Source organism: Pituophis catenifer, unplaced genomic scaffold (genome assembly GCF_029215685.1).
Source record: "Pituophis catenifer annectens isolate HBS135680 unplaced genomic scaffold, rPitCat1.0.hap2 SCAF_1, whole genome shotgun sequence".
Lineage (NCBI taxonomy): Eukaryota > Metazoa > Chordata > Lepidosauria > Squamata > Colubridae > Pituophis > Pituophis catenifer.
The window spans coordinates 235,459,271-235,531,359 of NW_027256881.1; the positions used below are offsets into that span (position 1 = coordinate 235,459,271).

Below are 72,089 nucleotides of genomic sequence, written 5' to 3' on the forward strand. Positions count from 1 at the left end.
CTAGTGTTGTCAGTGGTCTCCTATTCAAGGACTAATTGATCTGAGCCTGTTTAATTTTTTCAGTCTCAGCCCAGAGCAGCTAAATGCTTCTTTGATGCCTTGTGAGAAATGGAGAAAAGATGGGCTATTAATATAATGTGGCTCCAGATACAGATGCAGACATCAGAAGTTTCAAGAGCTTTTAAAATATAGTGATGAGATAGGCATTAGTAATTCTTTAGACAAATGCATGTATTTTGAGTTCACTCTCCTTATTTCCCTCCCCAGTTTTTTGGGGGAGATTCTATATGAATAAAATTGATATAGGGTATGTAAAAAAAAGTGATCTGAACAATTCATCTCCCCCCCCAGTTTCACAATCTACTGATAAGTACACATCATATAAGGATCACTGAGCAAGTAAGCCAGAATGCTTCAGAAGGATGTTGATAAAAATTCTCAGTCATCCAGGTAAAGTTGAATTTGACTTATTGGGCTTATTTTCTTGTTAGAGACATTTTACTGGTCATCCAAGTAGGTTCCTTAGTCAGAGCAAGTTAGTTAGGCAGAGTCATTGGAATGTACCAACTTCTCCAGCATCAACCTCAGGGATTTCCCCTCTGAAGAAAGAGTTGGTACATTCCAAAGGCTCTTGCTCTGACTGATGAAGCTGCTTGTATGAGCAGTGAAATGTCTCAAACCAATAAGAAAATAAGCTCAGTAGCCATGACTCAACCTTCAGACTTCAAAGAGATATGTATAGGGGCTGCTGTGATCTCTCTTTTATTACATAAGAGAATTGCCTGGATGTTAAAGTTTGGAAAAGAAAGCTGGTTCCTGGCTGGATAAGAGGAGACAAAGCAAAAATATGCAACTCTTACATAAATCTTTCATTGTTGCCAATATTGCTTGAGGAATCCCTCCTCTTGAGGAGACAAATTTAAAGTACTTCAGAGATCACATCCCAAAGGGCACAGAGATGATTGAAAAAGGGCCCCTCATGCAGTCAGTAGCATTTGCCTTTGAGGTCAAGGAAAAGGAGTCTGTTGCCATTGGCTGGGCAACTGCAGGTGTCTAGGGCTGCTCTGTTGCTTTCCAATGTCAGATGTCACCTGGTAAGTTCTGGAATAAAATTAAATTTAGCCCAATCTAACTTAAAGTTTGAAAATCAAGCAGGAGATCTGAAATGTGAAGAAAGCACGATTCAATTATTTGCAAGTTGGCATGCAGGGCAAATTTATTCTATTCAAGAACCAATGTAGTTTTTTTGAGGAAAAAGATTTGCACATAGGCAATAATGGGGAAGCTGGTCCTTTGAATTGAACCTTGCTTCAGTTTAAGAAACTGCTTCAAAGAGGTAATTTGATCAAAGCTTTGTCAAATTGAATTGCCCCTTAGAAGCCTTGCAGAGCAATGCTTAGGACCCTCTTGACAAATTGGAATCCATTCACTGTCTAATTCAACAGGCACCCTTCAGTCTGAGCCCTGTGAAAACCAGAAAGCTGTCCATATAGTTAAGTGTTTATTCTGAAAACTTGAGTAGGGGGCTTTCAACTTTGTTTCTCATTTTGTGGTAATTTGAAGACGGCTGCTACAGTTTGCAATCTGAGAGTGTTTTTATTTATCCATGTATACTGTGATCAACATATGGAAGGTACATGCGCTTGCAACAGAAAGAGACCTAGTAAAATAATTTGTGAAAAAAGTATGTCTTTGGAGGCCTTCTCATACCACCAAATTGTTAGTTTCATGGTGCAGAATAGAGGAATGATCATTAGTATCCTATGTTCATCAGTATTCTGTTAGTACTATGGACATAAGGGATTAAAGCTGGACAACCAAGGGAAAGGTCCTTTATGGATCATCTATGTTAATTACTTACAGTCTAATTCCTAGTAGTAACAGTAACAGTAACAGAGTTGGTAGTAGCTCTGGAAATTTATGCCCCTTTTGATAGATATAGATAATATAAATTTGTACCTGTTCATGTCTCTTTTACTTGCTTTTGCCGCTTATTATCCATTTTGCCAGTTAAATGTTTTTATTCTGCTGATGTTTCATAGCAAATATAAAGTTATATTTTTGTTAGCTGTACTGAGGGATTTGTGTGCTTGCTCTCATCTGGATGTAGAGATTGACTGTTAGTGTACCAGGTGCTAACTAAACTGGAAATTATTCACAATAATTTTCTAACTGCTCTAAGTTGGGAAATATGTTTAATACTTCAACTGTTCTCGCTGCCTGTGAAGTTCAAGTATTTCCAACCTTCATAGAAACATTGACTAATGTGAGACTACTTTTCCATAATGGCTGGTCCTGCTGGATCTTTCTTACACAGTCCATCATTCAATTAGCAATGGAGTTCTGTTTGACTGATGTCTCGACTTTATGGCTGATGAGAGATACATAGATATAGATAGACATATAGACAGACAGATAGATAGATGATAGATAGATAGATAGATAGATAGATAGATAGATAGATAGATAGATAGATCCAATAGGTTACAGAAAAATAACTGCAACTGGGATTGCAACATTATGAAGAATTTTACTTAAAATCTCTTTCCAAATACTTGGATGGATTTTAGTAAGTGATTGGTTTGGCAGTCACAAGCTGATTTTTTTTTAAAAAAAAACAATGTTGATAAACACTCCTTTATTGCTATTTTCTTTATTTCTCTTTTTCTCCCTCCATCTCCCCCCAGGAGTATCATTCACAGGTGAAAAAAGAAATCACTCTTTGAAGGACAAAATATGATGCAGAAACAAATCGTCATGTCCTTCAGCTGGTTTCTAGGTCAAATGTCTCTTCATATTGTATCAAATGTGATACTTTCCAGTTTGTAATCTGAAAGGAATGGAGAAAGGAAATTACACACTGGTGACCCAATTCATTCTTTTGGGATTCTCAGACCATCCAGAAGATCTACAAGCCATTCTCTTTCTGATGTTTCTTGTGATCTACATTACGACCGTGGTGGGAAATCTTGGGATCATCCTGTTAATCAAGTTTGAATCTCATCTCCATACCCCAATGTATTTCTTCCTCAGCCATTTATCCTTGATTGACATTTGTTACTCTTCATCTATAACACCCAAATTGTTGATGGGTACTGCCTCTGCAGTAAAAAGCATTTGTTTCTTTGCATGTGCAGTTCAGATGTACCTGTTCATCATGTTTGTTGTTGCTGAATCATTCCTCTTGGCTGCAATGGCATATGACCGCTATGTGGCCATTTGTAATCCTTTATTGTATAGTGTGATTATGTCCAGAAACGTTTGCATCTTTCTAGTGCTTAGTTGTTATCTGTGGGGCATTATTTGTGCTCTAGTTCATACGATCACTGCTTTTCGGCTACCATTCTGTGGAAATATCATTAACCACTTCTTTTGTGATGTTGTGCCAGTGTTAACTCTGTCTTGTTCAGACACCCAGCTCAATAAGATGCTGCTTTTCATTTTTGCCACCTTTGTGGAGAGTAGTACCATCATCATTATTCTCATGTCCTACATTTTAATTATCGTGTGTGTTTCAAAGATTCACTCCAGCAAGGGAAAATACAAGGCTTTCTCCACTTGTGCCTCTCACTTCACAGCAATCTCAGTCTTCCATGTGACAATTCTCCTAATATACTGCCAGCCTAATGCAATCCATGGAAGGGATTCAAACAGAATTACCTCTGTCTTCTACACGATGGTGATCCCCATGCTGAATCCTCTGATTTATAGTCTGAGGAACAAAGAAGTAAAAGGAGCTTTTCAAAGGCTGGTGAAGAGAAAAGTTTTTTCTCTATCAACCTGCTGAATAGATTTTCTTATGTACTGTCAGGCAACCAGGTGATATATAAAGACAGACCCTATCAACCAAGTGCTCATAAAAACCCGTCCTTTGCATTGACAGGATAAATGCATTTCTCAGAAGGAAACCTAAAGGAAGTTCCAGCATTCCTATATTTGTGGTTGTGTAGCTTTGTAATGTATTTCTTGAAGACTACTGGCAGAGAAAGTATTACTTATATACCAGAATAAAAATCAGGATGTTTTCTCTCATAATGGTCTCCTTTATTATAAAACTATGGCTTCATAAGGCTCATGTCCCTAAAAAGGCTTGCGATGGCACATGAGTTCTTCCTGAAAAGAAATCATTGATAAGGCAGGCAGGGGAAATGTTTCCTGCATACACTCTGACATCTATTTGTTAATAAGTATTGAAGAGCTCATTCTGAGTAACAATAGGAGGCAAATCAAACACCCTTCATAATAAGTGGGATTTGTCCTTGCTTATTCTGCCTCCTCCTCTTTTCTACCTCCACATGTCCCCTCCTTAATTCTAATCTGCAAACAGGATGGATTTGAATAGGAACCAATTTTAGCTGAGTGCCAAGGATCAGCATCTGCTTCTTACTTTCTTAGGGGCATCATCCCTAAGAAGATGTTCTACTGATATCTTGGAGCTGCAGAGGCCAGAAAAATGTCCTCTGTTTTAAAAAGCATTTGAACCCTTTTTTTTAAACTGGAGCAGAACAGGGCACTATTTTAACTGTTGAGGCAGCCTGGGGCCCTTACACAAAACTGTGCATGGATTTTGGCCAGTGTGTGCACCAACTCTTAGGAATCACTTTTCCTTCGTTTATGGTCATTTGAATTTGTTAAGGTTTGGAGTATGCTTAAAATGTTAAAATAACACATTCCTAAATTTGAGAAGCAGGGGGAGGCTGTGAAATGTACATTTCTGCAATATAGGCCAATCCAGTAATCTGATATATACATTCAATGTTATTATTATTCATATTTCTATGCCGCCCACTCTCCGAGGACTCTGGGTGGCTTACATCACAGACAGTATACTAAATAGCATATTGCCCCCAACAATCTGGGCCCTCATTTTACCCACCTCGGAAGGATGGAAGGCTGAGTCAACCTTGAGCCAGTGACATTTGATCCGCTGATCTGCTGAACTAGCAGTCAGCTGAAGTAGCTGCAGTACTGCACTCTAACCATTGCGCCACCTCGGCTCAATGTTCATGGCCAAAGGGGGTAGGGGAGGAAGCATGACAGAAAATAAGCATGTTTTTCAGCCATGAATGATTGTCCTCTTTTGGTTAACAGGGGTGACATGTAGTATTTAGATGCTACAGTATGCATAATCTGCAGACCTCCCTATAATCTGTACTGGTGAACCAAGCAACCTTTGGTTAACATTTTCAGAAGAACAAAAGGTGTTTTGAGATAATCTGAATGTGTTCCTGAAAAAGATTTTAAGGATAGATTAGTAACAGACAGCCATGGAAGAAGGTGAAGTCAAAATAATCATGATTTGGCCACAACCCTGAAATCAAAACTCTATCCCTTTTTAGATGCATTGCTTGCAGAGCTTTGAATGTGTGGTTGCAGCTGCCATCTTGAATTTTTTTTACATATGTCTCCCAAGTGATTACCCCTTATACTATAGTATTCATTGAGTCTAACAATTCTTTTTGAAAAAGTTTATAATGGTTCTTTTGATGTTATAATTATAATATTATATAGCGATATGGCAGCCTGATGTACTTACTCAGTATTATATTAATTGTAATAAGACTTTAATACTATAATTATACTTTCACACTACCAGAATAGATGGAAGATTTGGTGAAGATTTGAAGAGTGAAAACTTGAAAATCAATTAAACTTCTTTATTCTTCTGATTGCCAATGATGTAGGACAGTGATGGCTAACCTTTTTGCCATCGTGTGCCAGGAAGGGGGGGTGGGGGTGCCATGTGTGTGAGTGCCCACACCCATAATTCTATGCACCCCCCCACTCCCGACACACGATGGCCCAGTAGGCCTGTTTTTCTCTCTCACCTGGCTCCAGAGCTTCTCTATGATTCTGGGGAGGGTGAAAACGGCCTTCCACATCCCCCGGAGGCCCTCCAGAGGCCGGAAATGGCCCATTCCCAACTTGGGAAACGGGCCTTTCTAGCCTCCGGAGGGCCTCTGGGGGTGGGGTGGGCCCATTTTCGCCCTCCCCAGACTCATAGAGAGGCCCTGGAGCCAGGTGAGAAAGGAAAATGGGTCTTCCCCATCCCCCCAGGCCCTCTGGAGGCAGGAAACAGCCTGTTCTCCTACTTCTGGTGGGTCCAGAAGGCCCGAAAATTAGGTGGCTGGCGCGCTTGTGCTCTGGAGCTGAGCTCGCATGCCCACTGATATGGCTATGCATGCCACCTGTGGCACGCGCGCCATAGGTTCGCCATCACGGATGTAGGAGCTTTGTTCTCTTTGCATCTCATTGATTCAAGGGAGATTTTTCAGTCTGAGAATGACCAGGCTGCTTGTGTATATCTGATATTGCCGACTTTTAATAAATAAGGATTGAATATCAGGGAGTTTGACAAATTTTGGTTCAAAAGATTGATAATATTATCTTCTGCAAGATTAGATCATGGATTTTAATTACATGTCTTTGCTTTTAGTGATCAGCTGATTTGGGATGACAAGCTTCATGATAGATAGGATTTCTAAAGTTTTAGTATTCTCTTAACAATTCTCACATATTATTTTGTGTTTCTGAGACATGTGCATGCATGTAAAACCCTTTACTTTTATACATAGTTCTATCTTATTCCCCACTTTGATTATATTGTTAGGGGCCAGTTCCCTCAGATACAACATATCCAAATAATCAATTATTTTGTCCCTGATCTATTTTGGCAGAAGCATATTAAAAAAAATGAGCTCTCTGGCTTTAGATACATTAAAGCCACTTATTCTCTGCTGATTGTACAATGCTGATGAAATAAATAGTTTACTCAGATTAATAAATAAGTCTCTTGAAGAGTAGCTGAGCTAACAACACTCTTGGCAACCAATTTACAACCCAGAAATGCTGTTGTTGCATGCATTACCTCTGGATGTAAACAGTGGGGAGACTTGTGAACCACTTTTAATCACTAGTTGGGAATTGGGCATTATCCTGGGTATTAGATATCATTAGTATCCTGGGTATTAGTAGGGAGAGTTATGAACTACTTTTAATCCTCTTTTAAAAGTACATACTCAGTAAAGTTATAACCATGGAATAATAAAGGAAAAGTGTGTGTGTATGTGTGTGTGTGTGTGTGTGTGTGTGTGTGTGTGTGTTGTGTGTGTGTGTTGGATAATTTTGTAAAACAGTTCTAAATAGAGTCTTAAATGATCACTGAAAGGTACTCCATGTCCTGAACATGAAAACATACCATTCTCCTCTACTTATTATTTTTGTATTTTAATTACTGCTCAAGAGAATTAAAAAATACATTAAAAAAAAGCTCCTTCCATACTCCATGGCATTTAAAAGAAGTGTCAATGAACATTGATATTTCAGGTCTGGTCAAGTCTTGACTATGCCTTCTTTTGATCTGTGACTTTTTTTGATCTTTTGATCTGTGACTGACAAGTAATTTCTTATCTGATAATATTGAACTTCAAACTAGGGCATACAAAACTTTTGCCAGACCAATTCTTGAATACAGCTCATCTGTCTGGAACCCGCACTGCATATTGGCTTAGGCCCAGGATATTTGTCGGACCATCTGCAACCAGCAACGGCTCCCCATCGCCCAGTGCGTTCTCACAGGGAAAGCCTACTGAGGGTGCGGTCGGCTAGACAGTGTCGACTGGTGACCCCTAGAGACAGAGCTCTCTCTGTAGGTGCTCCCACCCTCTGGAACCAACTTCCTCTGGGGCTCCGGTTGGCCCCTGATCTCCGCACCTTCCGCCGCAATTTAAATACATGGTTGTTCAATCTGGACTGGGGGGGTTAACATGTATTTTAACACATTTTTGTTGGATATTTTATTGTTGTGAGCCGCCGTGAGTCCTATGGAGATAGGGCAGTATATAAATAAAATAAATAAATAAATAAAATAAATATTGGACATTAATACAACCAAACGATTCCAGAGGTATTTTACAAGAAGAGTCCTCCACTCCTCTGCTCGCAACAAAATACCTTATGCTTAAAAATTTTAGGCTTAGACAATTTAGAACTTCGCCGTCTTCGGTCTGACCTAAGCATAGTATAAAATCATCTGCACACACCCCCCCCATTTTTGCCCTAGCAGGTCTCAGGGAAGCCTCCTGGGAGCAAAAATGGACTCTCCCCACCCAACCCTGTTTTTGGCCTAGCAGGCTTCAGGGAAGCCTCCTGGTAGCAAAAACGGATCCTTCCACTCACCCCCATTTTTGGCCTATCAAGCCTGAGGGAAGCCTCCTGGAAGCAAAAATGGACCCCCACCACCACCCATTTTGGCCTAGCAGGCCTCAAGGAAGCCTCCTGGGAACAAAAATGGACTTCCCCCAATAGGTAGTAAAAAATGCTTTAAAAAATAATAATAATAAAAAGTTCTGAGGATCGCATGCCACAGCTGATTGTCACACCTAATTGTCGGAACCTTTTAAAAAACTTTTTAAAGCATTTTTTTTACTACCTATTGCCTGAATGGGTAGTAAAAAAAATGCTTTAAAAAAGTAAAAGAAAAGGTCAGACGATCAGCTCTGCCGTGCCATCATTAGAACTTTTTTTTCTTTTTAAAGCATTTTTACTGCCAATTCGGTGAACCAATCACATTTGTTTCTACCGGTTCAGACAAACCGGCCTGAACCAGTAGCATTTCACCCCTAAGTAAATCCCACAATAATGAATTCATCCACCGCGGTACAGTTGCTGCCATCAATATAGTGTGAGCTCAGTATTCTGAGTTTTAAGAAGAAATTAGAGTAATTGGGTGCCTTTTTTAGGACAAAGAGATTTAAATTGTAAATGTTATTGCATACTGGATTGACAAATGCATGATTAAACATAACACACTAAAAGATATCATTAACGTGATTTTATATGTGTGTGTGTGTGTGTGTTTATAGTATTTATATATGTGTATAAATATAACTATTGGAAAACATACCTACTACTTCTGCCTCCTATTTTCCCCACCAGAACAACCCTGTGAAATGTGTTGGGCTGAGAGAGGTCACTCAGCTGGCTTTTATGATGAAGGGAGTCTACAACTCATAATCTCCTGGTTTCCATATCCCCTGAATCAAAGTGGCTTATTAAAAAATGCTATAGTTATTTTAAAATCCTCCCCACTAGTGTTTGTGGTTGCCCCAACCAATAAAATGAAATAGAATGAAAATATGCTGTGATATGTTTCAGGGAACAGCATCTGGTTGACCATATGTGAGCACCAGAGCTAAACAGATCTGGTTAGTATTTGGATAGACTATTATGTGGCATACTATAACTTTAGGTCAGACTGGGAAGCATTCTGGAAGATGGCCATCGCAGAACGAGAAAACCAAATGGATGTGACATACAATTACTTCGGTTCAGTCAATAGACAGATTATTTCACATTTCTTTCTATTCCTTGCAGAGAATTTCATTACTGGGTCAATCAGAAGTAAGAAATAATGAAATGGAAGTGCTCCCAGCTGTTTCTGGTGTCATTGTTTTATTTCTGACTCTTAAGACTAAAGAAATTATCATCATCTTTTTAAAAGGACAATCCATATAAAAATATGTAATTTGAAACATTTGTAACACATTTTTTTTAAAACAAATCCTTATAAATATATGTTTTGACTTGTTTTTTGCCTTTATTAGTCAATGAACTAAATAGGAAAGATAAATTACTTCCTCTTTCAGACTGAGATTATCCCACAGTATAAGTATGTTATGTGAAGAATGATCAAATTGATATTTTCATCTCAACCTTTTCAAAACAGACAGCCTTTAATAGTAGAATAGAGTAGAACTTTGACTATAAAATTGTTTTTCATATTATTAGGGGAATGACCGTTAATGTTTAACTGTTTTCTGACTTTTCTAGTCTTCCTTCCTTCCTTCCTTCCTTCCTTCCTTCCTTCCTTCCTTCCTTCCTTCCTTCCTTCCTTCCTTCCTTTCCTATCACAAATCAACAAAAATAAGAAACAAATGAAGTCCAAGGGTACAAATATTGTAGAAGGTTTGTCAGATGATCCAGGTCTAGAGTCACAGTCATGGGGTTTCAAATGAGAACTTGAGGCACATGCAGTCTGGATAAATGAACAGTTGTTGTCAACACTTGCTTTCACACAGGCATCAGAAAGCTATAAAATCTTTCTAATTGGTAATCCTTAGCTATCTAGAGCTTGCATTAGAATTTTATATTTGTTTCTCTAAATAAATTTCACTGAAATTGTTTATGTACATATGTAGGATTATAGTATCATTAATACTGCTGCCAACAAAGAAAACGTGAAAAAATGTGTTTTGTCTTTGGCTCTGTAACTCCCAAACAGGGAAATGGGTGCTTCCTTTCAGAAACAAGGCATTCCTTCCAGAAGGAAGGAATGATGAAATATGGAGGACTGAGCAGTCATTTTGATTACGTTACAACAGAAACTTGGAGAGATGGAGCAACTTTCCCTATGAAGCCAATGCAATCTACAAACATGAAAAGGATAATCAATCTGTTAGGGTTATTGGAATGGGGATTTCATGAAGGGAATTTGTTCTGCTCAGTGACATGACAAAGAACATCCATTGCATGCATAAAAGAAACTCAGCACAAAAATTATGGAAGGATAAGTAAAAAATAACTCTAAAGCAATTGTAGATTCCACAAAGGGTTTTTGTAAGTGTGACATAATGCATTCATGGCAAATGAGTAGCATAAATATGTTCTCCTAAATTTTGTGTCAAGTCACCTGGAGGTGATTATTCTTTGAAATGTTTTTTTCATGGCATTTCTAACTTCTTTATTCCTGAAACTATATATGATGGGGTTCAGCATAGGAATGATCACAACATAAAAGACCGATACAATCTTGTCGTGCTCCAAGGAATAGCTGGAGCTGGGGCGCAGGTACATGAAAAGAAGAGTCCCATAGAAAGTGCAGACCACAATCAGGTGAGAAGAGCAGGTAGAGAATGCTTTGTAAATACTTTCAAGTGAACGCATTTGGAGGACTGTGACAATGATACAGCAATAGGAGATTACCACTAGGGATGTAGTTGCAACCTCATTAAATCCTACAAAAGCAAAGAGTAGAATCTGAACGAGTTGTATGTCAGAACAATAAAGATGAGTCAGAGGAGGTCCATCACAGAAGAAATGGTTGATGATGTTGGAATGACAGCAGGTTAATCTTAAACGAAATCCCACTTGTACGGATGAATTCAGAAGTCCAGCTATATAGCAGGACATCACTAATGGAATGCAGACAGTTTTGGACATGGTGGTGGTATATTTCAGTGGGTTGCAGATGGCCACGTATCAGTCATATGCCATCACAGCCACAAGGTAGCATTCAGTAGTTGCAAAACAGCAATAAAAGTATTGCTGTAAGAAACATCCAGTATATGAGATGACTTTCTTCTGTACCAGGAAATTCATCAGCATCTTTGGGGTGACAACGGATGAATAGCAAAGATCTAAGAAGGATAAGTTGCTCAGAAGGAAATACATGGGGGTTTGAAGGTGAGAATCATTTTTCATAACCACAATGATTCCAATATTCCCCACAAGAGTGATAATATAAATCAATAAAAATATCGCAAAGAGCACACGTTGTAGGGTTACATGATCTGTGAATCCTAGAAGAATAAACTCTTCCACATCAGTGCAGTTTCCTCCAATCATCTCACTGGTTTAGTTGAGTCTTCACTAAAAGAGAAAATCATGCAAAATTTGAGAACTAATTGAAGGGAACTAATTGAGAATTAATTGAATCGAAAGTTGAAGGGATTTTTTTCATGGGGGTCAAACATAAGATTTAGTTCCAGAAAATCCCATTTCAGCATCAAAATTTTTTGCATTGAATATATTTAAATTTTCTGTTAAAGGAAACTTAATTATACATCAATTAATATTTATCTTTAAACAGTTCGGCAAACTCATATTTGGCCTATTAGTTTTCTCAGTGGAATTCAGTTTTATGAATGTTGATGTTAAGAGAATTAGATCACTATATTTTTTTAAAAAAAATCTTGTTTTCTTTTCCCCTTTGAAAATCCATTTTCATTTTTCTATGTTGCGAAGGAGAATGACAGAGATCATAGCACTAACAGTAACAGAGTCTTGTCTTTTGCTCCTACCCAATTGAAAAACACTGCACTGGAATAGAATAGAATAGAATAGAATAGAATAGAATAGAATAGAATAGAATAGAATAGAATAGAATAGAATAGAATAGAATAGAATAGAATTTTTTATTGGCCAAGTGTGATTGGACACAAAAGGAATTTGTCTTGGTGCATACGCTCTCAGTGTACATAAAAGAAAAGATACTTTCATCAAGAATCATAAGGTACAACACTTAATGATAGTCATACGGTACAAATAAGCAATCCAATCATATTAGGAAACAGTTAATATAAATTGTAAGGATACAGTCATTAGTAGAAGATGGGTGATGGGAATGATGAGAAGATTAATAGTAGTGCAGACTTAGTAACTAGTTTGACAGTGTTGAGGGAATTATTTGTTTAGCAGAGTGATGGTGTCCATGAAAAAACTGTTCTTGTGTCTAGTTGTTCTGGTGCGCAGTGTCCTATAGCACTATATTATTGACCAACGTCTTCCTCAATTTCTTTTTCCCAATGTTTTTTCTATTGGACCAGATTCATCTAGTGGCTACAAGGGAAGAGTTTAGCATGAGGCTTATTACCAGATTAATCAATTCATAAGAAGCTGAATGGGGAAACAAACCTATTAAAAAAGTTCTAATACTCCATGTTTCTGAAGTTCTGAGGAGAATATCAAAACACATCTATGCGCAAGAGAATATAAAAAAAGGACTATCTGTGCACAAAATAGTAGTTACATAAGCAGATTGGGTGAAGACCCTTGACTCTAGTTCTGTTAAGTATACTTAGAAAAAAAATTGTAAACAGTGTGTGATAGCAGAGTGGAAAAGTGATTGAGGGCATGGAAAAGATTCAAAACCAATTTTGAATCTGCTACGCCCTGTATGAAACTGACAACCCTTTCAATGTTTTTCATATGAAATCCAAGTTCTGCTGCAATGACTGAGATTAATACTATAATGGACTTAATGAAGGGAAAGAAACTGAATCTAACACAGATAAGACAGAATTTGTTCCTAGCCAGACAAAAAGGAGTTCAGGAAACAGTGATTCTATCTGTGCTAGACAAAGTAATACTTCTCTTGAAACGTCTCCTTGATTATATGGAAGTCTGAGTTTGGATGCTCAATTTCTGATGGTGTTCAGAAGTTTCTTTGTTTCATTAAGACCAACATGTCTTTTTCCTGGACCTGTCAGATTCAATCATAATGTAGAAATCCCACTTACATCCCACTTGTACCATTAGAATATACCACATGAAAGACCGCCCTTGAAATTTGAAACTTCAGGATATACATATTGCAGATCATATTACTAACTGGGCCAATTATAAGAATTGTTTGTTTCTGATCTGGCATCATTCAAGATGCTGTTTATCCTCTATATGAGGTAGAAATCAGATTCGAGTGTGATTTTTGATTCTATTGCTAACAAAAGACAATATATTAAGAACATCAGCTGCAATATTTTAGAGGACACTGACATGTTTTAAACAGTGGTGAGGGTGAGGAGTCCTGAAGGAACATTGCAAAGAAACCTTTTCTGAAATGTAATCACTGGTTCTCTTATAAATGATCTAGATTCAAAAAATAACACCACCACCTTAAAAAATATTTCATCAAATGTATTGAATACATTTGATTTTACTAATACTATAACATTTCAGTAGAGGTTTACCTTTGTTGTCATATCCCCTTTATTGACTTATTGTTGTATTTGTCTAAATAGACACTGAATGTCACATTGGATGAAGAAATAAATGAGCACTTGCCATGGTATCCTACAAACACTTCAGGAGAAACAAAATGTACTTCTTTTATTCTTTTCAGAATTATCTAAATTGGCTTAGAATGAGGACTCCCATCTGAAGAAGTGACTATGTCTACCAGAAAGTATGGTGTTAATTAGCTGTTTGTTTTTAAACTACTGGGATTCATATTCCTGATAGGCTGTGATGCAAAGTTAACCTTCCTATTTACTCTTGGCCTGAAAGAGGAGTAATTCCCCTGTCCCAGTGCTACACTTTCGAGGTGGAATAGATTTCCTTTAGGAAAAGAATTTTCTAAGAAATGTCTGAGGATTTTCTCTTCTCATACCAGTACCAAAGAGAAACCATTTTTCCACCATCTTCTTTCAGGCGGCTGGCATTTCTCTCCAATTTTCTAGAATTTTTCGGCATTTTAGGTACAGCAGAAAGTTACCGAGCTACTAACACAGTTGCATCTTCTGGCACATGTAACATTATTGTTGTTGTTTTGTGCTGCTCTTATTATTGTTGTCAATGTGGTTCATAATAGGATGGTCCTTAAGAAAATATCTCTGGAAAATATTGGATGAAACAAACACCTGGATTTAGTACAGAAAATCCTGGAGCAGACTGGAGAATTTCTGAACTACTCTTCCTGTAGTTACCATTTAAAATTACATCATTCAAAAAAGTGACATACAACCAGTTCTCATTCTTATGATCGTAGCAATATCTTCAAAGTTATGTGATCAAAATTCAGGCACTTGGCAACAAGCTCGCATGTATGATGGTTGCAGCATTCCAGGGTAATATGATAATATTATGATTAATCATAATATTAATATGACCTTCTCAGCAGCTCACTGACAAGCAAAGTCAATGGGGGAAACTGGATTTGCTGAATGAACTCTCTGATTCACTTAAGACTTATAGTGTTTTATTTAACAAGTCTGGCAATAAAGGTCATAAAATTGGGCATGATTCACTTAACAACTGTCTTGCTTAACAACAGAATTTCTGGTCTCAATTGTTGTCATATTTTGAGGACTACCTGCAGTAGTCTTGTTAGGTGCCAAAGACAGACCCTAACTGCAAGCTGAGATTTCATATTTTCTTTTCAGCCAAGATTTCGTTTTTTCCTCTCAGCTTAGATTTTATTCTTTGAAATATTTATTCATCTGTCATTCTTTACAAATATGTATCAAGAGGGCAACCTGAATTGCATTTAAGTTCTGCTTCAATACTAGTCACAAGAAGGTCCTAAAAGGAGAGGAATTGAATTTTTTTATAATTGTTTTTGAAATGGTTGTAATTTTTAAATTTTAAATGAGCTTCTAAAATGTTTTAAAATTTTGGCAATTGCAAGAGGAAAAAAATTGCCTTAAAAACATAATCATGATAAAAGAGACTGACAGTTTTGTGATTTGCAAAATATGTTCCATGTATATATGCATGCCCATAGAAGACCCAAAGGACACATGTACCAAATGTAAACTAAATGAATTACTTGAAGAAAAAAATAAAGATGCAAGTCTATCCACTCTGAAACTCTATCAGACAACAAAATAAGAAACTCAACATCTGGACAAGGAACATCATCAAGTGTACCAATTGCAGAAAAAAGAATAGACCAGACTTGTTTAAGAAAAAAAGATGTGTAATGGTGAAAGTAAGGGATGCAGTGGTTCAGTGGCTAAGACACTGAGCTTGTTGATCGAAAGGTAGGCAGTTCAGCGGTTCGAATCCCTAGTGCCGCATAACAGGGTGAGCTCCCGTTACTTGTCCCAACTTCTGCCAACCTAGCAGTTTGAAAGCATGTAAAAAATGCAAGTAGAAAAATAGGACCACCTTTGGTGGGAAGGTAACAGTGTTCCATCTGCCTTTGGTGTTTAGTCATGCCGGCCACATGACCACGGAGACATCTTCAGACAGCGCTGGCTCTTCGGCTTTGAAACGGAGATGAAGCTGATCATTCCCCCCTAGAGTCGGGAATGACTAGTACATATGTGCGAGGGGAACCTTTACCTTTACCTTTAATGGTGATAGTAAATCCCACAAGAATGAATTTATTCACTGTGGTACAGTTGTTGCCATCCATATATTGTGTGCTCAGTATTCTGGATTTTAAGAACAAATTAGAGTGATTGATTGCTTTTTTAGGGCAAAGAGATTTAAAGTGTAAATGTTATTGCATACTGGATTGACAAATGCACAACTAAACATAACATACTGAAAGATGCCATTAATGTGATTTTATGTTTGTTTATGTGTGTGTGTGTTTATAGTATTTATATTTATAATGAGAGGTTATATTAAGATCATTCAGTGATACCCTGTAGATTTTTTTAAATTTGTGAACTTTCAGAAACAACAAAATGTTTCTTTCATAGTAAAATAAAAATACTTTCCAGTGATTTAAATAAACTGAATTTATGAAAATGAAAATAAAATCCATATCGTATCAATGTAAGATTAACTCAGTTCCTTAACTGATCATTAAACCTAGATCATAAGAACACATTGCCCCATCCTTTCATTTCTACTACTGTATATAAAGGCATTTCACAACCTGATAGCAAACACATATCGTGAATCCATTCTTTAACTTCAGGAAAATAAGTTTCTTTCCATCTGTGTAAAATTATTCTCTTTGCTGAACTAAAGCTTAGTAAAGCCAAAACTCTTCATAAAATGTCAGATCCTATATTTTAGATATAGAATTCAACATCACATTTATGCCTTAACAATAGGACTGTGTTAACATAATTTGTAACTTAAAACCAAAAGGGAATTATGACTGGATAGAATCATATCACACAAGTAAAAATGAAACAATCTACCATCACCTCTCAAATTTCTGACAGCACCAACAGAAACAAAAAATCGGATGTTCAAACATTTTTAATATTATTTGATGGTCCAGTAAACATAAAAATTGTGATTAATTAACTTCTTTCTTAAATTGTAATAAATATTTCTATTTCTGAAAAGTTGGATCCATTGATTTTCTAAAACTGGGATTGCTTAATAATTATTTCAAGATGTCAGAAGCTTTTTCAAAATATTTGGTATGGGGAAGTTCAGCCATCTCTAACAAATGCTTCCTAATAAAAGATGTTGCAAAAAAAATGAAGAATCTGTTTTGATTGTTGATGCTAAAGGAAAAATAATAATAATAGCAATAACAATAATAACAACAACAACAATAATAAGTTCAAAAGCACAATCTATTTGAAAAATATATGATTCACAAACTATTCCTGTTTGTGTTTAAGAAGCAATGCATTTTGTTTTGAAAAATGGAAATTTAGCCTGTTAACATGTATGTATTGTGGTGCCCTGTCTTGTCTGTTTTTTAATATAAACAAAATTCATTTAGAAAAGACTATTCTTTTTAATATTTTCTTCATACAATTTATAACCTCTTTGTTTTTCAAGCTGTATATTATTGGGTTGAGCATCGGGATTATCACTGTATAGAAGACTGACACTACTTTATCAGTGTTCATAGAATAACTAGTTGTAGGACGCAAGTACATGAAGAGAAGAGTTCCATAGAAAAGGGTGACAACCATCAAGTGAGATGTGCAAGTAGAGAAAGCTTTGTATTTGCCCTCTACGGAGTCCATTCTGAGGATAGTAAAGAGGATGCAGCAATAGGATACAAACACCAATGATGTGGTAGTGATTTCATTAAACCCAACAATTGTAAATAGCAAAAGTTCATTGAGTGAAATATCAGAACAGTAAAGATAACTCAGAGGGGGGCCATCACAGAAGAAATGGTCAATGACATTGGTTTTGCAACACGTTACTCGTAAACTGAATCCTGTCTGGATTGTAGAATTCAGGAATCCAGCCAAATATGACAAGACGACCAAAGAGATACAGATCCTTCGAGACATGATGTATGTATACATGAACGGGTTACAGATAGCCAAGTATCGGTCATAAGCCATCACAGCCAAAAGGTAACATTCTGTAGTTGCTAAACCAGCATAAAAGTAAAGTTGCAAGATGCAGCCAGTATATGAAATGATTTTTTGGTGTGATAGGAAGTTTACAAGCATTTTGGGGGTGACAACTGAAGAATAACAGAGATCTAAGAAAGACAAATTGCTGAGAAAGAAATACATGGGGGTTTGAAGATGAGAATTGATTTTCACAGCCCAAATAATAACAGTATTTCCTACAACAGTGATAATATAGATGAGCAAAAAGATCACAAAGAGAATGTTTTTCAGGACAAGATGATCTGTGAATCCCAAAAGAATGAAGTTTTCCATCAGAGTACAATTTTCTCCAGCCATCTATTTGATGTATGTTATAAAATATGGAGTCTAAAAAAGAAAACTGATGTTATGATATAACTATTCATCTGAAGAAATATGTTCTTATATGTGAGAGGGAAAGAGAGGGAAAGAGGGACTTGTGTTTGTCTGAGAATTCCTTAGAATGTCACTATATGAACTTGGACAAGTGAAACTGAGCTTATTTTCCTCATTTGTAAAAGAGGAACCTTATAGTAACTGTGGGACCGTGGCATGGAATAATACTTTAAATTAGTCTTTTGCAACCTAATGTTTTCTCAATTTGTTTGGTTGTAGCTCAAACCATCTCAACCAGCATGGCATTTCTCATACTGTCTGCAGATTATGACAATTCTATTCCAATAAATCTGGAATTCATCAATATGAGAAAGGCTGTTTTCAATATTTCAAAGCATTTTTATGTAGGTAATAAAATTGTGTCCTGTCATGCCTTGGGAATCATTTGCCTCTGATTTTCAACAATAACATTATAGATTGTTCCTTGATTTTATTAATGGTTAGGGAGATAGCTTATAAAAATCAGAAACAGATTTGGATAGAGAAGACAACAGAATGTTGAAGCACAAACTTCTTTGCACATATTGTCTGTGTAATCTATTTTTTTATAAGAAACCAGACCAGATTTACCCTTGTTGACTTTTGTCCAGAACTAGCACTATTTATTGTTTATAATGACTGCTCTACTCAGCATCTGATTCAGAGCAGCACACATTTATAGCAATTATTATTAAAAGCAACACAACCCAAAACAATAGCATATAAACATCTAGTCTTGTAAATATCCAATCTTTTGCAAATTTTCCAAAAGAAAATAAAAGAAAGAAAAGAAAAGAGGTTATTAGCATGTTTTTATTCAATAATAAAACAAGTAAGTAACCCTTTATAAGTAATCCTTATAAAGCAGTATTCTATAAACTTCAGGATTCTAACTACATAGCAATACATTATTATTACATTATAAATATTGAATAATATGTAATGTTCTTACTCTTATTATTAGACAATAATAATAAGTAATAAGGCCTTACAAAACAAAGTTTGTTTGTTTGTGTCATAAAAAGCAGCCAGTAGTTAGGTTACTAATTTATTAGTATTGGATTTTACAGCCTGGGATGAGAAATTCAGTTTTTTAATAGTTTTCTTCCTACAGTGTCAAAACAATCTGGTTTTGTCTTGAGAATTATAAAATTAAGATCTCCAACAGAATGCAAAGAGTTGAAATCATAGCAGCAATTAAAATTATTAAAACATCAGTTCTACAGTAAATAGCTTGTTTAAAGAATTGATTTTCATTGTTTAAAATGTTTAGTAATAATACAAAATTACTGTATTCAGGATTTAATTCATATATTATAACATTCATTTTTGGTTTTGAGATCTTCCTACAATCTTGCAGCTTTGCTAAAAACAAAAACAAAAGCCCAGTGTTACTGAACAGATGGATTGGTTGGTATAAATCCAGGGAATAGATGGTAATTAGGCTTCATTTTTACTTTTGAAAGAAACATAATAGATATTACAGTTTAATTATTCTGACATCTGTACCATGAGCTTACTGGAAAACCAGTCTTGCTAAATGTAAGAAATAATAATTTAGAAGCAAGAATGTTTTGTGTAACTCCAAATTTGTCAGTCAACATTCTCTACATACTATTCTACAATCAATCACAAAAAGTTCTTTTTTTTATTAAAGGTGATGTACACATTTTAACAATACTTGGTCATTCACAACATTAAATAAAAGGACTCAATATTCTAGTCTACCTATAAAAAAAAAAAAAAAACCCCAACCCCACAAATTGAGTCCCTCCTGATGTGTTTTGAACTATAACTTTTTTTTTTTTTTAATTTGATTTATATGCCGCCCTTCTCCGGAGACTCAGGGCGGCTTACAGTGCGTTAAGCAATAGCCTTCATACTTTTGTATATTTATACAAAGTCAGCTTATTGCCCCCACAAACTGGGTCAAACATTGTTGAATGTTTTGCCTATATTAGAGAAGCTACCAAAATTCTGAAATATATTTAATTCAGCCTATTACAGTTCCTACCTTTCATTTCTGCAAATAATACAGACTTCAGTAAGAAAGAGAAAACATGCTCAGTTTTCTTTTTAAATCAGAAGGGACATGACTACAGCAATTTTTAAAAAACTGATGTTAAATGGCTATCTTAAAATGTATTTATTATAATTTCTACCCCACAATTCAATTCCCTGATTTCTGTAAGCCAACAGGCAAAACAGTAAATCCATACTCACTTTGTTGAGGTGTAAAAAGTATAGGTTATTTTGTTTTGCAGGCTGGAGACAGACTTCTTCTCTTAGCCATCTTAAAATGAGGGATTCCCAAATGATGATTATATCAGGAGAATTTTGGGTTTGTTTGTTTTTAAACCTCTGGGAATGCTGCTCCTAATTGACTTCTGACTCTATTAACTCACATCTATAATGTTCTTTCTGATTTTGATGATCAGCAGGCTGACAAGCATAAATTTGTAGACAAAATAAGAAGAAAATAGAATGACCACGTTGGCTTTTTGATGGACAATATCAGTCAATATGTCAGATTGCTGATCATAGTGCCATTTTGTGGCACTAAACTTCCCACAAAAGAGCTAAAGCAATTATGAAAGAATTTCAGCAAGTATTGCACATCAAATGGAAGCTTTATTTATAACAAATTACATTAAACTTTTTTTCAGCCTACTCTGCCTTCCCCAAAACTTAACTAGAAGTAACTCTGTTCTGGATGGGAAATACAAGTTATTGTGGTAATGGCATGATGTAAAGTTCTTTTGTGTAAATGGCATCAAGTTCTTTTGATTATGTAAGAACTAGCCATCACAAAGATGTTCTTTGTAAGGATACAAATGATTTCTTTGCTATTTCTTACATAATCAACCTTGGGCCAGTCTTCTTTCTCAGCCCTAGGACAGAGGCCATGGAAAACCACATCCAAAAATGCTGCCAAGAAAATTGCATGGATTTGTCCAGGCGGTCTCTAGGAGTCAAGACTGAGTCAAAAGCACAGTTACACAAAAGAAGTAACATGTTACATCAGTTTATATGTTTATTATCGGAGGTTGAAGTATGCTGCTTCTGCATGTGAGTATTTCTGAGAGCTGATCTAAACAACGAGTACTGAAATAATTTTTTTAACTATAACATACAGAGAGAGTTTTTTTAAAAAAAATATCTACCTACAGGACTTATCGATTGTTACAATCAACTGACTTTGAGCAACACACATTCCCCAAGTCCATTGTGAGTTAAAACAAATAAGAATAGCAAAAAAACAAAAACAAAATGAAAACCAAAAATATGCAATATAAAGAATCATATGTACCAGGAATCAAGCATTCCAAAGACACCATGAAAAACTTGCAAACCCAGAGACATGGTTATAATAGCTGTGCCCCCAAGGCTTTTTCAATGGTCTAGTAATTTACAGGCAATATAATATAGAGATAGGCAAAGATTGGCACATTGCTAGTGACATTTTATGAGTCCAAGAGCATGTGCTCTATGCCTATGTGCTTGGGAAGAAAGGCAGAAGGAAGTGTCTAACCAGAGTTCATGTTAAGCAAATACAGGCACAATAATGTACAGAGGGGCAAAGGGCAAATCCTTAATTCACTAATACCAATAGCAGATAATATTTGTAGCTCAGGGTTAAACTGTGGGGTCGATCCTTGGTGCTCTCTGAACTTGGTTGTTTTCTTACAAACATTTCATTATCTGACTAGGTACGGTAACATCATCAGTGCACTGAAGCATAGACATATTTCTTAAAGGATCCATCAGCTAATTTTGCAACTCACAATGAAGATGTAAATAAATAGATTTATTCATTTGATTTTTTTTAAATGCTGCCCACTGATACTACTACTGGAGCCATGTCAGGAGCACTGAAGAGCTTCTGGGTTGAAGGGATCAGCCAGTAACATTACTGCTGCCTGTGAGAAGCCCATTTGGGGGCTCCTTTCATGTCCCCATTAAGCTGCCCCCTGAAGTGGTACACATCTATCTACTCGTGATTGCCCACTTTTGAATTGCTGGACTGGCAGGAGCTGGATTAAATGATGGGATAATGCCTGGAATGCACTGCCTGACTCTGTAGTTTCTTCCCCAAACCCCCAAAACTTTAACCTTAAACTGTCTACTATTGACCTTACCCATTCCTAAGAGGTCTGTAAGGGGCGTGCATAAGTGCACCAGCGTGCCTACTGTCCCTGTCCTAATATTCCTTTTTACTTACTCTTTTCATGTATTCAAATTATGTTTATACGTTTACCTGTTATCTTATATATGCTTGACAAATAAACTTATGATATGTTATGATATGATATGATATGATATGGGAGCTCACCACGCCACATGGCAGCAACAGGTCTCAAACGCAAGCCTGCCAATCATCTGCCCAGCATCCTAACCATGTGAGCCACTGCTCTCCTGCCCATTGATCAAATGACTTTAGACAACTTATATAGGACCAAAACCAGGGTACAGAATGAAAAATCCATAGAAATAATTGTCCCACAAACATTTAACTGCAAAAATACACTTAAGTAGGATTCTACTACATTTTAGCCTCGTGCCAAGGGAAGACCCTAACTGTTTGCCATCAAGTACATGTAAAGCAGAATAGTTGAGAATATATTGCAGCATTTTAAAGAACAAATATTAATTACAGAAAAGAATATTCCATTTCTATATTTGGAAAAACTTGCTCATTCTCTCTGCCAAAAAGAAAAAAAAATCAAGAATTTTTTTTTTTAAATTTACTAATTTAGGCCCAGACTTTTTTAAAAAGACCTCTTAAAGCGTCCTTCACCTCCTTGTTTCTCAGGCTGTAAATCAAAGGGTTCAGCAGAGGGATAACAATTGTATAGAAAACAGCAAGAATTTTGTCACTCACATCCTGGATGGGGGATCCATTGCTTGATTTTGATCGGAAATGTAAAATGAGGATTGCCCCGTGGAAGATGGTAACTGCAGTTAGGTGTGAAGTGCAAGTGGAGAAGGCTTTCAGCCTGCCTGAAGCTGAACTGATCCTCACAATGTTGGCAAGAATACAGACATATGAAACAAAAACACTTAGCAGGGTAGTTGCTTCTACCAGTCCAGCCACATAAAAAATCAGAAGTTCATTTAGGTGAGTGTCAGTACAGGAGAGCAATAGAAGGGCTGTGATGTCACAATATACATGATTAATCTCAGACCGACAGAAGGACAATCTGAAAGTGAAAATGGTATGTAGAAGGGAATGGAAAAAGCCCAGGAGATAGGAACCTGCCATCAGAAGAATGCAGACTCTGGGAGACATGAGGACTGGGTACTGCAAGGGTTTGCAGATAGCCACGTATCGGTCATAGGCCATTGCCACAAGGAGAAAGCACTCTGCACTTCCTAAGCCTATGACAAAATACATCTGCATGGCACACCCAATAAAGGAAATTAATTTCTTATCTTCCAGGAAATTTGCTAAAGACTTACAGGCAACCACAGAGGAGAATAATGAATCTATAAAGGACAGATTGCTGAGGAAGAAGTACATTGGAGTGTGGAGTTGGGGGCTGGCCCTTATTAAAGCAATCATTCCTATATTGCCCACCAATGTAGCCATGTAAAAGATCAGGAACACCAAAAAAAGGATGATCTTCAGGACAGGCTTGTTGGTGAAACTTACAAAGACAAAATCCTTGACTTTTGTGGTGCTGTTTTCTTCTGTCATTTTCCTTCCAGACCTGCAAGGTAAAAGAAATGTGGAAGATGAAGAAAAGCAATAAGTTTTGAATAATTCATATGAGTGATTCAGGGAATTTGTGGATTCCAAATATAGGGATGACCACAAGTTTGAGTTATATAGAAGTGCAAGGAAATTTATGAAGAATGAAGAGTGAATTTTAGTCAAAATGTAATTTCCATTCTTTTACTTAGAGAGTTGATGGAGAAAAGCTGAGATCTCACTAAAAATATCCTTCCAATCAGTAAGAGAAATTTGATTTTTTCTTCCTTACTTTTATGCTGCTCAAAACACTGGGCAGAGATTGCACCATGGAAATTGGCATGCTGTTTGGGGATAGTGAAAGTAATAGTAAAAACATGCAAAAGGTATCAGGTTTGCAAAGATTGGAGTAGATGGAGAGAGTATGTAAGCTTAGGTGGAAGAAATAGTTTGACTAGATCCATGTTTAAGCTAAATGTATGTTTGGGAGGAGATTTTCAAATATATTGTCAGTGAAAAAAAAATTGGCCATAGTGGGAAATGGCAATCATTCATTGTTACTTTTCATATACCAATAATTATTCAGCTATATGAATATCAATAGGGAAGGAAGGAAGGAATTTAGTGACTCCAATTATTTGTTTTTGAATTCCAGTTCAAAACCTTCCTCACAGTTTTACAATTCAAGTTACATGATCAAGCTGTAGTTTATTTAATAAACACCTGTTTTGAAAAGACATTTAAATGCTGCTTTGAGAGCTGCCAGATATGTGTGTGTGTGTGTGTGTGTGTGTGTGTGTGTGTGTGTGTGTGAGGGGGCATTCTGCTCCCTTTCACCTTTCAGCTCCAATCCAGGAGCCCTCAAACAGTCACATTCACAGCAAACCATTTTATACCAAATTTTTATTTTGCTGATAAAGAAATAAAGGGAGACTAGTATAGATCTATTTCAAGCTTTTTAGCTTTTATCAGCTAGCCATACCCTTATTCAGATTCGACACTTAATCTTTCCCCTAGCTCAAACTGTTGAAGGGATGAGAACTTGTGGCTCAGAAGGTTAATTCAACTGCCTAACATGCAGGAAGCCCAAGCTTGAATCCGAGTAAGGGTATGGCTAGTTGATGAAAACTAAAAAGCTTGAAATAGATCTACACTAGTCTCCCTTTATTTCTTTATCAGCAAAATAAAAATTTGGTATAATATATATAGTCTTTGTAAAGTAAAATTTTCTTTTCTCTTTTTAAAATTAATAGAGATGAGACTTTCTTCAATGCAAAGGACTAAAGGAAATATTGATTTGATCTGAGAAACAATATTCTGCATGTTCCAGATAATTAAATACCTGATCATTTTAGTGTAGTAGAGAGCTCTTCTGGGGATCCCGGTCTGATCTGGGCCACTGTTTGCTTTTTGTAAAGTAAACAGAAGGGAAGCCCCTGCACAGTTCATAAGAAATCCAAGTTTAATTTACCTCCAGCTCTGGCAGGATCTTTTTTATACGTAGAATTCCTGCTCTGCCATTTTGAATTCACTATAGAGAATCCTGCTTGTTGGATGACTGAGCCACTGGGAAGTATCATCTTTTCTTCTCTCAAAGCTCGTTCTCAGCTTCAGAACAAAGGTTTTTCTTAAATAGAAATTCCCTAAGCCTCAGCCAATAGGGAGGCAGTATCTCTATACAAAATGTGTATAAAATCAATGGACACAGGGATGAGCAGACTGTCAAGAACCTCAGAGGGTGAAAAGAGTTCCAGAATTCAAGACAAGCCCATACACTTTTTATATGCCAATAGAAGTGAAGGTTGGTGAGGATTACTTCGGTTTGGAGGGAGCGGGGTGGGGGGGGAGAGAAAACAACCACATGACTATTGTATCAATACTTACCGAAAACAGAAAATGAAGTGATAGCAAATCTGAGGAAATAGATACCGAGTGAAATTGTAAAACACAACAGAATTTCAGGGAGGCAGCCATCATATCATCACATCATTTCTCAAAGCAAAAACATTCTTACCCTGAAGCTCACTATCAGATACATGAACTAATGTCATCAAATTTCTGGTTTATATGTAAATCCAAGCAGCATTGTCTTTCTCCACAGCACCAACCTCATCTCTCCAGGCTCTGTGTGCTTGGAGGATCCTAGTATCCCTCCCAGTCCCTAGAGAGGCTGTGATACTCTTCAGACTTGAGTATGTCTTAGACTGCAGCTATTCCTGCATTTGAATAAGAGATCAATTCCATATGAAGAAAATAATGGAGCGGCATGCATACTGTATGCTCAAAATTGGAAATCTGAACAACTGCCAACAGAAGACAAACTAGTTGCCAAAATAACAGAATGTGCAGAAATGGACAGACTTACAAAGCAATTACAAGAGAAAGATGATTCTGAATACTATTTAGTTTGGCAGAGATGGTGTTCCTGGTTAGAGGGAAAGATAAATATAGGAAAATAATGTAGCCTGAATGTCTAAGCAGGAGCCACAGGTAGCTAAGCAAGAGTTAGACTACAATTGATTTGTGTATAACTATGTAAATAAATGAATATGTAAAATAGATATGTATAGATATGTATAGAGAAAACCAGGTGGAACAGGAAAATAACCCACCGATGCAACAAATTTTAAGTTGTTGTTTTTTTGATGTTGGTTTGTTTTTCATATTGTTTTATTGTATTTATGTTTGTTTGTATTTTACTGTTGTTTTTCTTTTTTAAACAATAAAATATATAAAAAAAGAAGAAGAAAATAATGGAGCAAATATATAGATGGCATCTATGCTTCTACAATGTGGACAACATCCAGCCTAAGGCCACATTCAGCTCTGGAAGAAACTCTCCCCAAAATGCGACAGGTCTTTGGAAAAACAGTGAAGACAAAGCCTTTAGGTTCAGTTGAATGGCATTTCTGTCATTGTTTGACTTGTCTTGTTCAGGTTGCCTTTTTATTTATTGGCTTATTTTTTAATGACGTATAGAGGTTTTCTTTTAATTGTTCATTTTTATTCTATGAGACTCAAATAGATTGAGTGGGATGGCTTTATAAATACTTGAAATAAATAAAAAGATGGTTTGACTTTGGTTTTATTTTTAACTGTTTCTTGTTGATATTCACATAGTTCATATCTTTTAAAGCATTGCAGGTGATTCCATCACAACTTCCTCACTCTTCTGGGCAGGATTGTGATACAATCTATGGAGAATTCTACATACACCTAACAGAATGCATAACAGACCACGGGAACACACAGGAAGCAGCAAGACAATTAAATGGGGCAACAGGACTGCTATAGAAGAGATACTTAAATTCATGGGGGAAGCAAGAGAAAAAGATCAGAGTAACTCCATTTAACCCAAGTATGAACTGAGATGGAGAATTTCTCTGCTAGGTTTTCAAGACTCTGTTGCATTATCCTTGAGCAATGATGTCCCGAGGACTACAAATGGCTCAAACTTCCCGACCTTGCCAGCTTCACAGGACAGCACAACCGCTGCCGCTGCTGTCTCAAATACATTTTTCTCTTATTTTTCTTTTGCTTATTTTCTCGTCCATTGTGAAAAGCAGGAGATGGCAGCACTTTGTGCATATGCCATTTTTATATCAGAATTCTAAAAGCCCATCTCTAAATATCCATGACTAATTTGATATATGCATGTCTCTGTTTTTAAAATTTGTTTATTTATTGATAATAACTTTATTAGAGTTCTAAAGAAGAAAGAAAAAACTATCAAAAATTAATATTAAAAATAGAAAATAAAGAAGAAGGGGAAAGCACAAGGCAAAAGTGCAGGAAAAAAAGGATAAAGAAGTATTTTCCAATTTTCTTTTACAGTAGTTAAAAGTATAAATGTATCTTAACCTCTTGCTTTATGGCTACATTTTTTCTTTTTTCTAATATAATCTTTCATTTTTTTCTTTTTTTTAAAAAAAAGTTTTTTATTTTAAACACAATAAAAATCAAACATATACATACAACAAAAAATAAAACAACAACAAAAAAGAAGAAGAAAATATTGCTTTTCTTTTCAACTAGGTACAGCGGTCCATTCTTTCTATACATCAATATTTACAGATATTTAAATGTTAACTTATTTGACGTTCATTTTATACTTTATGTCATTTCTTCTTTACTATCAGATGATCATACACATTTGCCCCCTCCTTTCTTCATTCGTTTATCTTATTTCCTTATTTTTCAACCATTCATACCATCTACTCCAGACCTTATAATACTTTGATTCTTCTTTACCCTTAATTTCTTTAGTTAATTTATCTAATTCTGCACATTCCAGGATTTTCTTAATTAAATCCTCTTCCGATTGTAAGATTTCTTTCCTCCAATATTGCGCGTATAAAATACGTGCTGCTGTCAGTATATGCAATATAAGGTACTGTATTTCTTTAGTGTAATTTTCTATCAAGATTCCTAACAAAAACTGTTCTAGTTTTCTCTCTATTGAATTCTGAGTTATTTCTACTATCCAAGTTTTAATTTTCGTCCAAAATTTTTGTGCCATCGTGCAGGTCCACCATTGATGATAGTATGTTCCATAGCCAGTCTTGCATTTCCAACATTTCGGGGAGTTGTTGGGGAACATTTTCACAATTCTAGCCAGTGGAAGGTGCCATCTGTGAAACATTTTCATCTGGTTCTCCTTGTATGCCATCGCGATTGTCAATTTCATGTTCGTTTTCCACATCTTCTCCCACTTCTCTAATTCTATCGCATGGTTAACATTTTGTGCCCATTTGATCATCGTGTCTTTCATTGTTTCCTCTTCCATTTTATACCGTATTAGAAACTTATATAATCTACTTATTAGTTTTCATTCATTCCCTAATATGTTTTTGTCTAATTCTGTTGGTTCTAATCGAACTTGATCTTTTTTTATATCCTCTGTATACTTTGAACTTATCTGTAGATATGTCCACCATTGCACTTCTCTTCCTAAGTCCAGTTCCAATTCATTTCTGGTTTTTAATATTCCCCTCTTATTTATTATGTCTCTATATTTAATTAATTTGGTCCAATCTACTAAATTTGGATGTGTTAGAGTTTCCTCTGGGGAGATCCAAGATAGCACTTGTATATAATGTTTTTTAATTTTATTCCAAATTATTAGTAATGAATTCCTAATTGTATGTCTTCTAAAGTATCCATAAGTATTTTATTTTCCTCCCCACAAATATGAATGCCACCCTATAGTTAAATCATGTCCTTCTAATATTAGCAGTCTTTTATTTTCTAATTCTATCCACTCCTTTATCCAAACTAATCCTGCTGCTTGATAGTAGGCTTCCCAATCTGGGAGGGCAGCTCCCCACCTCTCTCTGGTATCTTGTAGTACTTTTAATCTAATTCTTGGCTTCTTTCCTTGCCAAATAAATTTTGTGGTCAATCTATTTAATAAGTCAAAAAAATTTTTTTCCATTTTTATCGGGATAACCTGGAAGAGGAATAAAATTTTAGGCAAGATGTTCATTTTTATCACTGCCACTCTTCTCATCCATGAGATCTGCAACTTTGACCAGTTTTCCAAATCTTTCCTAATTTGCTCAGTTAATTTATCATAATTTTCTTTTTTAATTGAGGAGCTTCTTGCCATGAGCCAAATTCCCAAATATTTAATTTTTTTTATTACTTGGATATTCATAATCCTTTCTAATTCTGTCTCCTGGCTTTTTGTAAGATTTTTAGTTAGTAATTTTGATTTATTCTTATTAATTTTTAAACCTGCTACTTCACCGAATTCTTCTATTTTTCTGATCAATTTGGGGCCAGATTCTAAAGGTTCCTCAATTATAAAAACCGTATCATCTGCATATGCCTGGACTTTATACTCCTCACTTTTAATTCTCAAGCCCTTTATTTCTTGGTCTTCCCTAATTCTATTTAAGAGTGGCTCCAGTGCTAAAATGAAAAGAAGTGGGGAGAGTGGGCAGCCTTGTCTTACTCCTTTTGTTATCTCAAAGCCTTTTGTCATATCCTGATTAACCAATACCTTTGCCGTCTGTTTTGAATAAATTTTTCCAATCATTTGTCCAAATTTTTGTCCGTAATCCAATTTCTTTATTAATTGTATCATGAAATTCCAGTTCAAATTGTCAAAGGCTTTTTGCGCATCAAGGAAAACCAGTGAAAGTTGTTTCTCTGCGTGTAGTTCGTAATACTCTAATATATCTACTATCGTACGTGTATTATTTTTGATTTGCCCTCCTGGCAGGAATCCACTTTGGTCCAAATGTATATGTTTGTTCAGAATCACCTTTAGTCTTCCCGCAATTATTGACATAAATAATTTGTAATCAGAATTCAATAGAGAGATAGGCCTATAATTTTGTATTAATTGTAGGTCTGAATCCTCCTTATGAATCAATGTAATTAGAGCTTCTGACCAGGATTTGGGTGTGTTTGTCTCTTGCAATTCATCATTAAATATTTCTAACATAAGTCCTCCAGTCTGTTCTATCGTATTTTTGTACAGTTCAATCGGTAATCCATCTGGGCCTGGGGTCTTATTATTTTTTTGTTTTTTCATTGCCATTCCAAATTCAGTTTCAGAGATTGGTCTATTCAATGTTTCTTTCTGTTCGTCTGTCAACTTGCAAGCTTTTATTTCCTCTATATATCTCTGTATTTCAGTTTTCTTCTTTTGTTCCTGAGTATATAATCTAGAGAGGAAGGTATGTACTATTCTTTTTTTGTCTTCTGTTTTATAACATATTTTCCCCTCTTCATCTTTCAGATATTGTATCATTCTTTTTTCTTTTTCTTTTTTAAATTTATAGGCTAACCATCTACTTATTTTGTTTGCATGCTCAAAATAGTTTTGTTTCGCTGCCTTTATTTTCAAAGCTATTTCTTCTTGTGTAATCAAATTTAATTTTTGTTTAGTTATTCTCCTTTCCTCTATAATTTTCTTATTTTGCGGATCTTTATATAGCTTTTCTTCTAATTTTTGGAGTTCTTCCTGTAATTTATTTTGTTGGTATCTTTTCTGTTTATTCCTCTTTGCAATATATGCAATTGACACCCCTCTAATGTAAGCTTTTAAAGTATCCCAAAGATTTTGGGGCGAGGTGTGTTCTTTTTTGTTTATACCTAAAAAGATCTCTATCTCTTTTCCCACTAGTTGTTTGTATTCTTTCTCCTTACATAAATACTGGCTTAGAGTCCACCTTTTGTATCTTTTTTGTTCCTTCCAATGTATTATTAGAGGATTGTGGTCCGCCCATTCATTTATTCCAATATCTATTTTTTCTATCTCCAATTGCAATTGCGCTGTCATCCAGGCCATGTCGATCCTGACCACGATTGGTGCGGGTGGGAATAGTATGTGTATTGTCTTTCTTCTTTGTTGATTTCTCTCCAAGTATCTTTTAAACCTAATTCTGATATCATATTAAAAAACTCTTTTGGTAATATTTCCTTTTTTTTGCTCTTATTCTCACTATAATAATCTTTTTTATCGCGTTGTGATCTCCTATTATACATATGTTTTCTATTTCTTGTTCTAATACTTTATTGTGTAATTTTTTGTAAAAATCTTTTTGGTTTGTATTAGGGGCAGAGATCACTACTAATAAGAATTGTTTCATTTCAGTATCTAATTTGATCATCCAAATTTTCCCTCATCATCTACATACTTCAATTCTGATTTTAATCTTTCTTTTATATACACTGCTATTCCTCTTTTTTATTTTTTTTCTAATCATAAATAATTATAAGTTCATTTTTTCTGCTTCATGCAAAATATCCAAAAGGGGTTTCCAATCAGCATAAACCCTAGTTAGCATATTTCCTTTAATCACAGCTTTCAATTTAGCCAGCTAGTTCCATCATCTTCACCATCTATTCCTCCATTGTGGGTAATGTCAAATCTTTCCACTGTTGTGCATCTCTTTCTTTCTTTCTTTCTTTCTTTCTTTCTTTCTTTCTTTCTTTCTTTCTTTCTTTCTTTCTTTCTTTCTTTCTTTCTTTCTTTCTTTCTTTCTTCCTTCCTTCCTTCCTTCCTTCCTTCCTTCCTTCCTTCCTTCCTTCCTCTTTCTTTCTTTCCTTTCCACTTTCTCTCTCTCCCCCCCCTCTCTTTCTCACTTTCTATGTCTCTCTGTCTTTGTCCTTCTCTCCCTCCCTCCCTCCCTTTCTTTCCTTCTCTATGCCATGCAGCCCACTGATGCAGCTGCTCTGGGTGGCTTATGATAAGTAAACAAGAAAAAAGCTCTGCTGCTCTGCTCCACTTTCTCCTGCTTTCAATTACCCACTGCATTTTGCATCCTGGCTCCAATCATCTCACCAAGTTGCCTCTGTCCTGATGTTTGTTACTTTCCTTTTCTCATGCCTGCAGCCTTCATTTTTCTTGCTCTCCAAACACACAAATACAATTTCTTCTCTTGATACACACACAGCCACCAGAAGGTATTATCTCTTTGTAGCTGAAATGCTGGTGTAGTCCAGCTAATCCAATTACTGGAAAAACGTCTAAAAGGAGAAAACGTCTAAAAGGAGAGGAGTAAGAACCTTGTATTGACCCCTGGAATAGCTTCCTTCTAAAAAAAACACAAAACAACCTAGGTGCAAATCTTCCACAAGCCACAGAAGCTCAATATGTGACTTCAGAGCAGACAGGATCTTTCAGCCCAATCGATCTGACAGAAAAGTATTGAGAACATTTATTTCAGTATTTTTTTTTAAAATTGATTTATATGCCACCCTTCTCCGGAAGCTCAGGGTGGCTTACAGTGCGTTAAGCAATAGCCTTCATACTTTTGTATATTTTATACAAAGTCAGCTTATTGCCCCCTTACGGGTCTCAATTTACCTACCTTAGAAAGGATGGAAGGCTGAGTCAACCTTGAGCCTGGCGAGATTCGAACTTACTTTAATTGCAGACAGCTGGTGTTAAATTACAGTGCTTTAGTCTGCAGAGCTATCCAGGCTCCAGTATTTGGCGGAAATTGTTTATAGTTTAATTACAACACAATGCAGCCCCCCCCCAAATGTTGATGTTGTGGTTAAGTTGCTGGCCTAGAAATCATGAGACTCTTAGTACCAGTCCTGCCTTAGGCCTGAAAGTCCTGGGTGACTTTTGGCCACTCATTGTCTCTCGTGAGGTCTTTTGGCCACTCATTGTCTCTCGTAAGGTCTATGGAGATTCTCAGTCATCCAGGACATGGTTGTCTCAAAGGTGCTTTTTCAAGAGGCAACTGGACTTTCTGAAAAAGCGTCTTTGGGACTCTCGTAAGGTACTTGTGGGCAAAAGAGGAGGAACGTATATTGAGTTACTTATAAAGTAATAAAAGTGGGATAAAAATCTGATAAATAAATAAAGCTGTTTGTTTGCTTTTTTAAAAAAAATGTATTTATTTTGTCCATGCTCTTCTCCAAAAACATCTTAAGGCGTCCTTCACCTCCTTGTTTCTCAGGCTGTAAATCAAAGGGTTCAGCAGAGGGATAACAATTGTATAGAAAATAGCAAGAATTGGCTCTTCCGGTTGGTGACTCGCGGCGATATGGCGTTGAGAGAGTGATCGCTGCTCCTCAACACCATCAGTCACCGTGTTTTGGGGACCCCTGAGGGGCGTGGAGCCCGGAGAGCTCCACGGACGAGAGAGCGAGCCGGGCGAGCGTGAAAGCGGGCGCAAAACGCTGATCGCAAGACCGGGCGGCTCTGTCAAATCCAGCATGTGTGAGTCGGCCAAATAAATGGCCGACGCGAAGCCGCGGTAACCAGCAACTAGATGGAAGCAAGAGAGATCGGATGCTGCAGTGAGGATTGACACACACCTTCCCTGCATCGAGGAGAGAAGACATCAAGAAAGGGGCCGGTGAAGTCGGGCAGGAGCATCTCACAAACGAGAGAGGCGGCAATTGAAAGTTTCCTGAGTATCCTGGCAGAGAGAGAGCCCGACGAGCCGGCATTGAAATAAGAAAGGAAATTTGTATGGATAGCGTGCGTGCCAAGAGAGGATCGGTGAGAAAATCTAAGACCAGCATTTATTTCCTCTTTCCTTTTTTATTGTGAATACAAGCAGATCTAGTGGAGATTGAAATTGGGTGGATCGAGTCTGGCTTTCTTTTTTGTAATGAACAGGAAGCTCAGCCATTAGTGTGACAGGACGGAGGAACAATCTGCCTAGCGGTGGACAGTTTGGCAGCAAGAAATACTATAGAGTGCTGAACTTGGAGGAACGTCCTGAGCTTACAGAAGACCAGAGACTGAGCAAAAAAGAATTGAGTATATCCCAAGGAGGAGAAAAAATTATATATATATATAAAAAAAAAAAAAAAAAAAAATTAATTAATAATAGCTCTTGAACTTCCAGATATTCTGTCTTCAGTATCCTGATTGTTAAAATTGATTGACAAATTGATTTCTTCTTGGACTAGATAAAATTATACACTCTCAAGCTTTGATATTTTAAATCTTTCTATAAATTTATTTAGCTGCTTAGCATTTATAGTATTTACCAGTATTTTTATAGTATCTAAAGTTATAATTGCATTTAAAATTAAATATTCAAAAGTCTCTATTTATAGTATTTATAGTATTTTAAGTATTTAAGTATTTAAAAGTACAATATTTAGCCAAATTAATTGCTATATTGCTACATTCGATATATTGATTGTAAACTGTTGATTAACTGATATTTTGATTTATATAGTATTGAACCATTTAATTTATATTTATTAAGCCAATTTAATATTTAACACATTTAAATAACACACTGTGAGGAGGAGATTAGAATTACAGTATAGATATTGTTATTGATTGCTCACTGGAAAACTAGCTATACCTGTCTATAAATTTAGAAGGAAAAAGTAGATACAGTAACATATATATACAAATATACATTTATATAAAATAATAATAATAATAATAAAAAAAAAAGATAATAGAGGCGCTAACTGGCGAATGAAAATTTGGTGTAATATTGATAGGATAATTAGAGAGCAAAAGAAAATTTTGAAAGAAATGACAAGCATGGCATCCACAGTGGGGAAAACAGGAAAAAAGATCCCCTCTAATCCCACTATAGCGACAACCTCTCCGGCGACACAAAAATCAACAGAAAGCCTGGCAATGCAAACTCTGCAAGCATCATTAACTTTGATTCAAGAAACGATGATGGCAATGCAGGAAAAATTGTTAAATAACCATGTTGAATTAAAATCAGACATACATGCATTGGACCAGAAAATGAATGATATCCAAACATCAATAGTTAATAATGAAGTGCGAATTCAAAAAGCCGAAACAAGAATTGACCAAACTGAAAAGAAATTAGATATTGTGGACCAAACATTAACGAGCCAAAATAAAGAGATCGAAGATACAATAATTCAATTGGAGATGGACCAGGCTTCCTTCTATTTACGATTTCAGAATGTTGTCGAGGACAAAGAGGAAGACCTAGGTGAAAAGATGGCGGAGCTGATAGCTGAGGCACTTCACGAAGACAAACAGGCGATAATTAGGGAGCTGGACGACGTATATAGAGTCCAGACTAACTATGCAAGAAGGAACAAGCTTCCTAGAGAAGTACATATCCGCTTCGCACGGAAAAAAGTTAGAGATATTCTTTACAACATGGCAAGGGATGAACAGATTATATACCGAGGAAAAGAAATAATAATTTTAAAACAGATACCAAGAAGAGTCCGGGAGTTGAGGAAGGGATATAGATTTCTGGCCATACAGTTGAATAAAAGAAAGATACTATTTAGGTGGCTTCTCCCAGAAGGGATGCTAATAACCTGGCAAGGAAGAAAAATAAAAATAGAAAGCCTGAGTACAGCACAAGACTTCCTTGACCAGTTAAGAGGTGTGGAAGAAGAGCAGGGGAGCAAGGAAGAACTAGAAACAGCAGTAGTGGAGGAGGAAGCCCTACACCAACAGAACACAAACGAAGCAACTGTAGAGGAGAAGACAGAAGAAGAAGAAGAAGCCAAAGAGAAGAAAGCAAGACCAGTAAGGGCCGTAAGAAACAAACAAGAACCAACAATCAGATAGGGGTATAGAGATGAATGACTTGAAGCTAATATCTGTAAATGTTAATGGACTAAATGAATATAAAAAGAGGAAAAGAATATTAACAAAACTAGGTAAACAAAATGTTGATATAATGTGTTTACAAGAGGTACACATAAAAAAAGAAGAAAGTAAATGTCTAGAATACAAAAAATTTGGTCAAACATTTGATTCGCTGGCAGAGAAAAAGAAGAGGGGGGTGGCTATTTACGTAAAAAAAGGAATTGAAGCAGAATTGAAATTCAAAGATACAAAGGGTAGAATCCTTATGGTTGAAATTAAGAGAGGGAATTCCAAGGTATTATTAGTGGGCATTTATGCCCCGAATAAAAAACAGGGAGAATTTTTTAAGAAACTCCACGAACAATTAGTGAAAATGGCATATAATGAAATCTGTATGATAGGGGATTTTAACGGCATCGTGGACCCGGAGAAGGACCACAAGAGCAATAAAGTAAAAAAAAAATAAAAGGACAAATTTACCGAGAGCTTTTTTTGAGTTAGTTGATGAATTGGATCTAATTGACATCTGGCGTACCTTGCACCCAAATGACAGACAATATACCTTCTTTTCAAACCCACAAAAGTCGTGGTCTAGAATTGACATGGCATGGGTCAGTAGGAGTTTGGGGTTAGAAATCGGAACAGCTGTAATTAAACCAAACGATTGGGCAGACCATAATCCATTGGAGATTAGATGGAAGCCTGTTCAGAGAAAATACCAACGGAGGTGGAGGTTTAATGCTAAATTACTGGGCGACAAGGACTGTATACAAAAATTTAAAGAAGAAATAAATTTTTTTTTCAAGGAAAATGAAAATAAAGGCACATCCCGTGCAATAGTTTGGGACACAATGAAGGCTTACCTGAGAGGAGTTGTGATTTCATACACCGCTCATAAAAATAAACAAGAAAGGAAGACCCTGGAAGACTATTTAAATCATATAGGAGAAGCAGAAAGAAAACTCCAAGATGATCCAGAAGACGAAGCAGCCAAAGAAAATTGGATGATGTGGAAGCATAAAGTAAATATCATGGAGCAAGAAGAGTTAGCACAAAGAATGAAAAGAACGAAACAATATCTTTTTGAGAACACTAACAAATCGGGGAGGTGGCTGGCCTATAAATTAAAAAAGGAAAATGAAAGGGGAATAATCCATACTTTAGAGGACTCTAAGGGCAAATTATTGACTAATGAGGAAGAAAAACGAGATAGGGTGAGAGAATATTACGAATTTTTATATAAAGAAGGGGAGACATCTGATGACAAAATAGAAAAGTATTTGATAAAAGCAGAACTCCCACAAATAACTGATGAAGAGAAAGAAATGCTTAATAGAAAGATTACAATTGAAGAATTAAAAACAGCCCTCTCCAAACTGAAAAACAATAAAGCCCCAGGACCTGACGGATTTCCAGGGGAAATATACAAAAAATTAGAAGAAATACTCCAACCGAAATTAGTAGAAATTTTTAATGACGCACTGTTGGACCATAAAATTCCAGAGTCATGGAAAGAGGCGCATGTCACACTCGTGCCGAAAGAAGGTGCCGACCTAAAACAAATTCAAAATTACAGACCAATTTCGCTTCTTAATACGGACTACAAATTATTCATGGGCATAATTGCGGAAAGAATGAAAAAGATTTTAAATAATTGGATATATAAAGACCAGAACGGATTTTTACCGGGGAGACAAATTAGGGATAACATGAGAATTGTGCTAGATACGCTAGAGTATTATGAGGAACACCCCGGGAAACAGATGGCTCTGATTTTTGTCGATGCTCAAAAGGCATTTGACAACCTAAATTGGAAATTTATGATTAAACAAATTGAGATTATGAAATTCGGAACAAATTTTGAAATGATGATTAAATCTATCTATAACAACCAAAAGGCGAGTATCCTGGTGAATGGGGATAGGACTAAAACATTTCAAATTAGTAAGGGAGTAAGGCAAGGCTGTCCCCTATCCCCTTTATTGTTTATTCTGGCCCTAGAAGTCCTTCTACGGAAAATTAGAGCTAACGATGAAATAACAGGATTGAAGATTAGGAAGGAGACTTATAAGACACAAGCATTTGCAGATGATGTTGCTCTAATCCTTGAAGACCCTATAGAGTCGGGACCTAAAGTATTGGAGGAATTAAGTAAATATGGAGAGGTGGCAGGCTTCATATTGAACAAAACTAAAACTAAAGTATTGATTAAGAACATAACAGAGAGTCAGCAAAACGAGATAGAAGAAGTATTAGGACTACAGGTTGCCAAAAAAATTAAATACTTAGGAATTTGGATTACATCAAGATGTTCGACTCTGAAAGACGATAACTATATTCCCCTAATTAGAAAAATAAAACAAGACCTAGATAACTGGAAAAAAATAAGATTATCACTTTTGGGCAAGATAGCCACAATTAAGATGAACATCCTCCCCAGAATATTATTTCTATTCCAAAATATACCAATAAATTTAGATAAAAAATTCTTTCTAGAATTAGACAAAATCATTAGAGAATTTATATGGGAGGGGAAAAAACCGAGATTTTCCATTAAAATTTTAAGAGGCAAAAGAGATATAGGTGGATTTGGACTCCCGGATTGGGAAACATACTATAGGTCAGCTAAGCTAGTTTGGATAAGAGATTGGATTACCCTGGAAAATGCGAGAATTCTTACTCTAGAAGGCCATGACTTGCAAAAAGGCTGGCATGCCCACATCTGGGAAATGGAGAAGAAAAAGAAGACATATTTCCATAGACATAAAATTAGAGATTCCTTGATACAAACATGGACCCAGATCAGACAAATACACTACAAGAAAATCCCAAATTGGCTCTCAACGATGGAGGCCCTGACTCACCCAAATAGGTGGGAGAGGGAGAAAATGGCCAGATATAAAGATATTCTAGACGAAGGAGGGAGGCTTAAATCAAATGATACCTTACGAGAGCAAGGAATAACCTTAGATTGGTGGACCTACTCACAAGTAAAATCCAGATATCAGAGGGACAAAGAACAATACGGTCTAGAACTGGGACCAAATGGATTGGATAAAGTTCTGATGGGAACAAATAAAAAGATTCTGGCAAAATTATACAATTATCTGTTAAGCGATGAGAAGTTTGAAGATGTTACAAAGAATCAAATAATTGCATGGGAGAAAAATATAGGGTGCAATATAAATTTCGGGGAATGGGAGGAGGCATGGAATAGAAATCTTAAATTGACTAGAGCGGTGGCATATAAGGAAAATCATTACAAAATGTTTCATAGGTGGTACCTAGCCCCGGCCAGACTAGCGAAGATATATCCTAATATACATCCTAACTGTTGGAAATGTGGCCATGGCCAAGGCACCTTCTTTCACATGTGGTGGACATGCCCGGAAGCGAAAGGATATTGGAGTAAGATCAGGAGATGGTTACAGGAAATAATCAGGGAAGATATTGAATTAACACCAGAGATTTTCCTCCTGGGAATAATAAAGAAGCCATATAGAAAGGAAATGACACATTTAATGATCCATATAATTACAGCCGCTAGACTGGCATACGCACAGTTTTGGAAAGAGAAAACTCAACCACCAGAAGAGCTTACAATTAAGAAAATACTCGAATGCGCAGAGATGACTAAATTAACTTATGAATTAAATGATGAAAAGTCAGTATACTATATGGTGTGGGAAAGGTGGTACAAGTGGTTGCATGACAAAATGGAAGAAAGATCTAAGGTGTGTTAAATATTGGTTAAAAGTGAGTCAAAATATTAACAAGTATTATTTATGTAAATAGTTAAAACACTGCATATCCGATACAAATTGAAAATGTTTACTATATTTATGTGTTCTACGTTACTGTTTGAATGAAAGGCTTTTTGCGCATCAAGGAAAACCAGTGAAAGTTGTTTCTCTGCGTGTAGTTCGTAATACTCTAATATATCTACTATCGTACGTGTATTATTTTTGATTTGCCCTCCTGGCAGGAATCCACTTTGGTCCAAATGTATATGTTTGTTCAGAATCACCTTTAGTCTTCCCGCAATTATTGACATAAATAATTTGTAATCAGAATTCAATAGAGAGATAGGCCTATAATTTTGTATTAATTGTAGGTCTGAATCCTCCTTATGAATCAATGTAATTAGAGCTTCTGACCAGGATTTGGGTGTGTTTGTCTCTTGCAATTCATCATTAAATATTTCTAACATAAGTCCTCCAGTCTGTTCTATCGTATTTTTGTACAGTTCAATCGGTAATCCATCTGGGCCTGGGGTCTTATTATTTTTTTGTTTTTTCATTGCCATTCCAAATTCAGTTTCAGAGATTGGTCTATTCAATGTTTCTTTCTGTTCGTCTGTCAACTTGCAAGCTTTTATTTCCTCTATATATCTCTGTATTTCAGTTTTCTTCTTTTGTTCCTGAGTATATAATCTAGAGAGGAAGGTATGTACTATTCTTTTTTTGTCTTCTGTTTTATAACATATTTTCCCCTCTTCATCTTTCAGATATTGTATCATTCTTTTTTCTTTTTCTTTTTTAAATTTATAGGCTAACCATCTACTTATTTTGTTTGCATGCTCAAAATAGTTTTGTTTCGCTGCCTTTATTTTCAAAGCTATTTCTTCTTGTGTAATCAAATTTAATTTTTGTTTAGTTATTCTCCTTTCCTCTATAATTTTCTTATTTTGCGGATCTTTATATAGCTTTTCTTCTAATTTTTGGAGTTCTTCCTGTAATTTATTTTGTTGGTATCTTTTCTGTTTATTCCTCTTTGCAATATATGCAATTGACACCCCTCTAATGTAAGCTTTTAAAGTATCCCAAAGATTTTGGGGCGAGGTGTGTTCTTTTTTGTTTATACCTAAAAAGATCTCTATCTCTTTTCCCACTAGTTGTTTGTATTCTTTCTCCTTACATAAATACTGGCTTAGAGTCCACCTTTTGTATCTTTTTTGTTCCTTCCAATGTATTATTAGAGGATTGTGGTCCGCCCATTCATTTATTCCAATATCTATTTTTTCTATCTCCAATTGCAATTGCGCTGTCATCCAGGCCATGTCGATCCTGACCACGATTGGTGCGGGTGGGAATAGTATGTGTATTGTCTTTCTTCTTTGTTGATTTCTCTCCAAGTATCTTTTAAACCTAATTCTGATATCATATTAAAAAACTCTTTTGGTAATATTTCCTTTTTTTTGCTCTTATTCTCACTATAATAATCTTTTTTATCGCGTTGTGATCTCCTATTATACATATGTTTTCTATTTCTTGTTCTAATACTTTATTGTGTAATTTTTTGTAAAAATCTTTTTGGTTTGTATTAGGGGCAGAGATCACTACTAATAAGAATTGTTTCATTTCAGTATCTAATTTGATCATCAAAATTTTCCCTCATCATCTACATACTTCAATTCTGATTTTAATCTTTCTTTTATATACACTGCTATTCCTCTTTTTTATTTTTTTTCTAATCATAAATAATTATAAGTTCATTTTTTCTGCTTCATGCAAAATATCCAAAAGGGGTTTCCAATCAGCATAAACCCTAGTTAGCATATTTCCTTTAATCACAGCTTTCAATTTAGCCAGCTAGTTCCATCATCTTCACCATCTATTCCTCCATTGTGGGTAATGTCAAATCTTTCCACTGTTGTGCATCTCTTTCTTTCTTTCTTTCTTTCTTTCTTTCTTTCTTTCTTTCTTTCTTTCTTTCTTTCTTTCTTTCTTTCTTTCTTTCTTCCTTCCTTCCTTCCTTCCTTCCTTCCTTCCTTCCTTCCTTCCTTCCTCTTTCTTTCTTTCCTTTCCACTTTCTCTCTCTCCCCCCCCTCTCTTTCTCACTTTCTATGTCTCTCTGTCTTTGTCCTTCTCTCCCTCCCTCCCTCCCTTTCTTTCCTTCTCTATGCCATGCAGCCCACTGATGCAGCTGCTCTGGGTGGCTTATGATAAGTAAACAAGAAAAAAGCTCTGCTGCTCTGCTCCACTTTCTCCTGCTTTCAATTACCCACTGCATTTTGCATCCTGGCTCCAATCATCTCACCAAGTTGCCTCTGTCCTGATGTTTGTTACTTTCCTTTTCTCATGCCTGCAGCCTTCATTTTTCTTGCTCTCCAAACACACAAATACAATTTCTTCTTTTGATACACACACAGCCACCAGAAGGTATTATCTCTTTGTAGCTGAAATGCTGGTGTAGTCCAGCTAATCCAATTACTGGAAAAACGTCTAAAAGGAGAAAACGTCTAAAAGGAGAGGAGTAAGAACCTTGTATTGACCCCTGGAATAGCTTCCTTCTAAAAAAAACACAAAACAACCTAGGTGCAAATCTTCCACAAGCCACAGAAGCTCAATATGTGACTTCAGAGCAGACAGGATCTTTCAGCCCAATCGATCTGACAGAAAAGTATTGAGAACATTTATTTCAGTATTTTTTTTTTAAATTGATTTATATGCCACCCTTCTCCGGAAGCTCAGGGTGGCTTACAGTGCGTTAAGCAATAGCCTTCATACTTTTGTATATTTTATACAAAGTCAGCTTATTGCCCCCTTACGGGTCTCAATTTACCTACCTTAGAAAGGATGGAAGGCTGAGTCAACCTTGAGCCTGGCGAGATTCGAACTTACTTTAATTGCAGACAGCTGGTGTTAAATTACAGTGCTTTAGTCTGCAGAGCTATCCAGGCTCCAGTATTTGGCGGAAATTGTTTATAGTTTAATTACAACACAATGCAGCCCCCCCCCCAAATGTTGATGTTGTGGTTAAGTTGCTGGCCTAGAAATCATGAGACTCTTAGTACCAGTCCTGCCTTAGGCCTGAAAGTCCTGGGTGACTTTTGGCCACTCATTGTCTCTCGTGAGGTCTTTTGGCCACTCATTGTCTCTCGTAAGGTCTATGGAGATTCTCAGTCATCCAGGACATGGTTGTCTCAAAGGTGCTTTTTCAAGAGGCAACTGGACTTTCTGAAAAAGCGTCTTTGGGACTCTCGTAAGGTACTTGTGGGCAAAAGAGGAGGAACGTATATTGAGTTACTTATAAAGTAATAAAAGTGGGATAAAAATCTGATAAATAAATAAAGCTGTTTGTTTGCTTTTTTAAAAAAAATGTATTTATTTTGTCCATGCTCTTCTCCAAAAACATCTTAAGGCGTCCTTCACCTCCTTGTTTCTCAGGCTGTAAATCAAAGGGTTCAGCAGAGGGATAACAATTGTATAGAAAATAGCAAGAATTTTGTCACTCACATCCTGGATGGGGGATCCATTGCTTGATTTTGATCGGAAATGTAAAATGAGGATTGCCCCGTGGAAGATGGTAACTGCAGTTAGGTGTGAAGTGCAAGTAGAGAAGGCTTTCAGCCTGCCTGAAGCTGAACTGATCCTCATAATGTTGGCAAGAATATATATATATGAAAGCAAAACACACAGCACAGTAGTTGTTTCTACCAGTCCAGCCACATAAAAAATGAGAAGTTCATTTAGGTGAGTGTCAGTACAGGAGAGCAATAGAAGGGCTGTGATATCACAATATACTTGATTGATCTCAGACCGACAGAAGGACAATCTGAAAGTGAAAATGGTATGTAGAAGGGAATGGAAAAAGCCCAGGAGATAGGAACCTGCCATCAGAAGAATGCAGACTCTGGGAGACATGAGGACTGGGTACTGCAAGGGTTTGCAGATAGCCACGTATCGGTCATAGGCCATTGCTGCAAGGAGAAAGCACTCTGCACTCGCCAAGCCTATGACAAAGTACATCTGCATCGCACACCCAATAAAGGAAATTGATTTCTTATCTTCCAGGAAATTCACCAAAGACTTACAGGCAACCACAGAGGAGAATAGTGAATCTATAAAGGACAGATTGCTGAGGAAGAAGTACATTGGAGTGTGGAGTTGGGGGCTGGCCCTTATTAAAGCAATCATTCCTATATTGCCCACCAATGTAGCCATGTAAAAGACCAGGAACACCAAAAAAAGGATGATCTTCAGGACAGGCTTGTTGGTGAAACTTACAAAGACAAAATCCTTGACTTTTGTGGTGCTGTTTTCTTCTGTCATTTTCCTTCCAGACCTGCAAGGTAAAAGAAATGTGGAAGATGAAGAAAAGCAATAAGTTTTGAATAATTCATATGAGTGATTCAGGGAGTTTGTGGATTCCAAATATAGGGATGATTTATATAAAAGTGGAAGGAAATTTATGAAGAATGAAGGGTGAATTTTATCCAAAGTGTAACTTGCATTCTTCTTGATAATCTATTTAGAAAACTACATAGAGAAATTCACAACAAATTGAGATCTCTTTTTGAGCTCACTAAAAATATCCTTCCAATCAGTAAGAGAAACTTACTGCCTCATTTTCATGCTGCTCAATATGCTGGAATATATTTTCTACCATTCCACCACTCACATTAGCATGCTGGTTGTGGGTAGTGAGCAATAGTCAAAACATGCCAAAGGCATCAGGTTTGCAAATACTGGAGTAGATGGAGAGTTAATGAAGACTTAGGTAGAAAAAGTATCCACCCTTAAGATAAATGTGTGTCTGTGTGCATATTTCAAAAAACAAATTGCCCTAGTGGGAAATTGAAATCATTCACCGTTACTTTTCACATTCACATTTTCGCAAGAAGGAAGGAAGGAAGGAAGGAAGGAAGGAAGGAAGGAAACTATTTAGCCCTTGCAATTATTTGTCTCCGAACCTTCTCCATATTTTACAATTCAATCTACATAATCAAGCTATTTAGTATATTTAATAAACACCTGTTTTAATAGGCATTTAAATGCTACTGTGGGGGCTATTAAATATTCATGCATAAATATTATATTTCTAAAATAATATTCTCTTTTCTCTCCCCTTTCTAAAATTAATAGAGATGAGACTTTCTACAATGCAAGGGACTAAATGAAATATTGATTTAATTTGAGAAACAGTGTAATGCATATTCCAGATAATTAAATACCTGATCATTTTAATGAGAGTGGAGACTTCTGGGATTTCGGTCTGATTTGGGCCACTGTTTGCTTTTTGTAAAGTAAACAGAAAGGAAGCCCCTGCACAGTTCATACGAAATCCAAGTTTAGTTTACCTCCAGCTTTGGCAGAATCTTTTTTATAGGCAAAATTCCTACTCTGCCAGTTTGAATTCACTATAGAGAATCCTGCTTGTTGGATGACTGAGCCACTGGGAAGCATCATGTCTTCTCCTTTGAAAGCTTGTTCTCAGCTGCAGAACAAAGGTTTTTCTTAGATAGAAATATCCTAAGCCTCAGCCAATAAGGAGGCAGTATCTCTATACAAAACGTGTATAAAATCAATGGACACAGGGATGAGCAGAATGTCAAGAACCTCAGAGGGTGAAAAGAGTTCCAGAATTCAAGGTAGGTCCATAGAACAGCAAAGGTCAATGAGGGAGACAGCCATCACATCATTACATCATTTCCTAAAGCAAAAACATTCTTACCCTGAAGCTCCCTACTAAATATAACAACTGGTGTCATAAAATGTCTGGTTTATATGCATATCCAAGCAGAGTTGTCTCTCCCCACAGTGCAAATCTCATTCCTCCAGGCTCTGGGTGCTTGGAGAACATCTTAGCATCCTTCACAGTCTCTAGAGAGGCTGTGATACTTTTCAGTCTCCAATGGGTCTACAGCTATTCCTGGTTTCATTAAGCAATCAATTCCATGTGAGGAAAGAAAAACTAGAGAATATATACATTCAGTATACATACATACATACATACATACATACATACATACATACTCTGTGTGTGTGTGTGTACGTGTGTGTGTGTATTGTTCTACCTTTAATTTTTTATAAATAACTCAAGGTAGAGAACATACAGGTAAAACTCGAAAAATTAGAATATCGTGCAAAAGTTCATTTATTTCAGTAATGCAACTTAAAAGGTGAAACTAATATATGAGATAGACTCATTACATGCAAAGCGAGATAGTTCAAGCCTTGATTTGTCATACTTTTGATGATTATAGTTTACAGCTCATGAAAACCCCAAATTCACAATCTCAGAAAATTAGAATATTGTGAAAAGGTTCAATATTCTAGGCTCAAAATGTCCCACTCTAATCAGCTAATTAAGCCATAACACCTGCAAAGGGTTCCTGAGCCTTTAAATGGTCTCTCAGTCTGGTTCAGTAGGAATCACAATCATGGGAAAGACTGCTGACCTGACAGTTGTGCAGAAAACCATCACTGACACCCTCCATAAGGAGGAAAAGCCTCAAAAGGTAATTGCAAAAGAAGTTGGATGTTCCCAAAGTGCTATATCAAAGCACATTAATAAAAAGTTATGTGGAAGTGAAAAGTGTAGAAGAAAAAGGTGCACAAGCAGCAGGGATGACCGCAGCCTGGAGAGGATTGTTGGGAAAAGGCCATTCAAAAGTGTTGGGGACTTTCACAAGGAGTGGACTGAGGCTGGAGTCAGTGCATCAAGAGCCACCACACACAGACGGATCCTGGATATGGGCTTCAAGTGTCGTATTCCTCTTGTCAAGCCGCTCCTGAACAACAAATAACGTCAGAAACGTCTTACCTGGGCTAAAGAAAAAAAGAACTGGTCGGTTGCTCAGTGGTCCAAAGTCCTCTTTTCTGATGAGAGCAACTTTTGCATCTCATTTGGAAACCAAGGACCCAGAGTCTGGAGGAAGAATGGAGAGGCACACACTGCAAGATGCTTGAAGTCCAGTGTGAAGTTTCCACAGTCTGTGTTGATTTGGGGAGCCATGTCATCTGCTGGTGTTGGTCCACTGTGCTTCATTAAGTTCAGGGTCAATGCAGCCGTCTACCAGGAGATTTTGGGGCACTTCATGCTTCCTTCCGCAGACGAGCTTTATGGGGATGCTGACTTCATTTTCCAGCAGGACTTGGCACTTGCCCACACTGCCAAAAGTACTAAAACCTGGTTCAATGACCATGGGATTACTGTGCTTGATTGGCCAGCAAACTCACCTGACCTGAACCCCATAGAGAATCTATGGGGCATTGCCAAGAGAAAGATGAGAGACATGAGACCGAACAATGCAGAAGAGCTGAAGGCCGTTATTGAAGCATCCTGGTCTTCCATAACACCTCAGCAGTGCCACAGGCTGATAGCATCCATGCCATGCCGCATTGAGGCAGTAATTGATGCAAAAGGGGCCCATACCAAGTACTGAGTACATATGCATGCTTATACTTTTCAGAGGTCCAATATTGTTCTATGTACAATCCTTGTTTTATTGATTTCATGTAATCTAATTTTCTGAGATTGTGAATTTGGAGTTTTCATGAGCTGTAAACTATAATCATCAAAATTATGACAAATCAAGGCTTAAACTATCTCGCTTTGCATGTAATGAGTCTATCTCATATATTAGTTTCACCTTTTAAGTTGCATTACTGAAATAAATGAACTTTTGCATGATATTCTAATTTTTCGAGTTTCACCTGTATATAATAATCTCTCCTCCTCTTATTTTCCCACAAGAACGCCTGTTATCTTTTTATGATTTTTTTCCTGAATGTTTTATTTTTGTTGTATAACACTCAAGAGTTAATAAGAATGAGTGGAGTGGCCTTACAAATTCTTGAAAAAAAGAAATTTTTAAAATGAAGTTTGTTTGGTTTTACTTTACTGCTGCTTCTTGATGTCCATGCAGTTCAGGCCTGGTAAGAAGTTCAGTGTTGATGATTGTATCACAACTTGTTCATCCTTCTGGGCCGATTATGGTAAAATCTATGGAGAATTCTATATACATCTGGCAGAATGCCAAACAGACCATGGGAACATAGAAAGCAAGGGGGGGCAAACAGAAAAATGGAAAAATGGAAAAAGAAAGAGAATAGAGGGAATAAAGTGGGAGAAAGGAGAAAAATAAATAAAAAGATACAAAAAACAACTGCTTCTGTTATATTAAGAAAAAAGTTTAATAATATACATTATATATATTATTATACAATTTTAATATATATTATATGTGCTTAATATATAATATTAAATATGATAATATAATTATTATATTTAATAATATATATTAAACACATATATTAAACATTTATATGTGTGTGTTTCACACACACACACACACAATACAGGTAGTCCTCGACTTGCAACAGTTCATTATAAGTCATGATTTATGATCATTTTTCACACTTATAATCAGTGCAGCGTCTCTGTTAGGAAATTGTTATTACCCAACTGGTTGGTCAGGAAATATATAAACCAAGATTGTGTGTTTGTAGCTAAAGAATTATGTAGTTTTAAAAACTGTGTTGCATCATCCTGCATCCTGATTGGCTGAGCTCTGTAGCCAATGTACTTAAGGAGAGCTGAATTATGGTTTGTGTGGACACTACACCATTTTACCAGCTGATATGTTGTAACTCTATATTTGATCTCTCTGCATGATCATTGCTTGATCATGGTTATTTATTGCTTTTCTAATATTTATTGACTGTTTTTATATTGAACTGTGTTCCTGAATGAAACTAAAGAAGATCTGTTTTATTGTATTTTTCTACAACTGTAAGAAGACTTTATATTTGGAAAATATCCCTGGACTGATCTTATCTCATTTTATATGTGTATGACTTGGAATGTTTTTGGACTATGATTTTTCTTTTTCCCTAAAAGTAAAATATTATCAAAACCCAGTTTGTTTGTATGTGAATTGTTATTATCCATAATCATTCTCAGTCGCTTTCATGCATAAACTCAAAGGGTACTCTGCTCAATAACCCACCACATCGGTTGTGAGCCAAGAATATCCTTAACAATCTCCATGGACACATGATCAAAATTCAGATCTTCACAACTGACTCACATTTATGGCGGTTGCAGTGTCCCAGGGTCATGTAATCAGCTTTTAAGGACTTCTGACAAACAAAGTCAATGAGAAAGCCAGATTCACTTAACAACTGTATTACTAACTTAACAACGGCAGTGATTAACAACTGTGAGAAGGGCAGTCTGGATTTTTCAGCCTAACTTACCTTACAGAAAAGTATTGAGAAAAATACTTTCCTGACAGCAGGGAACTGCTTGAGTACACAGTTCTACTCTTCTAAGTCAGTGTTAGAGAGATTCTCCAACAAGGACCCAGGCACGTAAATAGGGTTGTCCTCTGAACAGCTGCTGGACAATAGCTAAGCTGGAAGGCCAGATCAATTCAATGGGTGTATATTTACATATCTTTTCTTTGTTTGATTCTGGATCCATGTGATAAGGAGAAGTGGGCTAGTTTGTGAAAGTTAACTCAGCAAGACTGCTTCTTGGACCTTCCAGAGCCTAAGGAAGCAAGAAGAGGTTGTGTTCAGTTCCTCAAGTACAGTAATCTAATGGGGCTATACTGCAAATCCAAGTCAGTAGAGGACATCCTGGCATGTCTCTTCAATCAGAAATTTTGGCTTGATAGCTGAACTTAGTATTACAGTTATGCAAACCCAAAGAGTTGCAATTTGGGTAGTAGGGAGAAGGTAATCTGCTTATTCATTGGATGGTAAATGAGAAACAAGCCCTCATTTCTCTTCCATTTACATGTTTCATAGTTTATCCAGCTCCAGCATGACAAAACAACCAGGTTCTGACAAGGATATCCCTATCATCCCATTTGGAATTAGGTGGGTTTAAAACCCAGGAGAAAATATATTTTGATTTCCCCCTTTCTAATTATATATTCCTAGGAAATCTACAAGGAGCACATGCATCACTGGAATGGAAATGCATTGAGAATGTTAGAGGATCCACCCACTGATTTCACAGCTCAGGGTGAAGATGTGCATAGACTGGTTTATTCATTTGATTTTTTAAGGCTTCCTCCTCATCAAATTACTGTAGACAACTTATATAGGAGTAAAAATATCAAAACAACGAATCCATAAAAATCATTTTTATTTCGTATTATCAATCAGACAATTAACTCCAAAACACTCATAAGCATGGTGACACAGTGATTCCAACGCAATATTGCAGGTTGACTTTGCCCACAGCCAGCAGTTCGATCCTGACTGGCTCAAGATTGACTCAGCCTTCCATCCTTCTAAGGTTGGTAAAATGAGGATCCAAATTATTGGGGGCAATATGCTGACATTTGTATACCCTTCAGAGTGTGCTGTAAAGCACTATGTAGTGGTATATAAGTCTAAGTGCTGTAGCTGTTGCTAAACATGATCTCATGGTTTCTTGGCCTTTTGCCTAGACAGAAAAGAAGTCTTCATGGAAGATCCTAACACTTTGTCATCAAGTACATGAAAAGAAGAATACAGTAAAGCATATTAAATCATTTATAACAAAGAACATTCTGCTTTTATATTTCAGAGAAATTATTTACAGATTAATTACAATACCATGGCCTCTCTAAATTAGGAAAACTGTTGCTTTCTTTAAACAAAAAAATATCTAATTATTTTGACCCAGGCTCTTCTCCAAGAACTTCTTAAGGCATCCTTGACCTCTTTGTTTCTCAGGCTATAAATCAAAGGGTTCAGTAAGGGGATAACAATTGTGTAGAAAACAGCAAGAATTTTGTCACTCATATCTTGATGGGGCGATCTGTTGCTAGATTTTGGTTGGAAGTGTAAAATAAGGATTGCCCCGTGGAAGATGGTAACCACGGTGAGGTGTGAAGTGCAGGTGGAGAAAGCTTTCAGCCTGCCTGCGGCAGAGTGAATTCCTATTACAATGTTGGTGAGAATGTATATATAAGAAACTGCTACACTCAGGATGGTAATTACTTCCACAAGCCCAGCCACATAAAAGATCAGAAGTTCATTGATGTAAGCATCAGAACAGGAAAGTGATAAAAGCGCAGTGATGTCACAGAAAAAATGATTGATAACTGAACCACAAAATGAGAGTTGGAAAGTAAAAATAGTATGTATAAAAGAATGTAAAAGACCAAGAACATAGGAACCTGCCACCAGAAGAATACAGGCCTTGGGAGACATGAGGACAGGATACAACAAGGGTTTGCAGATAGCTACATACCGGTCATAAGCCATTGCAGCAAGGAGAAAGCACTCTGCACTCCCTAGACCTATAAAAAAGTACATTTGTATTGCACATCCAGTATAGGAAATTGAGTTTTTATCTGCCAAAAAGTTCACTAACATCTTTGGAGCAAACACAGAAGAGAAACATGCATCCAGAATGGATAAGCTGCTGAGAAAGAAATACATAGGGGTATGGAGACAGGCACTGGTCCCTATTAAAGCAACCATTCCTAGATTTTCTATCAAAGTAGTTACATAAATGAGAAAGAATATTAAAAAGAGGATGATCTGCATTTTAGGACTGCTTGTTAATCCTACAAATATGAACTCCTTGATAGCTGTGGTGGTGTTTTCTTCAAACATCACGTCCAGATTTTTTTCCCCCATATCTGCAAAATTCCAAAGAATAGATAAGGAAAAACATTTTTTGTTTGTTTTTGTACAACACAAAATGAATGTACAGAGTTTATTGCCATCAATGAGTAAAGATAATTAAATAAGGTGGTAGAAATCTTTCGGCAATAAATCTGGGTTCCAAATAAATAATTATGTCAGTTTATTGCCTGCAGGCAGCAAAACCAATAAATTACTTTCAACTGGTTTAAGAATTTAACAATTGTATTTAATCTACAATCTGATGTACCTCAGAATTGAATGCTACTGAAGCAAATTTATATTATATGATTGAATAAATATACATGATTATTGGTTAATGCTTAAAAAGTATATATTGGCATGATGTGTATGATGTGTATTATATTATACCCTTAAGTGTATGATGCTGTATTCATCCTGTCATTTAATACAAAACAAACCCTAACTCCAACACAACACTATCTATGGTTCTGGAAAGAGAAATAAAATTAAGAGAATTTTAGTTTAACAGATGGTCATCAAATTAACAGAATTTGCAGCCATTCTGTTAATACTTTTTTTTTTACTCATTTTCATAATTTTCTGAATAAGCAACTAGCTAAATGTGTTCAGATTAATTTCTGAGCAAAAGGTAATAGTTGGTAATTAAAAAAGCCAAGAATAAGCCTGAAACACACGATCACTTATATATGTATGCACACATTGTTTTCAAATTACTAGAATTTCTTTAAATTTCTAAACTGTAAGCAAAAATCATTGAAAAAAGACATCCAGGTAGATACGATCTTCTCTCATTGAACAATTATAATTTTCTCAGTTTAAAATAATGGCAGACTTTGCACAAAATAAAATCCGTGGCAGGTAAACTACAATCAGATCACACCTTTTGTTTGTCTAATGCACATTTTCTGGGGACCAGAAATCCAGCTACATGCAATACCTACCGGTATGTTAGGTTTCTGCATTTTCCCCCCCTACCATTTCCAAATACCTTCTGTTTTTCTTTTTTCTTTTTTGTTTTAAATTAGTTATACCATGGCATTGCAGGTGACCTACAGAGTAGGTCCAGCTTTTGTTTTTAGAACTGAATAAGAAGAATAAGAAAAACAAGACTTTGTATAAAATTCAGAACTTTTCTTGCTCCATCTCCATGCTTGACAGCTACTCAAAACGTGTTGGATTGAAAACAGAATTAAAAATAAGAGCAAAATGGAAGAACAACTGACTGGAAATTGGAAAGGAGATGAAAATGGATGTCTTAATCCACGTAGTTCTGGGAAAAATCCATGTACATAGTGTAACTAACCCATAGTCATCTTAAGCCCCCATATCATATGATGGTAAAATAGGTTCTAAGCCTTACTCACTGCATCTACAGTATTTCAAGTTGTTTTATCCCTTTAAGTCCCAAAGTTGCTTTTTCAAGAAGCAACTGGACTTTCTTGTTTTGAAAAACAAGAAAAGTCCAGTTGCCTCTTGAAAAAGCACCTTTGGGACAACTATGACCTGAATGACTGAGAATCTCCATATAGATATCCCTTTAAGTCATTTCTTTCAGGTAAAAGCTAAAATGACAAAATTAACATAGTATAAAGCAAATATTTACTTACCTTGGAAACAGTCTTTGCAGAAATTTAATAAAATTCACAGTTGGAGTAAGAAGGAAGAGACACTCAATTCTCTTATGCTTTAAAAACTAAATTGTATTGATAGGTTTTCTAGGCAGCAGCCTTTTTTCCAGCTGTATAATCGTTTGTTGAATAATAATAATGGCAGTAAAATCATAAGTTTCAGTCAATTTTATTTGCAGAATCTAAGGCAAGCAATACATGCATTTTTAATCATCAATCCCATGATTCATTATATTATTTAATACCAAAAGGACTGCTTTATTTTCTTCATTAACCTGTCTGACCACATGTGGTCCCTAACGCTTCTGCTCAACTATTCTAACTTCACAGCTGGTTTCTAATTTTCAGTCCCTGCTTTTTTGCAGTTCTTAGCATAAATAGAAAATGCTTGCTGATCTGAATTTGTACGATATGTCCTTGCATAAGTCTCTGGAGCAACTTAGCTTGGCTGTTCTTGGAGAAGTTAAAAGGAATTTAATTTATTCCCTTCTGAATTTTTAAACCATTCTGAGGTCCCCTACAAAGTTTGTATCTCAGCAAAATGAAAATGGGACTCTTATTTAGTTACGTGATTTCTTTTCTACATTACCTCCAAGAGGCAGCATAGTTTTCATAAAGTCATAAATTTTGGACTACTGTGACTTATGCACCTCCTAAATTAGAGGTGCATGGTCTGCCTTCTTCATAAATTTATGTCAAAATGCACCTAAGTATTATCTTTTTTTATCTGTTTCTTTTTAATTTGGTTTTAGAAAACGGTTTTTCTTTTTTATTTGACTTCCCTGAATAGTTGGATATTTGGGAATAATAATTATAACAGGGCCGCAAGCATAAGGTTTTTATATATTAATGATATTGATTTACATATATATGAGAAAATTCTCTTATTAATCTTATTTCAATATAAATTTGGGATCCCACCTGCTTACTGGAAACATTGAAGTAAATTAGATTTTATAGTGGAAAAAGTCTAGAAAAGTATAAGGACTTTTACCCTCTTTGGAGGGATATTAAACAGGATTTACAAAAATGGGACAAACTGCACCTATCACTTTTGGGTGGAATTTCTGTAATTAAGATTAACATTTTACCAAAGATAAATTTATTCCAGACATTACCAATACTCACAACCAATAATCCATTAAAACAATTGCAGAAGGATATTTCTAAGTTTATACAACAAGGGAAAAAACTAAGAATTAGATACAAGCTATTGCAAGACACTAAGGAAAGAGGAGGTTTGGCTTTACCAGACTTGAAATTGTATTTTGATGCATGCTGTCTGGCCTGGTTAAAAAAGTGGGTGAATCTCCAGACCATGAGTTACTTGAATTAGAGGGCCATGAATTAAGGTTTGGATGGCATGGTTATCAATGGTATGATAAAACTAAAGTTAATGTTGATTTTAATAATCATTTTGCTACATGTGCCATCAGGGCTGGATTTTCCTATAGGCTAACTAGGCTTCAGCCTAGAGCCTCAAGATCAAGAGGGGCCTACACAGTGGTGGGATTCTGGGGATTCTAGGGGGTTCGGCCGAACCGTTTGTTAAATTGCTGGCTCGCCCGCCCCTCGCCTCCCACCCGCACGGCGCCAGCCTACCGTAGCCAGGGGTGGGCAATTGTGGCTCTTTTACAACCTGTGGCCTTCAACTCCCAGAATTCCTGAGACAGCCAAGCTGTCTCAGGAATTCTGGAAGTTGAAGTCCACAGGTTGTAAAAGAGCCACAATTGCCCACCCCTTCCCTAGCCTGAGTTCCGCTGCCTGGGATCCACATGGGCAGGATGGAGAAAGCAGCTTCCACGCCTTCACTCACCCTCACTCTCTGCTCTGTTGGAACGCTGGCCGTTCGCTTACCCCGCCCACTCCCAGTCTATTGCTGCCTCCGATGGCTAGAGGAAAAAAAACCTTCAAATTCTTGCCGTGGGGCTTCAAAGGGCCGCCCTAGAGCCAGTGGTGCAGCCGAACCCTTTGTTAAATTGCTGGCTTGCCCCGCCCCTCCGCACCACTATTTATTGCCAATAAATAGTGGTGGGCGAGGGGCGGGGGAGCCAGCAATTTAACAAAGGGTTCGGTGTTTTTTTTGTAATTTTATTGGCCCACGGAGCTTCAGCATAGGCTAATTGGCCTCCCGGCTCTCAACTGATTTGTCTCAGCTGTTTTGCTCAGGGCTCTTCTGCTTCCTTGCAAAGAGTGCTGATTTTTTTTCCCCTAGCTATGCTGAGAAACGAAACTGAAACTGCTTTGCTGTTGCTGCAAGGTTGGAAAATTAGGCAGGCAGAATTCTTTTCTTTTTCCTCACCAAAAAAGGTAGGTGCAAACAATGGGAAATTTAGGGAAAAAGAGGAAAAGAAAAAAAGCTCTATTTAACTAGGGAATTGTAATAATTGAGATACAATTAATTGTATATTTCTGAAAGCAGAAATGGTTAAGTTGTGGTTTGGAGGAATATATGGGGGAAATTATTTGGTTTATTATTATTGGTAAATATAATTAATGGATTTGTAAGAAATTGGATTGCATGGAAATAATTGGAATATTCATGTTCATATTGATTAATATACAAAAAAGGCAGTTATATAACTAATTGATTTATATTAAAATGTTGAATTTATATTAAACAACTAATATTACATAATTAACCAATGTGAGGATGGATATAAAAATAGATGACAATGGGAAGGGGTATAATATAGAATAGAAGGGAAAAATTGAATTTGATTAAGATTAGAGATGAGGATGAACGGTAATATTGGTTTTTTACAAAAATAGATGAGGAATAAATATGGCAAAAAGGAAATATAGAAATTGTAAATTTAATTGAAATGAGTAAACACTGTTTAAATTTGTGAACCGGCCAAATACTCTGTTCAAAGAAAATACATTGTATGTTTGTATGTGTGTTTCTAATTATTGTTATTTATTCATATTTGTTCTCTTTTATTCTTTAAAGTTTAACAATTCATTCTTTATCTTAATATCTTTATATTTGTTTGGGGTTGCCTTTCTTCCCTTTCATCTTTTTTATTGTACAGCAATCTTTCTCCTCAAACCTACCGCCTCTCTCTTTTCTTTCCTTCTTACTTTCTCTTCCTCCCCCTCTTCTTCTCCTCCCTACTTCCTCTTCCTTTCTCCTTCTCCTCCTCTCTTCCTCCCTCTCTTACCCTCCCTCCTACTCTAATTTCCCTTCCTTCATCCCTCTCTATTGCTGTATCCTTTTATGCATATGGACTACTCAGAGGGCTGAAAAAGTTATTTCTGACTGGTCCTCGCACTTTTGACCAGTCGTTGAACTTACGACTGTCCTCACATTTTACATTTTTGCCCTATCTTGTCACCATGGTGAAGAGAAGCAGTTGTGAAATGAGTGACATGGTTGTTAAGAAAGCTGCACGGGCATAAATGTAAGGATGGTCATAAGTGTGAGGACCAGTCAAAAGTGCGAGGCCCAATCAGAAATGACTTTTTTCAGCCCTCTGGGTAGTCCTTTTGTGCATATGGACCACTCAGAGGGCTGAAAAAGTTATTTTTGACTGGTCCTTGCACTTTTGACCAGTCCTCGAACTTACGACTGTCCTCACATTTTACCTTTTTGCCCTATTTTGTCACCATGGTGAAGAGAAGCAGTTGTGAAATGAGTGACATGGTTGTTAAGAAAGCTGCAGGGGGATAAATGTGAGGATGGTCATAAGTGTGAGGACCGGTCAAAAGTGGGAGGCCCAGTCAGAAATGACTTTTTTCAGCCCTCTGAAAAAAGTCTATGCACATAGCCACGCCCACTAAGTCACATGACGAGCTACCCACGCCTACACAGTCACGTGACCAGCTAGCCATGCCCACCCAGTCACATGATTGCCAAGCCACACCCCCAACATTGCTTTTGACAGCCTCCCAATGGTATAGTGATGGTTTGCTGACATGTCTGGACAATAAGTTGAGAGGCAAAGCAATATCAGGTCTAGTCCAATTGGAGATATAAAGAAGTGAACCTATGACTGACCTGTAAAATGTATTATCTTTGAATTCAGGGGATGATTCTTCTGTATTCTTTAAAAAATCAGTTTGCATGGGAGTGTCACAGGGCTTGGCATTACTTAGATTACATTTATTCAAGAGCTCTATGATTTTGTCTCTTTGAGAAAGCTTAAATCCCCTTCTGGTTTTACTGATTTGAACACCAAGATACTTATTTACTTTACCCAAAGATTTCAATGAAAAATGTTCATTCAGTTTTGTTACAAATGCCTCTTTCTTCTCTTTATGTTTACCTATGTACAAAATGTCATCCACATAGATTAATACAAATTCTAGGGAATCATCCTCCTTTTTTACAAAGAAACAATTATCAGCAGTAGTGGCATTGAAATTCATAGTTTTGAGTACTTTTACTAAACAATCATACCATTGTTTACCAGATTGTTTCAACCCGTATAAACTTTTATTTAATAACCAAGTCTCACTTTTGTTTGTGTATTGACTGTGGGGTGCTCTTACATATATTTCTTTATCTAATTTTGCGTGTAAATACGCAGTCTGTATGTCGTATTGGAACACATCGAGGTTGAGTGCTGATGATATAACCAGAGCTGTTTTGACACTCTCTGTTCTTACTGTGGGGGAGTATGTGTCTGTATAATCCTCGGGATATTTCTGTGCATAACCTTGTGCAACTAATCTAGCTTTGTATAGAGTATTGCCTCCCTCTAAATTTTTAATTTTATATATCCACCTAGTGCCAATGATGGTCCAACTGCATGTTCAGTCATCTTTTGCACTACAGGAAAACTGGCATGTCCTAATTTCCTATGTAAGACATGAGCACACTCATCGTGAATTGGTTTACCTATTTTAGGTTTTTTTCATTGTGTGTATCTTTGTGATTATGAGTTACTTCACGTTCCTCATTGTCACTGTTACTATTGTCTCCATTATCTATTTCATTGTCATCTTCCATATTTGAATCAATGTTGTGTAACCATTTCTCCTTTGTCATTAAATAAGGTAGACCTCCTTTGATTATTACTGTACCTATATTTATTCTGTTTTTCTCTAATGTTGCTTTTCCCTTTGAGAACACAATGTTAATGTCAGAATCTCTGCTTAGTTTTATGGCACTAAGTATGTTATGAGGTATTTCAGGTATTAGTAATACCCCCTCTATTTTTCCTAGGCCAGGTAAGATTACATTCCCTCTACCTATTACTTGAACTTTTTCTTGATTAGCTACTTTGATTACAAATTTATCTTCTACAAATGAAGATAATATATTTTTATTATTTGTAGTGTGATTAGTTGCTCCAGAATCAATAAGCCAATTATTGTTCTCTGGTTGTTGTATGTTAATGTTGTCATGTTTGTTTAGCCCATTCAGTGAACCAAATTTTCTATCCTTTGAATTATCTCTGCCCCCTCTATGTTCTCTATAGTTGGGTGGACTTCTATATCTATGTCTATCAATGGAAGACTGTCTGTTGTTGTACCTATTTCTATATTCTGACCTATGTCTTTCTCTTGGAATTTTAGGACAATCCCTCCTATTATGTTCTTTGGACCCACAATTGTGGCATCTGAATGTTTCATGATATCTTTCTTGAAATGCTACCTTTTTATATTGTTTGTGTTCTATGTGGTTGTTACAACGACTCCTCCTTGAATTATCTTCAGCTATTAACTTATTGGATAGACTTTCTATGGATAAGTATCCTAGATTGATTGTGTCTAAATGTGACATATAATTATCCCATGATGGGTCAAGTGAGTTGATGATAACACTTTTCATCGTTTGATCTGAAATCACCTCCCCCCTTAAGTGCAGTTCTGCTCTAATTTTGTTTAAACATATTAAATGTTCACTTATGGTAACCCCTGGCTTTATCCTAGAAGAGAAGAAATCTTTAGACATTCTTGTGGTAGTGGCTACACTTTCACTGTGAAACAAATTAAATATGCATTGAATAATTTCTGAGACAGTCAGATTTTGCTTAATACTGTGATACATGGCAGGAGACACACTGGAAATTAATAAGAAAAATGCTCTATGGTGTAGGCAATCTAACTTTAGAGTCCAGGGTCTTTTGGGGGGATTAGTAATAAAAAATAGTAAGTTTTCTTTCATAAAGACAACCTGGAGCTGCTGATACCATTCTTGCAAATTAATGCCATCTATTCTCAGCTTTGGGAAGTCACTGGGTAAATTCCCAACATTGTTGGGTCCATTACTTACAACCGGGGGTAGTCCGTGGTCTTGCAAATGTTGAAAGTTGCAAAACGGCGTGAGGATGCTCGCAACGAGTTTGCATGATTCTCTCCGCATCTCATGTCTTCCTAGGTCGTCTGCGTAGTCTTGCGCATGCGCATTGCTCATTTCGTTCCTGGAGTCATCGTGAGAGGTTCTCGCTGCTGCAGCTCCCTCGCTTTGTTCTTCCGATGAATCAGTCTCCGGCTCGATCTTGGGAGTCCTGGTGATAGCGGGCGCTCGTTTTCTTTTGCTGAAGGCGCTGATCCTTGGATTAGTCTGCGGCGTGGGGTGGTATCTGCAGGGCTCTCTGGGTTCAGGTGTCGGTGCTCTCGCCGTCTGGGTAGGAGCGGGTAGATTTTGAGGCGTTGGCTCGCTTGCTTGTTTTTTTGTTGATTTTTTAGTAATCTTCAGTTTCGGTCCAAATGCTGCAAAAAGTGTTTTCATTGCTGACTTTACTTGCATGTCTATTGAATCTTCTTCGTTCTCTGTTTCTGATTCTTCTGAGGTATATATTTTTTCTCTTTCATTTTTTGTATCGAGTAAGGCTTTTCGCGCCAGATATTTTGAATCCTGCTTTCTGATTGGCTCTGCTTCGCTCATCTTAGGGGTCTGTTGAAACCAAGATGGCTGCCATTCAAAATTTTGCGCGGGATTGTTGGTTTTCTTCTTCGCTGCGTTTTTATCTGTAAGCATATCACTCACTATTTTTGAGTCTTTTGATTTTTCAGTAGCGATGTGCTTCTCTCTCGCTGCTCCGTTGTTTTTTAGTATATCTTGGAGGTTCGCGATGAGACTTTCATCGCTCTTTTGGCTTTTTAAAAGTTTTAGTATCTCTGACCCGAGTTCGTTGTTTTCTATTTCGTTTTCTTCTTGGTCATCATCTTCATTTATTATTTCTTCATCTTCTGTGGTGTATTCTTCAGATTCTCTCGAAATTGCATTCGTGGACTCATCGATTATTTCTTGATCCGCTTCCATTTCTTTGCTGTATGCCCTGGTGTTGGGCCTATCTCTTTTAGACATATTTAAGTTTTTATTGAGTCAATTCAACCATCCTCTGCTACCAGCTTGTTACGATATTTTCAGGATCAGACTCAATAAATAATTTGAGAATTATAAATTCAAATATATCTCTCTTTATTTACATAAGGCATTCTATATTCACTGAATATTCACAGATAGGGAAGACTTCCGGTGGCTCCGCAGACGTCGAGGACGGTCTCCATAGACCGCCAGCCACCCGATCTGTTAAAACCGCCCTGACAGCGCTAAACAGCTGTCCGGCGGTTTGAAAAAACTCTCCTTCGGGCAAAGAAGGAGAGGAGAGTCGGAGGGGGTGGGTAGAGCTCCCCGAAAGTCACTGGATTAATTCCAGGGACTCGGAGGGTGAGAGCTCCCCAGTTCACCCCTCCCATCGCTCCGGATCGCTGGTGCCTCTGTCTTCAGAGCAAGACGTCTGCGTCCAATTCTGCCGGCAAACAGTGAGTTTTAATGATTTTCAACAAGGCAGACAGAGCGGAAGCAAGAGTGCAAGCTTTTTAAGAGAAACAGAACTTAACTCTGTGAATACATTGTTGCAAACGGAGCTCTCTGGAGCTGGAGGCTGGGAGGAAGCCTTTGTTATGGGCGGAAGGGAAAGTGAAAGTTAAAAGGAAACTGCTTGTTAATAGCCCTCTGCCTGAAGAGAAAACTGCTGGGTATTGAGTATAGTTTGAAGAGAGGACTGTTTATTTTGGAAAAACTTTGAAATATACTTTCTAAGACTGTTTACAAGATTTTCTGGCTGTAAAAGGAAAACTTTTTTTAAAAATAAAATGGCTGCTAAACAACTAAAGCCACCAACTTCTAAAGGGGGAGGAGGTTCCCCTGTAGTGACTCAAAAACAACAACTTCCGGCTGATACACAGTCACAAGACCTTAAAGAATTTATAATGGGTGCCCTGAATAATCAGACAGAAATGATGAAAGAATTTTCAGAGGAGTTAAAGAAACTTACAAGTGTGGTGGAGGAAAAACATGATGAAATAAGAGATGACATTGTTTATGCAGTTTCAGGATTGGCTACTCACATGTTAAAGATTGAGGAGAGAGTGCGGGAAATTGATGATGCCAACTTGGAGCTTGCAACTAAACTAGGAGAGGTTATGATACAGACAGAGAAAGTGGATGACGAGATGGTTATGTTACAATACAGGTCAATGGAATTTGCCCTGAGGCTGAGAGGTTTGAAAGAAAAGAGTGGTGAAAATTTAAAAGATGTTTGCTCCAATGCTTTAGCAGAGCTGATTCCAGAAAGGCCAGAAGATGTGGCAATTCAAATGGACAAAATTTACAGGGTCAATTCCTGGCTGGCAAAACAAAAGCAGCTACCAAGAGATGTGGTGATCTATTTTACAACAAGGAGAGTTAGAAATGACATTTTGCAAGCGTCTTATAGAAATAAGATTAAAGTGGAAGGACAAGAGCTGGTGGTCCTGAAAGAGCTCCCTCCTAAAATGTTAAGAGACAGAAAGCAGTTTGGCTTTTTGGTGAATGAATTAAGAAACCAGCAACTTCAGTACAGATGGGATGTCCCATTTGGGATAATAGTGACATACGCTGGGCAAAGACATCGTTTAAACACAGTTGGAAAGGCAAAAGATTTTTATGCCAATGTTTTAAAGGCTGGAAGGCCACCCTCACCAGGGGGTGCTAGAAAGCAATTGGAAATTACTCAACAAGAGAAAGATGGAGGGCAACCACAAACCTATGCTCAAGCACTAGCTGGAGGAGCTATTCTGGAAGAAGATCCATTATTGAGTGGGGGTCCACCACCAACCCTTGAGTCATTAACGATGATTCAGCTGCCAAAAGATCAACGACTGACAAGAGCTACCTATAAACAACATTTGGCACAACAGCCTCAAGATCCAACTCAACAAGCCCAAAAAACACAAGCAGTGGGAGGAGCTAGGCCGAAGTCCAAAATGGCGGAGGAGGTTCAGCTGATGCTCTCAAAGCTTGGAACGCCCAGAGATGGCAAATAAATTTCTATCTTGGAATGTTAACGGTTTAAATTCTCCACAAAAAAGGAAGAAAATATTTCATTATTTGAAGCAATTTCAGAACGATGTTATTTGTTTGCAAGAAACGCATATCAAATCTTCAGATCAAAAGTACTTGATAAATTCGAAATTAGGTACACATTTTGTGGCATCAGCACCAGAAAAGAAAAATGGCCTAGTAATATACGTTAAAAGAGGCTTAGTGGCCAATTTAATTGAGGCTGACACTCAAGGTAGATATATTGCAATTGAATTAACAACACAGAGTGGGAAGCTGCTTGTAATAGGAGTATACGCACCTAATCAACAACAAGATAAATTTTACAAACTTTTACATACCAAAATATTACAATGGGACTATAGATCTTTATTTTTAATGGGTGATTGGAATGGGGTATTAGATACCCAGAAAGATAAAAAAAGTCTTTCCAAGATCTCCATGCGTGCCAAGTTGCCTAAATCTTTTTTTGATATTTTGGAGGATATGGAGCTTAGAGACATTTGGAGAGAAAGGAACGTATTGGAGAGCGATTTTACTTTTTTCTCAGATAGGCACCAATCTTTTTCGAGGATTGATTTTATATTAACTACAAACGATCTTTTTTCTAGGGTGAAGAGTACGAAGATATGTCCAAGAACTTTAACTGATCATAGCCCAGTTTGGGTGGAACTAGAGCAGGAGAGAGGGGAAAGGAGGTCTTGGAGGTTAAATGAGAATTTATTCAGATATGAAGATAATTTGTGTGAGTTTAAAAAACAAATGAAAGAATTTTTTATTAATAATATGAACAAAGGAACTTCGATGGAGATGGTATGGGATGCGTGTAAGGCTTATATGAGAGGAACATTAATCTTTTTGAATAATAAATATAGATTAAAACAACAAAATAGATGGAAAGAGATAGAGGAGGAAATTAAAAAGAAAGAACAATTGCTTATAACTAACCCGGGAGATAAAAAGGCAAAAGACATGATTAATATTTTAAGAGAGCAATTTAATATGTTAATGGCGGGGCAAGTAGCAACCAGCATACAATATGCCAGACATAACACATTTTGTAATGCTAATAAACCTGGGAGATGGTTGGCTTACACGATGAGGAAAAAACAGAAATCACGTATTATAGACAAGATAGAATTTAGAGGTAAAGAGATTTATCAACAGAATTTAATAAAAAAGGCTTTTTTGGAGTTTTATACAAAATTATATGCTAAAGATGCAATTCAAGATGTTGATATTGATAGATATTTAAAGATGGAGATTCCCGAATTAACGTTGGAACACAGAGAGAGATTGAATCAGCCAATAACTTCTGAGGAAATTGTTGGGGCAATTAAACAATTAAAAATAGGTAAGGCTCTGGGAACAGATGGACTAACAGCTGTTTATTATAAACATTTACAATCCGAAATGTTAGAACCACTAAAAATTTTATTTAATAAAATACAAGTAGGAGGAGGAGTACCACCTTCTTGGAAAACAGCCTTTGTTTCACTAATTCCAAAGGAGGATCAAAATTCCATTAAACCGGAGAATTTCAGGCCAATTTCACTTCTGAATACTGATTATAAGATTTTTGCTAAAATATTAGCTAATAGACTAATGCCAGTTATGCAACAAATAATTCACAATGATCAATCAGGGTTTATAAAAGGTAGACAAATGAGATACAATGTTAGACAAATTGTAAACTTACTGGAATATTTGGAAAAAAAATAATCAAGTCCCTGCAGCGTTTATATTTTTGGATGCAGAGAAGGCATTTGATCGTTTGAACTGGCAATTTTTGCTTAAAATAATAGAGAAAATGCACTTTGGGGAATATTTTACACAATCAATTAGAGCGATATACCAGCAGCAAACAGCACAAATCATAGTTAATGGAGGTTTAACAGAGGCTTTTAAAATTGAGAAAGGAACAAGACAGGGGTGTCCTCTGTCCCCACTATTATTTATTTTGACTTTGGAGGTACTATTGAATAAGATACGTGATTCAGAAAAATTGAAGGGTATTGTAATTAGACAACAAGATTACAGATTAAGAGCCTTTGCAGATGATTTGGTTATTACTTTATCTCAACCTATAGAGTCGGCTCCATACATATTGGATATAATTGATCAATATGGGAAAGTATCAGGATTTAAAGTTAATTCACATAAGACAAAGATGATAGTTAAAAATATGACTACATTTGAAAGAGACAAACTAGCAAGATTAACAGATTTTGAAATAGTTAAAAAGGTTAAATATCTAGGGGTATACATAGCAGCTTCAAATACAAAATTATACAAAAACAACTATGAGGTACTTTGGCAGAAGGTACAGAAGGATATGGAAAATTGGAAAAAATTACAGTTGTCTTTATTGGGAAGAATTGCAGCAATTAAAATGAATGTTTTACCAAGATTTTTATTTCTGTTCCAAATGATACCTGTGCTTAAGAAAGATGAAAATCTGAGAGAATGGCAGAAAGGTGTTAATACTTTTATTTGGGTTGGGAAAAAACCCAGAATAAAAATGAAAATTATACAAGATACACGGGAAAGAGGGGGTCTTAAAATGCCTAATTTAAGATTATATTATGAAGCAGCGGTTTTATCACAAATCAGTGATTGGTTTAATTTAACTGAGGGGAGAATTTTGAACTTAGAAGGTTATGATTTGTTATATGGATGGCATGCCTATTTGTTATATGATAAAAAAGTGGATAAAGTATTTAAGGTTCATATATTAAGAAATGCTTTGTTAAGGGTTTGGAAAAAATATCAATATAAGCTAAATTATAAGATACCTTTATGGGCAAATCCTAGACATGCAATAGAAAATATAAGTATAGAACAAAAACAGGAGGTGATTACTTATAAAGAGCTTCTTATTATGGAAAGGGGGGTAATGTATTTGAAATCTTTAGATACACTGAGAGAAGAAGGTATTATTTATACATGGTTTCAGTATGGTCAACTTCAAGCTAGATGGAAGGAAGATCAAAAAACTGGCTTTGTGCAAAATGAGGAGAATTTGGTTAAACAAATTAGAGATCAAAAACAAATGCATATTAAAAGGTTGTATAGTGCTTTACTGGAAATAGATTCTGAGACTGAATTGGTTAAAGACTGTATGATTAAATGGGCACAAAATTTTCAAGAGCCAGTAATGATGGAAACTTGGGAAAAGATTTGGATTAGAAATGTGAAATTTACACAAGCACAAAACTTAAGAGAAAATTTTTATAAAATGTTTTATAGATGGCACTTAGATCCTAAAAAATTATCATGTATGTATTCTAATGTGCAAGCTAAATGTTGGAGATGTGACTGTGATTATGCAACTTATTATCATATATGGTGGACTTGTAGAAAAATCAAAGCATTTTGGATAAAGATTTGGTGGGTGATGCAGAATATTCTTAAAAAGAGATTGAAATTTACTCCACAGTTGTTCTTACTGGGTATAACTATGGATTGTACAGTTGCAGAGACTAAATTGATTTTGAACTTGATAACAGCAGCAAGATTGCTGGTAGCACAACATTGGAAGAAGGACTTTTTGCCTACTATTGAAGATTGGATATTGAAAGTAACTAATTTAGCTGAAATGGCTAAAATTTCAGCATATTTGAAGGATCACACACAAGAAAGGTACATACAGGACTGGAGAAGATGGATTGATTATATACAAAATAAGTACCAGACCAAAAAATATCAAATAGCTTATGAATGACTTTTCTTATTTGTATAAGTGTTATATAAGTGATATTAGATGTATTATGTTTAAGAAATAGGATTTTATATATGGGGGGTTAAGAAATTTTTTTATAGGGGTGTTAGTTTATTGATTGGTTATGCAATTTAGATTATTGTTAAAGATCAATAGAAATACCTTGTGTTCTGCTCTGGGAAGTCGGGGAGGGGGAGGGGGGGTTGGAGGGGTTGGGGGGGTTGTGGGGAAAATATGTTTGTTTTTAAAACTTTTTCAATAAAAAAAAAATATTCACAGATAGAAGCGCAGAATGGACGTATGCAGCTCCTTATATATACAATGGGTGGAGCTAAGTATGGGAGTGGTAAAGTATGAATACATTAAGAAGTAAAGAATAAGTTAACCCCTGAAACACTACTCATGTACTATTTACATAATGGAGAATAAGGCATTTACTTGTGACAGGTTTGATTTTGTTAAGAATGAATTGGAAAACTTAGTATGTGGTAGTGATAAACATATTATTGCTAAGATTTATAAAATGTTATTGAAATTGAATTTGGAAAGTGAACATGCAAAACATTGTATGATTCAGTGGGCAAGGAATTTTGAATATAATGTGATGCTTGAACAATGGGAAAATATGTGGATGAAGGGTTTAAAATTTACACTAAACTATCATTTAAAAGAAACATTTTATAAGATGATGTATCACTGGTATTTAACATCGGATAAGTTATCTAAAATATATAAAGGTATTTCAAATGAATGTCAGAAGTAAAGAAGGGACTTTTTATCATTTATGGTGGACATGTGATAAAGCAAAGAAATTTTGGAGTAAGATTCATATTTTAATACATAAAATTCTTAAAACAAAGATAAAGATGAAACCAGAAAATTTTCTTTTGGGTTTAATGGAAAAAGACTTGGAGAAAAAAATTGGAACTTTGGTCTTATATATGTTGACAGCAGTAAGACTACTGTACGTACAAAAATGGGAGGACATTTTGATTCCCACAATGGACGAATGGCTGCAGAGGTGGATGGAGTTGGCAGAAATGGCTAGATTGACCATTTTGATTAAAGAAAAGAATAGATATAGAATAGATATTCCATATAGTCCATATAGAATTTCTACTGCAGCATCATTTCTCCAGAATATAAAATGGGCAAACTTAGTTCTCAAGCAAATTGTTTTAGAAATGACTTTCCACCCAGTATAATCATTGCAAATCAGTTCAAATGTTTTATATTTCCAAGACCTTTCAGTCTGTTCTCAGTTCCTAACACCATAGCAGATTCATGATAGTGTATTTTAAGATTATCCATTATGTAGTTTTGGAGCGCAGCTTTAATATAATCCCTTGACATAAATGTGTCGATATGAGAGTTCATTGGCTTTGATTCTTTTCTAGATATTTAGGGAACTCTATTATTAACTCTGCTTATTGTGTGTTTCTTAGACTCTCCTGTGACTTTATGTAAGCTTCTTTCTTGCAGGCCAAGATTTCAAATATTTTATGAAGTAACTAAAAAATGCTTGAGAACTGTCAAAATATAAAAACAATTATTGCCTTAGATACAGTGGTGAAATCCAATTTTTTTTACTACTGGTTCCGTGGGCATGGCTTGGTTGGCGTGGTGTGGCTTGGTGGGCATGGCTTGGTGGGCGTGGCAGGGGAAAGATACTGCAAAATCTCCATTCCCACCTCACTCCAGGAGAAGGATACTGCAAAATCCCCATTCCCTCCCCACTCCTGGGGGAAGGATATTGCAAAATCTTCATTCCCACCCCACTCTGGGGCCAGTCAGAAGTGGTATTTGCCAGTTCTCTGAACTACTCAAAATTTCCGCTACTGGTTCTCCGAACTACTCAAAATTTCCACTAGCGGTTCTCTAAAACCTGTCAGAATCTGCTGGATTCACCCCTGCTTATATATATAGAAGCATCAATTTTAGGAACTCAGTTTTGATTACATAGTAGTATTTTAAATCATATATTTTAAAATTGCTAATAGTTGATCTGTATTTAGTTATATGGTTAGTTATTTTAGTTAGTGGACTGCTGTTGAAAACCATCTGGAAACTTCAGCAGATACAGAATGCTATTGTGAAACACCAGGACTTCAGATGCTGTTATTGACCACAAGTTTGATTCCAGATACAATTCAGGGTGCTAGTAATAAACGTATAAAGAACTACATGATTGGAGCTTGAATACCATTGTCCATAAATGGTGAGGAGGTGGAGGGGGTGGGTAGTTTTAAAATTCTGGGCATTTATATCTCGGAAGACCTTTCATGGACTATGAATCCTAACATGCTTGTGAAGAAGGCACAGAAGAGGCTGTACTTCCTGAGAATGCTCAGGAAGATAAATCTATCTCAGCATCTACTTCTGTCCTACTATTGGAGCACCATTGAGAGTGTCCTGACATATAGCATTCTTGCATGGTATGGGAGCAACTATGTAGTGGACAAAAAAGCTCTACAGAGAATCATTAAAACTGCCCAGAATATCATCTGACTCCAGCTACCAGCCCTGGACGACATCTTCGAATCTCGCTGTTTGAGAAAGTTGCATAACATTCTCAGAGACTCTTCCCATCCTGCTTACAATCTTTTTGGACTGTTGCCTTGTGGGAGAAGATACAGAACAATTAAAACTCGGACCACACGTTTTCTGAATAGTTTTTATCCCAGAGCTATAATTGCACTCAACAATGAACTAAAGGGCCACCATCAGTGAGCTATTGGACAGTATTACTTGGTCTATTGTGTGGATGTTTGGGTGGTTTAGGGGTGGAGAATTGTGGTGGGTGGGAGTGTGTTTGGGAGTGTGTTGGACCTGGTCTTTGGGTGTTAAGTGAATTTCGTTGTATGGGGATACTGTGTATAAAGGTACAATGACAATAAAGTTATTTATTTATAATATCTGCAGAACTGTTTTTTTCTAGATAGTATCTGCCCATCTATTGGGTGCCAATGTAGAGAAACCATGTTACCTGTCCCCATCCCTTGTGATGTGCCTTGGAAAGAGACTTGTAACTAACATTCTCTGCTGGAGCTCTCTTCTTGAAGAATCCATTCCCTGCTAAACTAAGGTTAACAATCTTGTTAAGATTAGCAAGTGAAAACTTAGTGAAAACTTGATGATTTAAGCAGACATTTGGGGATGGTGACATGAAGGATAGAGATACTTAATGCAGAGGTTGGTGCTGCTAATTATGATATTGTGATTGTGCTTTAATTGAGAGTTTGTGTGTTCTATAATTTTATTGTATATGTTTTGTAAACCATTTACAATCATTTCACTGTACTGGCATAAAAGCATTTAAAATAAACGAGTAAAACAAACAAACAAACAAACAAATGTTTTATTGACCTATCATAGAAGTACCAATTTCTTTGTTTCAAATAAATCTTTATATTCTGCAAATTATCAGCACTGCATTATCCCTCATAATATTAAGAAACACTCTGGACTACAATACAAGCACAATGTCCCCCATTTTGACATGGAACTGGCATGTTACTGTGTTTCATTCTGAGCAATGCCATTGTAGTATAGAAACTTTATATAGTATATAAAGACTGAAGATTTCATTTCTATAGGTTACAGAAACCAGTGCGGTATAATTGTTAGGAGTGGGACTAGATCTGTGGATGTCAAGATTCAAGTCTACCTCATCCATGGAAGATTGATGAATGACTTTGGACCAATCATTCTTTCTATCTCTCCCTCTCTCTCAGCCCAATTTACCTCATAGCATTGTGGTTATATGAAAAAAATGGAAGGGGATGTGCTGTATATGCTATCTTGAGCCCTTGGAGGAAAGGCAGAATATAAATTTAGGATGGAGTTCAGGGGAAAAAATATACCACCTTCTCAGATAATATTAAACTATGAAAACCTGAAGACAAAGGAATATCAGATGTGTGCTAGAGTCTGTACTTCATTATTATCTGTAGTTGTTTCTCTATCAACGATATAGAAGAGGTGCTCTATAAAATGCTATTCTGGCACAATGTAATTTTTAAAAAAATGAATCAGACTTTGTTGATTGTCCTTTATATACACAAAAGAAATTGCTACAAACATTAACTTTGTTGCTGTACTTGAACATATTTTTGAAATGGATTATAGTGCCTAATTCTACTTTCCCAGATGTCACTAATATGAACTTAACATCCTCTTGTGACCACAGCTTCAGCCTCTGTGGAAACAGAACCTTAATATTCTACCAGGGACTGATCCTATTCAAGACTGTACAATATCAAATATGTTATCAGACATGACTTTGTTCCCCACTTTCACATCAATGTGAGTATTTTCAATAACATCTGAAGATCAATAACTGGTCAAAAATCTCACACCTAAGAACCACAATCTGAAATATTGATCAATTGCAAATAGCTCTAATATGATTGTAATCCAGGAGAGAGCAGAATTAAAGTGTCTCTATTGTTCTACTCTTCCATTTTGCAAAAACAGACTTCCTAATCATTCTCTGAAAGGCATGTTTCACCTCTTGATTCCTCAAGGCATAGATCATGGGATTCAGCATAGGGATCATCACTGTGTAGAACAAAGAGGCCACCTTGTCTTGATCCAGAGTGTAAGTAGAAGTCGGTCGTAGATACATGAAGAAAATTGTCCCATAGAAGATGGCCACCACAGTCATGTGGGAACTACAGGTGGAAAAAGCTTTACGTCTACTCTCTGTGGAGCTTATCCTTAAGACAGCAATCAGGATGCAGGAGTAAGAGATGAAAATGGTCATTGTAGTGGTTACACAGTTGATACTAACCAGAGCAAATATAACCATCTCATAAAAATGGGTGTCAGAACAAGAAAGCTTAAGCAGTGGAGGAATATCACAGAAATAATTGTTGACTTTATTTGAGCCACAAAAAGATAAAGTAAATGTAAATATGGTGTGTGTCAATGAGTGAAATAAGCCAACTGCATAAGAACCAGCTACAAGCAATGCACACCTTTTCCTGCACATAATGACTGGGTAATGAAAAGGCTTACAAATAGCCACATAACGGTCATAGGCCATTACAGCCAGCAGAACGCATTCTGTAATTCCAAAGATAACAAATAAAAACATCTGAGCTACACAGGCTGAAAATCTAATGGTTTTTCTCTCTGCTAAAAGATCCACCAACATTTTGGGAGTGATGGCTGAAGAATAACAGATATCCACGAAAGCTAAATGACTAAGAAAAAAGTACATGGGGGTTTGAAGCTGTGCATCAGATCTGATTAGTAAAATCATTCCCAGATTCTCCAATAAGGTGACAGTGTACACTTTTAGGAAGAGAACAAAGAGAGGCAATTGTAGCTCTGTTTGGTTTGTCAAGCCAAGAAAAATGAATTCATTTATGGTAGTATGATTCTGCCAGGACATTTCCCCCAGCAAGAGTTCCTGTTTAAAATATGAAACAATACAGTGAAATGAAATGTTTACCTAGACCAGTCAAGATCATATCACCATCCATTTTTCTCAGTTAAAACAAGATTTTGTTTCTTTTTAGTATTTGAAAATAAAATCCTAAAATTATATGTAAAAGACAAAAATGAAACAAAATCTGATAACTAAAAATCCCTAACGGTTCTAACCTACCCTACAAGTTTGCTGACAGAAACTTCTCCAGATGGTTTTTTCTTTTAGTTGTGTCCTTTGCCAAAAATATTTAAAGAGTCATGCAAGCAATAGACTCTTCTCTCTCTTCCCGGGTATTTTTTTTACTCATATTACTAGCTTCCATATTTTTCTACCCACCCACTTTTTATTAACCTTGCAATATCTTAACGCTCCTCCCCCCTGCATCCAAATAAACCTTTTGCCTCCTTTGAATAGTTCTCCAGACTCTCTTCTTCCCCGGAACATTTTTTGTATCAGCTCCACCATCATTTAATTTTGTTGCTTTCATTCCTGCTCCTTGTTATCAGTTCCAGCCATTGCTCAGCATTCCTACAAGCAGGCACGTGGTTGGCCTTAAGGCAAACATGTTTATTATCATGTTTGTCTTTCTGAGCCTAGTCTCTTAAATGTCAGACCTCAAATTCATTAGTAACTAACTTACTTGTAACATGAAGCATTGCGTCTCTGTGATTATTTAAGGAGATACCCACAGAGTATTTATTCATGTTCTGGGGCCTCTGGGACTTTCTTTTTAACAACCGTATAGCATTT

General features: G+C 36.4%; 7 protein-coding genes across 7 annotated transcripts; 1 reads left to right on the forward strand and 6 right to left on the reverse strand.

Annotated features, from left to right (window-relative positions):
- Window positions 1–2,839: 2,839 nt before the first annotated feature.
- Window positions 2,840–3,787, forward strand: LOC139327399 (olfactory receptor 5L1-like). The gene has a single exon (XM_070957217.1). It carries the CDS (start codon window positions 2,840–2,842, stop codon window positions 3,785–3,787), a length of 948 nt encoding a protein of 315 aa, XP_070813318.1.
- A 6,899-nt stretch (window positions 3,788–10,686) lies between these two features.
- LOC139327400 (olfactory receptor 5AS1-like) lies at window positions 10,687–11,625 on the reverse strand. Its single transcript, XM_070957218.1, is given in 1 exon segment — window positions 10,687–11,625. A coding segment is annotated over 1 exon segment (939 nt).
- A 5,564-nt stretch (window positions 11,626–17,189) lies between these two features.
- Window positions 17,190–18,131, reverse strand: LOC139327401 (olfactory receptor 5AS1-like). Its single transcript, XM_070957219.1, has one exon. It carries the CDS (start codon window positions 18,126–18,128, stop codon window positions 17,190–17,192), a length of 939 nt encoding a protein of 312 aa, XP_070813320.1. The 5' UTR covers window positions 18,129–18,131.
- A 4,807-nt stretch (window positions 18,132–22,938) lies between these two features.
- LOC139327402 (olfactory receptor 5AR1-like) lies at window positions 22,939–23,883 on the reverse strand. Its single transcript, XM_070957220.1, has one exon. It carries the CDS (start codon window positions 23,881–23,883, stop codon window positions 22,939–22,941), a length of 945 nt encoding a protein of 314 aa, XP_070813321.1.
- Window positions 23,884–43,017: 19,134 nt separating this feature from the next.
- LOC139327403 (olfactory receptor 5T17-like) lies at window positions 43,018–43,965 on the reverse strand. The gene has a single exon (XM_070957221.1). The coding sequence runs from the start codon at window positions 43,963–43,965 to the stop codon at window positions 43,018–43,020; it is 948 nt and encodes a 315-aa protein (XP_070813322.1).
- A 6,321-nt stretch (window positions 43,966–50,286) lies between these two features.
- Window positions 50,287–51,282, reverse strand: LOC139327404 (olfactory receptor 5T17-like). The gene has a single exon (XM_070957222.1). The coding sequence runs from the start codon at window positions 51,280–51,282 to the stop codon at window positions 50,287–50,289; it is 996 nt and encodes a 331-aa protein (XP_070813323.1).
- Window positions 51,283–65,900: 14,618 nt separating this feature from the next.
- Window positions 65,901–71,300, reverse strand: LOC139327405 (olfactory receptor 5AR1-like; the record flags this gene model as incomplete). Its single annotated transcript, XM_070957223.1, has 2 exons — window positions 70,381–71,300; window positions 65,901–65,910 (listed from the first exon to the last, which is right to left on the reverse strand). Coding segments are annotated over exons 1-2 (930 nt in total), but the record flags the coding sequence as incomplete, so codon positions are not given.
- Between the last annotated feature and the right edge of the window lie 789 nt (window positions 71,301–72,089).

Coding starts and splice junctions, on each gene's coding strand:
- LOC139327404 (XM_070957222.1), bottom strand. CDS start 51,282: ATGGGGGAAAAAAATCTGGACGTGATGTTTGAAGAAAACACCACCACA.
- LOC139327403 (XM_070957221.1), bottom strand. CDS start 43,965: ATGACAGAAGAAAACAGCACCACAAAAGTCAAGGATTTTGTCTTTGTA.
- LOC139327402 (XM_070957220.1), bottom strand. CDS start 23,883: ATGACAGAAGAAAACAGCACCACAAAAGTCAAGGATTTTGTCTTTGTA.
- LOC139327401 (XM_070957219.1), bottom strand. CDS start 18,128: ATGGCTGGAGAAAATTGTACTCTGATGGAAAACTTCATTCTTTTGGGA.
- LOC139327399 (XM_070957217.1), top strand. CDS start 2,840: ATGGAGAAAGGAAATTACACACTGGTGACCCAATTCATTCTTTTGGGA.